Here is a 61153-nt window from a genome sequence, read left to right on the forward strand (position 1 = left end):
ATTTAAGTCATTCTGAACGAAATATGATTTTGATCACATTCCTACACACCCGCAAGTGAATGGAGAGGCTGAGAGAGCTGTACAGAGAGCCAAGGACATCCTACAGCAGGAAGACCCATTCCTTGCTCTTCAACCCCAACAGCAGCTACTGGCTGATGGGGAGACAGCTGATCCAGTTCTGGAAAAGAATCTTTCTCCAAAGTAACCAGACAGAAAGGGACTAGTAGCCAAATTGCATAAAAAGGCAAAAAAAAGCGTATAATTTATTTTATAAGCGACGTCACTCATTAGTGTTATGCAGGCAAAACTACACAGGATCTTTTCAGGGGGCAAGACAAAGATGCCACATTTTATTATGATAACACAATTTGATTTATAACCAATAACTAATACTTACACACACACACACACACACCAGATGTTCTGCAGCTGCTGCATAGTTACCAGTCCTGAACATAGCTTGATTTCGCAGCTTGGGATCGTAGCTTGTGGCGGCTAACTGGCCAGGAAAGCCGGGCACAAGGAAGGGCTGGGTCTGCCCTCCCATGCTGGCAGCAGAATGTTACCCTCCAAAGTCTTCCATCTCGCCCATCCTTTTTGTAGGCTTTAGTTTGAATCCAGAGTCTATAGGTCTTGCTGTGTCGCGCTGCCTCTGGGTTGGGTGTGATTGATCACCCGTCAATTGCAGATGTGACTTTCAGCCTCGGACCTGGCTTTGATCTTCCTTCTATTGTACCTTTGTTCTTTTCTTTTTAGAGTGGACTCTTCTTACTTTGTTAGGGCTCTTGTCTGCATCTTCAGCCATTGGTGTTTGAACTTTATTTCATCAGGACAGGCTGGTGCTGGAGGTTGATTCCATCATCCATACATACCTCATTCACACATCTAAACTAACCTAATAAGATTACAGCAGGGTTTTGGAGATATCCTATCTCCTAGAACTGGAAGGGACCTTGAAAGGTCATCAAGTCCAGCCCCCTGCCTTCACTAGCCGGACCAAGTACTGATTTTGCCCCAGATCCCTAAGTGGCCCCCTCAAGGATTGAAAAATGAAGGTTGCAGCAGGCTTTTACAAAATGGAGTAAGGGTTTTAAAATGGGGTTTGTATTACAATATGGCAAACAGTGAACAGAAGTTACAATATAGGCAAGTGTAATGAATGGTGAACAGACGTTACAATACTGAAACAGTGCAAGTCTCAGTGATTTAAGCAGGAATTGGATTGATAGTGAAACTTACAAAGGCAGCGGGCTGAACAACTGTGGCTCTTAACAAGCAGCTTAATTGAGCTGAGCAGCAGCGGACTTAACCGCGGGAGCTCAACAAGCGGCTTAATTATCAATTAGCCAGTTATTGGGGTAACCAGTTTTATGAATGAATGTTGTTTCATTCATAAAACTTTACTTATGAAGTTACATTAATAAAGTGAACAATTAAAAACAATTTCATTCATCAGTTCTACATGCCCAGTGTAGAACCAGGTGACTGTGTTCGGGTCAAACTGGATGGAGAAAAAAATGGACAACTCCCACTGTCATAAAGACAAAGAATTCAGGGCCCAGATTGAACGTGATCGAGACCAATAGTGGAGAGGTCAACAGAAACCATCACCATCAACAGCAAGAGCGATCAGCAGAGCAAACTAGATAAAAAGAACTAGATAAGTTCATGGCGGATAGGTCCATCAGTGGCTATTAGCCAGGATGGGCAGGGATGGTGTCCCTAGCCTCTGTTTGTCAGAAGCTGGGAATGGGCGACAGGGGATGGATCACTTGATGATTCCCTGTTCTGGTCATTCCCTCTGGGGCACCTGGCATTGGCCACTGTTGGAAGACAGGATACTGGGCTAGATGGACCTTTGCTGCGACGCAGTCTGGCCGTTCTTATGTTCTAAACTCAACCGACGGCAGCTGCAGAACAGGAAGACGACAATTCAAGGATCCCAAATCGACCACACCCCGTCTTTGCAACCAACGGCCAGCCACATGGCCAAGTTGTTCCGCGTTCGGGTCATGTCATTAGAAAACCAGCACGATTCAGAGACACGTGACAGAATGAGCCGTACTGAACTTCACAGACAGCGTGAAAATAGTGCGGCTGGTAGGAAGGTAGACCTTAAAGGAGGAGATGTCATGGGTAGGAGTCCACCAAATTGGCAGCCATTAAAATCACGTCACAGACTGCGAAATCTGGTCTCCCCCAGGAAATCTGGTCTCCAGCCACCCAGCTCCAAAGGCAGATGGGAGAGCAGCGGCTGCTGGCCGGGTGGCCGGCTCTGAAGGCAGTACCACCGACAGCAGCAGCGCAGAAGTAAGGGTAGGAATACTGCGACCCCCCTACGAAAGGTTTGCGGTCCCCTTTTGGGTCAGGGCCCCCAGGTTAAGAATCGTTGTGGCGACATCACACCTTTTTCATGGGTTGGTCACACGTCCACGAAATTTGCTATTTATGTCATGCAAAAAAAGCATGATTCCTCCACGATTTAATAGACCCCAGTATGGGATGTTAAACTGTATTGCGCTGCGCAGCCACTAGGTGGCACCATGTGACCCAGGCCGTATTGTAGGGAACCCCAGCAGAGCGTTCAGGGGTCTCATGGGAACCTCCAGGGGCGTCTCTCTGGCAAGGCAGCTCCGAGGCCAGGGGCAGGAGCCTGACAAGCTAGTGCCAGCCCGGCGATCTGTCGTGTCAAGAAGTACATGGCACGGGGCGATTCCCGGCCAGGTCTGCTCCCCATTGGGGAGCGACGGGGTCCCCGGCCCTTCCCCTGGGGGCAATTCCTGGCCAGGGCCCCTTCAGGGCTCTCTGCCCCAGCTGGTCCCTTGCCAGGCGCCTGGGGGCAGGCACAACCTTGGATCCTGACCCCCCCGATGGAGCCTGGGCCAGAGGGAGCGCCAGGTTGGACGTGGCTCAGGCTCCACAGTGCAGCTTGGCTCTGAGGCAGGCCCTGTCCCACACCCACGGCCTGGCCCCAGCCTCCACTGCCAGGTCTGTGGGTGCTGGCTGGGTGGCAGGGCCCTGGCACGGTTCCATGGGAGGGGAGGGGGCAGCTCCGTCTTTACCCTCCCAGATGTGGGGAGGGGGGTCAGGAGGGGGCTCCCCACTAGGCCCCTGACACCGCCGCCCTCACGCTGAGCCCCCTGGCTCTGCATTCCCATTGCTCCCAGCCCCCGGGGTCAGCACCACAAGCTGCCATCCCCCTGCATCCCCCAGTCCCATGAGCCTCAGCCCGGCCACGGAGCCACTTGAGGGGCTGGGGCAGGTAACACAGCTGGGACGTGAGAGTGGGGGGTTGGGGAGTGGGGGTTGAGACTGAGATATGGTGCTGACTGTGGGAAATGGGGGGGGAGGGGCTGGGACGTGGCTGGGGTGGACAGAGGGGGGGGCATGGCAGGGGGCCTGGGGCTGGCACCTGGGGGATGGAAGTGTCTTGGGCCACCTGCTTTGTCTGTGCCACGCCCAGCTTGGGGGCCCGATCTCACCCAGGGCCCCCGGGCGCTGCCAGCCAGGATATGCACGATAATAATGATAGTGACTGGCAATGAGCCGCAGCCTGGCCGGGGGATGGGGCTCTGAGCAGGGAGTCAGGACTCCTGGGTCCTATTCCCCGAGCGTGGGCGACCTTGGGTGAGTCCTTTCCCCGGGCCATGCCTCAGTTTCCCCTCTGTGCAGTGGAGTCTTTGGCGAACCCTTTCCCCACTTTCTGCCCCCTTCACACATACACCCACTGGGCATTTTTCTGGTGCTCAGCAGAAAATCCCCAGGCTCCTGTGGGAGGGGTTAGAGGAGCTGGGCAGGGGCCAATGGCTCAGGGGCTTGGGGCTGAGTTCGACACGTGGCCATGTGCGATGTCACCCCCTAGTGGCTGGGACTGCAGAGATCCCGCTGCCGCCCCCCACTCTGGCCAGTGTCCGGAGCTGGCATGCCCGAGGCCTGCGTATTGGGAGGCAAAGGGCCCTGATCCAGCCCCTCCTATCTCCATCCCTGCTGTTTGCAGCACATGGGGCTGGAGGGGCCAATCCTGGGTGCACCCCAAGATCACGCTTTGCCAGGGTCCTAGGGTGCAGTTCCCCCACTTTCCACCAGGTGGACTCTGCAACCCAGAGGAGCCAGCCAGTCCCCTGACCTGGGGCTGGATCAGAGCAGGCGCCCCCTAGAGGGGAAAGGTCCTATGTCCCATTTCCTGCCCGCCTGAGCCAGCCAGTCCCCTGACCTGGGGCTGGATTAGAGCAGGCGCCCCCTAGAGGGGAAAGGCCCCGTGTCCCCCCCCCCGGCTCGTTGTCTGTCTGAGAGGGTGGGGGGCAGGCCAGGAGTCCCGGGTTCTGATCCGATTGGGCTGCGATCTCTGGCTGCTGCGTGGCTGAGGGTGGCGGGCAGGTGAAAGGGCAATCCGCACCCCCCTCCCCCAACAGCCACTTATCATATCTAGAGAGAGCACAGTGATAACAGTGCACGTCTCCTCACTCACGCGCGTGACTCACACCCTCTCGCACCCGCGTGTGGCACTGGCGTGTTGGGGGCAGACGGCTGCTGTGTTTTCAGCAGGTTTGCTCTGTGAGCGCGTAGCCTGCGGAAGTGGCAGCACCTGTAGCTGGACACAGAAACGTTTAATGTGAGCTGGCCCCGGGCCTGGGGAGAATGATGCAAATCTTAGACCCACGTAAAAAACCCCGGCAGATTCAATTATTTTTCTGGCAACTGGCAAATCCATAAAAAAACAACCAGGTTGGTCAAATATCAGCCAGGTGGTAACCGTACCACACACACGCCCTGACACACACACACACACACACACACACACACATACTCCTCTATACCCTCGACATGCACACACACCCTGGCGGGACAACACACGCACAGACACCCCCCCATACCTCCACACTCCCCCCCCCCCACATCTGGCAGGATATCACACACACACCCCTATCCACCCCACACACATACACACCCCGGTGGGCTAACACACAGCTACACAGACACAGACCTGGTGCAGGATAACACACTCACACCCCACACATATCTATCCACACACACACACACACACACATACCCTGGCAGAATAACACACTCACACCTATCCCCCCCCCCCCCCACACACACACAGAGAGAGGCAAGATAACACACACACATATATCCACACACACCCTGGCAGAATAACACACATACACACCTATCCACCCCCACACACACACACCCTGGCAGGATAACACATTCAACCACCACCACCACCCGGAGGGATAGTGTCAGAGTGGAAGGAAGTCTGCAAGGGGAATTTTACAGCTTTGTCAATGGGCAGGAAACACGTGCTGTGGTCATTGGCTGGTCGCGTGAATGAGGCGGGGGGGGGGGGTCCCCTGACTCAGCCCCGGGGAACCCCTCTCTCTGGACGGGCTGGACAGGCAGGGGCTGGCCGGGGTCGGGGGCTGGGATTCCAGCCCCTGCAGCGGCTGGGGAATGGAGCAGACCCGGAGCAGGTGCTTCCCCCAGGCAGACACAGTCCCTCCAGCAGCGTAAGGGGAGGATGGGTCAGTCCCCCCGGCCTTGTCTGCACAGGGTCCGACCACGCTGCTGGAGCCGGCCCAGAGCCAACGCCCTGCACCGGTGCGCACAGCGAGCAGGGGCGAGTCGCGTTCACACCGACGCGTTGTGTCCGGACTGGGCCCGCGTCGCTCCAGCTACCGCGCAGCCTGCAGCCCACACACGGAGCAGAGACCGGCGCAGCACAGCCCCTGGGAACTGGGAAGGGCCCTGCCCAGCTCCCTGCAGCCCAGCGCCCCCTGCTGACCCCACCCGGCTCCCTGCAGCACAGCGCCCCCTGCTGATCCCCCGCCCCGCTCCCTGCAGCCCAGCGCCCCCTACTGACCCTGCCCGGCTCCCTACAGCCCAGCGCCCCCTACTGACCCCGCCCCGCTCCCTGCAGCCCAGCGGCCCCTACTGACCCTGCCCGGCTCCCTACAGCCCAGCGCCCCCTACTGACCCCGCCCCGCTCCCTGCAGCCCAGCGCCCCCTGCTGATCCCCCGCCCCGCTCCCTGCAGCCCAGCGCCCCCTACTGACCCTGCCCGGCTCCCTACAGCCCAGCGCCCCCTGCCGATCCCCCGCCGCACTCCCTGCAGCCCAGCGCCCCCTACTGACCCCGCCCGGCTCCCTGCAGCCCAGCGCCCCCTACTGACCCTGCCCGGCTCCCTACAGCCCAGCGCCCCCTACTGACCCCGCCCCGCTCCCTGCAGCCCAGCGCCCCCTGCCGAGCCCCCGCCGCACTCCCTGCAGCCCAGCGCCCCCTGCTGATCCCCCGCCCCGCTCCCTGCAGCCCAGCGCCCCCTGCTGATCCCCCGCCCCGCTCCCTGCAGCCCAGCGCCCCCTGCTGATCCCCCGCCCCGCTCCCTGCAGCCCAGCGCCCCCTGCTGAGCCCCCGCTCGGCTCCCTGCAGCCCAGCGCCCCCTACTGACCCCGCCCCGCTCCCTGCAGCCCAGCGCCCCCTGCTGAGCCCCCGCCCCGCTCCCTGCAGCCCAGCGCCCCCTGCTGAGCCCCCGCCCCGCTCCCTGCAGCCCAGCGCCCCCTGCTGACCCCGCCCCGCTCCCTGCAGCCCAGCGCCCCCTGCTGAGCCCCCGCCCCGCTCCCTGCAGCCCAGCGCCCCCTGCTGATCCCCCGCCCCGCTCCCTGCAGCCCAGCGCCCCCTGCTGAGCCCCCGCTCGGCTCCCTGCGGCCCAGGCCCCAGCACCGCACGGGGTCACTGGGTCAGCAGTGACTATGTGGGCAGCGCATCCCTGGCTCCGTCACTCGCCCGGCTCTGCAGCACTCTGTGGTTTCCAGGAAGGCGCGTCCTTTGCCCCCTTGTCACTTCCAGGCCGGGAACAATCTACTCATTGTTGCAGAAACTTTGTTTATAGATACCTTATGAGCTGGAGGAAATGAATCCTCCGTGACCCGAAGGCTCATTACCCGGCCTGTGGCCCAAGCCCCTCTCACCCACCATCAAGGTTCCCGCTGTCCTGCTGAGCCCTGCCCAGCCCATGGCACAGGGGGCACGGTGAAGAGGGGAGGTGGCTGCAGGTGGGTCCATTTTTGGCTTGCTGATCATTGGGAAATGATGTATGTGTGGTTAACCACGACTCCTGGCAGCGGGTAGGGGGTCTAGTGGTAAGAGGAGGGGGTCTGGGCACTAGGACGCCTGGGTTCTATACCTGACTCTGGGACGGAAGTGTGCTCTAGTGGTTGGAGCAGGGAGGTGGGGAGCCAGGACTCCTGGGTTCTCTCCCTGGCTGGCACTGACTCCCTGTGTAGCCTTGGGACCCTTTCCTGTGCAGGGGCTGATCCTAGCACATGGGGGGGGGGGTGAAGGTGGTTTCCTTCATGTCCCCACAGCTCTGGGGCTCCTTCGCTGAGAAGAAGGAACAGCCCCTGTGACAGCTGCTTTTCGGAGAGACTACCTCCCATGGGATCGGGCTTACTAAGGCGACAGAGAGTCTGCCTGTCACAGAATGACTCAGTCCCCTAAATTACATAGACTCACCCCTTCAATCAGTGGGCGGGGCCATGGCAGGTAAATTCATCAGTTGAGCAGTGGGGGAGAGACCCCACCTCCTCTAGGGCTGGGGCAAGAGAGTCAGTTCCCTCCCCACAGGGCTCTGGGAGCAGCATGGTTAACCCAGCCTCCCTGGGCAGCACTAGGCAGAGGCCAAGACTGTTCCCAGAGGCTGCGAAGGGTTAGCACAGCGGATGGGACCCAGGCAGGGGTTGGAGGAACAGCCTGGCACGGAGAGGGTTAATTCCTGGAGCCCTGGAGGGAAAGGGTTAATCCCAGGACAGGGTGTTTGGCAGATTGGAGCTTAATCTCTTCTCCTTAAAGTTCAAACCCCATGCCTGGCACTGAGGGGGTTAACCCTGCCCCATTCCAGGAGGCTGGTGCAGGAGGGTTAACTCCCCAAGGATCATAGAATCTCAGGTTTGGAAGGGATCTCATGAGGTCATCTAGTCCAACCCCCTGCTCAGTGAGGGGGAGGGTTAGCTCAGTGGTTTGAGCATTAGCCTCCTAAACCCAGGGTTGTGAGTTCAGTCTTTGAGGGGGCCACTTAGGGATCTGGGGCAACAATCTGTCTGGGGACTGGTCCTGCTTTGAACAGGGGGTTGGACTAGATGATCTCCTGAGGTCCCTTCCAACCCAGATATTCCATGATTCAAAGCAGGGCCAATCCCCAACTAAATCATCCCAGGCAGGGCTTTGTCAAGCCTGACCTTAAAAACCTCTAAGGAAGGAGATTCCACCACCTCCCTAGGTAACCCATTCCAGTGCTTCACCACCCTCCTAGTGAAAAAGTTTTTCCTAATATCCAACCTAGACCTCCCCCACTGTAACTCTGGACCATTGCTTCTTGTTCAGTCATCTGCTACCACTGAGAACAGTCTAGATCCATCCTCTTTGGAACCCCCCTTCAGGTAGTTGAAAGCAGCTATCAAATCCCCCCTCATTCTTCTCTTCTGCAGACTAAACAATCCCAGTTCCCTCAGCCTCTCCTCGTAAGTCATGTGCTCCAGCCCCCTAATCATTTTTGTTGCCCTCCGCTGGACTCTTTCCAATTTTTCCACATCCTTCTTGTAGTGTGGGGCCCAAAACTGGACACAGTACTCCAGATAAGGCCTCACCAATGCCGAATAGAGGGGAATGATCACGTCTCTCGATCTGCTGGCAATGCCCCTACTTATACAGCCCAAAATGCTGTTAGCCTTCTTGGCAACAAGGGCACACTGCTGACTCATATCCAGCTTCTCATCCACTGTAACCCCTAGGTCCTTTTCTGCAGAACGGCTGCCTAGGATGGGCTACTCTGACCTCCTGCAGGACAGAGGCCCTGAGTTCATCCCTGTATGAACTAGGGCCAAGCTCACCCATTCCATGGTAATTCCCCTCCTTGAGACCGACATACCCAGTCTTTCCAGTCGGCATGTGGTCTAGCTTCAGCTTCCAGGCATCAGCTCGTGTTCCACCTGGCTCGGCAAGACTGAAGAGGCCAGGGTTAAATATTTGTCCCTCCCCGTGGGTACTTAGAGACTGTGAACAAGTTGCCCCTTTAGCTTCTCTCTGTTAGATGGAACAGCTGGAGCTCCTGGGGTCTCTCCCTGCAAGGCAGGTTTTCTAAGCCTTTGATCATTCCCATGTCTCTTCTCTTCTCTCTCTTTATCAACGTCCTTCTTGAACTGTGGGCACAGGATCCCAGCGGCGCCAAATTCAGAGGGAAAATCACCTCTCTTCTCCGGATGCATCCCAGGATCCCGTTAACTCTTTTGGCCCCAGCATCAACTGTTAACTCTTTTGGCCTGGGAGCTGCTGGCTCAGGTGATTGTCCACCACGATCCCCAAATCTTTGTCAGTCGCCGCTTCCCAGGATAGACTCCCCCATCATGTAGGTATGGCCTAACTCCGCTGTCCCTGGGTGTAGCCATTTATATTTCGCCGTATTCATTGCTTGTGCCCTGTTTACCAGACCGCTCTGTAGCAGTGACCGACAGACCGACACTATTTCCCCGATCTTTGCGCCATCTGCCAACATGATCAGTGATGACTTTATGTTTTCTTTCAAGGGCTCTGATAAAAATGTTAAATAGCGTAGGGCCAAGAACAGGACCCCACTAGATGCCCACCTGCTAAGTGACAATTCCCCATTTAGAGTTACATTTTGAGACCTGTCTGTTAGCCTGGGTTTAAGCTGTTTAATGGTTCCCATGTTCATTTTATATTGTTCTAGTTTTTTAATCAAACTGCCAAATGCCTTACTGACGTCTAAGGATATGACGTCAACACTGTTACCTTTGTCCGTCAAACTTGTGAGCTTGTTTTAAAAAAAGATAGCAAATTAGCTTGACCGGCTCCATTTTCCATGTTGATTGGTATTTCCCCTCCTTTTATTCTTTATTAATAGGGTCCTGGTTCAACTGCTCCATTATCTCACCTGAGATCAGTGTCAGGCTGACAAGCTGATAATTACCCAGGTCATCCCATTTGCCCTTTTTAAATATTGGCACAAGATTCACTTTCTTCCAGTCTCCTGGAACTTCCTCGGTGCTCCAAGACTCACTGCAAATCCCCATTACTGGTCCAGGGAGATCCTCAGCCAGCTCTTCTAAAACTCTTGGGTGTTATCCAGACTTGCTGATGTAAAATTTGTTAACTTTAGTAACTGCTGTTTCAATTACTCATTGCACAGGAAGCTGGCATCACATGGGTTAAACCACTTCAAATTGGGCAGGCTGGCACAGAAAGGGATCACCCTGATCCAGACCAGGGAAGCGGTAGGGAAGTGGTGAACCTGGCTCGCTGGGGAGCCTGGCACTCCGGGAGTTAAACCCACTTGCTTACTCGGGAAGGCTGGCTGGGAAGAGGTTAACACCACTCGCGGGGAGGCTGGCAGTGACATGGTTAACCCCGCTTGTGGGGAGTCTGGTGCTGAAGGGGTTAACCGCGGTTCCTAGCCAGGCTTGTGCTGAAGGGGTTAAACCCACAAACAGGGGAGGGCGGCGCTGCAGGGGTTCACACTGCTCATCAGGGGGCTGACGCTGGAGGAGTTAACCCACTTGTTGGGGAGCCCGGCAACACAGGGGTTAACCCCGCTCACGGGGAGTCCAGCAGTGCAGGGGTTAACCTTCTAGCAGGGAGCCCAGCGCTGAAGAGGTTAACTCGCTGCCGGTGGGGCCTGGGTGCTGAAGGGGTTAACCTGCTCATGGGGGCTTGGCGCTGAAGGGGTTAACCCGCTGGCAGGACCCGGCCCCGAAGGGGTTAACTCAAGTGCGGAGGGCAGCAGTGAAGGGCTTAACCCGCTCGAGGGAGGCTTCCTGGCACTAGAGAAGGGGTTGACCTGCTGGCGAGGGGTCGGCAGTTAAAGGGTTAACCTGCTTGTCAAGCCAATAGCGCAGGGGTTAACCCGCCGGCCCGGGGTGGGGAAAGCTGGTAGCTATGGGGTTAACCCGCCGGCGGGGGTGTGTGTTCCGGTAGCTATGGGGTTAACCTGCCGGCGGCGGTGTGTGTTCCGGTAGCTATGGGGTTAACCTGACTGGGGGGGGGGGGTTCCGGCAGCGCAGGGGTTAACCTGCCGGCGCGGGGGGGGGGGGGGGAAATCCGGCAGCGCAGGGGTTAACCTGCCGGCGGGGGGGGGGGGGGGGGAGGGGGTTCCGGCAGCGCAGGGGTTAACCTGCCGGCGCAGTGGGGGGGAGATCCGGCAGCGCAGGGGTTAACCTGCCGGCGGGGGCGGGGGGGCGGTCCGGCAGCGCAGGGGTTAACCCGCCGGCGGGGCCGGTCTGTGGCTGCGGCTCCTTCCCTGGGTCGTTCAGTCGCGCGGAGCCGGCGCCTCTGGACACCGCCCGGACCCGCTGCCGCCCCAGGATTGACCCGCGGAGGGCGAGGGGCTGGGCTGGGCTGGGCTGGCACCAGGGGCCCCATGGCACCAGGCGGAGACGGCCCAGCGGGGGGCTACGGACCCTGCACGCTGCCCCCCGCCCCCCGGTGACCCCCTGTCCCGGGAGCACTGAACGGTGAGACCATGTCATGGGCTGATGGGGGCGCTGACATGTGGGGCTGGGGGTGCCCAGGCGTGGGGCACAGGGTGGGGCGCTGGTGGGTAAGGCTGGGGGTGCCCAGGTGCGGGGCACAGGGTGGGGTGCTGGGGGTGCCCAGGCGTGGGGCACGGGGGGGGGGCGCTGGCATGTGGGGCTGGGGGTGCCCAGGCGTGGGGCACAGGGTGGGGTGCTGGTGTGTGGGGCTGGCGGTGCCCAGGTGTGGGGCACAGGGTGGGGTGCTGGTGTGTGAGACCCTTCCCCCCAGGGTACCCCCTGCCCCCCAGGATACCCCCATGCTCTCATCTGCTCTCTCATGCCCCCACCCCATCAGTCCATCTCCCCTGGGGCCGGTGTCCTGGGCTCCAGAACAGGACAGGGTGGGGGTGGGGCTGGTCCAGGTGGCCCCTCCTGGGCTCTGGGGGTTGCCCCATGGCTCAGTCCTCTGCCAGGTTAACCCCTCCCAGGATCTGTCGGGCTAAAGGCTCGGAGTCAGGTTTGGGGCAGCATCACCCCCTGCTGGGCAGGTGACCCCGATGTCTGGGCCACTTCTCCCTGGGAGTGAGGGCACTGGCAGTGATGGGGGAGCCCAGGGCTGGGCTGGCAGGGGGCTGCGGGTCGGGCGTGAGGGGCACTGGCAGAGATGGGGGGGAGCCGAGGGCTGGGGTAGCAGGGGCTGCGGGTCGGGAGTGAGGGGCATTGGCAGAGATGGGGGAGCCCAGGGCTGGGCTGGCAGGGGGCTGTGGGTCAGGAGTGAGGGGCACTGGCAGAGCTGGGGTGGGAACTGTCCCACCCCATGTAGCTGATCTGAGTTCGGGTGGAGCCGTGGAAGAGCGGGAGGGGAGGGGTTGGGGGGCAGCCGGCAGGTCGAGTTGGGGTCTCACTGGGGGAGGTCACAGGGTGTAAGGCCGGGTGGGGAGGACCAATGGCACTGTGTGAAGTGCTGCCCCCTGCAGAGGGAGCGCCCAGCGCTGGGCAGTAGCCGGCCGCGCCCGGGATCCCACATACCAGACCTTGCCAGCGGGCGCTGGCCTGAGAGGCCACAGGGAAACGAGGCCGGTTTTTGTGTTGAGCCCCAGACAGGGAACAACACTGGATCCTGGCCCACATGCCATGACAAATAACCAGCTCTGCCAGGGCCTGGCACCGGAGTTCTGGCGCCGAAGCCCTGGTGTGTGGGGCCCGGAGTTCTCCCTGTGGGGTTCTCTGGAGCTCGCCCCCAGTGCTGGTGGCCATGCCGCACTGTAACGCTGGCACTCAGAGACAAGGGGCCGGGAGGGGTGCCTGGGGCAGGAACCAAGGAGGCACCAACAGCCCCTGGTACGTGTGCCAGGCCCCAAGGGCAGCGTAGCCTGTGGGCAGCGATGCTGGCGGAGGGCGTCACTCACAGCGCGAAGCAGCACAGGAGCCCAGCGCCCCCACACGGAGACACGGGCTGGGGTTCCCAGCAAGCGGCCAAAGCCAGGTCGCCTTGGACACGAAATAAACAGGGACTTTGGGAGCCCACCCCAGAGCTGGGAGCAGGTGGTGCCGGACCAATGACTGGGGTAAATCGGAGCTAGGCTGCTTTCACCTGGGCCGAATTTTCCCAAGGGGTTTGAGGGGCATGGGGGCATGGCGGGCGCTGGAGAAATCTGGCCCCAAATATGGGTGCAAAGTGAGTGAAAACGTGGCCATTCCCGGGCTGCTCTTGGCTCAGCCCCCAGCTGGGTTTGGCGTGGAGGGGCCCTGGCCAGGTTTGGGGCGGGGTGTCCCGCTGAGGGTTGGGGGGTGTCGGCCAGTGCCGCGGGTGGGACGGGTGGGTGCCATATGTGTGTGACAGGCCAGAGAGGAGAGTTTGGAGGGGCAGTCGCCGGGGGTGCCCGGGCTTGAGCCGTTAGTTCTCTGTGCTGCCGGAGCACCAGGGGCCCCAGCCCTGTCCAAGGCCCGTCCTGCCGGGTGCTGCCCAGACAGGGCAGAGATAGGCCCTGCCTGGCAGGGGATGGGAGTAGCCCAAACCCGGCTCCTCGGGGTGGCAGGAGGGTAAGACGAGCTGTGACGGCTGTATCCAGCCCCTTGGAGGGGCGAAGGGCATGGGGGCTGGCAGGGCATGACCCCTCGCTCTAGGCCCCTGGCCCCCTGGGGAGGGGCCCTGCCCTATTTCCCAGGCCCCAGGCCAGCTCTGCAGCCCGCAGGAATCCTGGCGCCAGACCCCACCCCTCCAGCCACACTCCCAGCATGTTCCCAGCAGGGAGGAGTATCAGGGTCATTGGGGGAAACTGAGGCACCAAGCCGCGGGGCAGGGGCTGGCCCCAGCACACAGAGCCAGGGACACGGCTGGGAACAGGACCCTGGAGGGATTCTGGCTGGGAGGGGACCCTGGGCTAAGGCCCCACTGCCAGGGTTCCCCTCCCCCCGCAGCGCAGACCCCAGGGCTTGTCTCCGCCGACGCTGGAGCCAGGGGGCAGTGACCCAGCATTTGGGGGGATCAGGAGAAGCTAGCTGCCCCCCCCCACACCTCAGGCTCTGACCCGTAGCCCCTGCAGGGAGCTCTGCCAGTCCCTGCTCCTCCCACCCAGCCTCTGGGCTCTGACCCCCAGCCCTTTCAGGGAGCTCTGCCAGCCCCTCCCTGCAACCTCAGCCCCTGGGCTCTGACCCCTAACCCCCCCATGCAGGGAGCTCTGCCAGCCCCCCCAAGACCCAGCCCCTGGGCGCTGCCTGCCTGGTGGCTGTAGCCCCCACCTCTCCCCAGAACCCTGATGCCAGGGGCTGGTGAGAGCAGGGGTTGGTCGCCCAAGGGGCTGGGATGACAGCTGGGCACAGGGCCTGGGCCGTTGGGGTCTGTCGGGGGTCTGTCTGGTCTCAGCCCTTCGTCCCCATTGCGGGGCATGGTCAGTGCTGGCCCACGGGGGAGCCGTGTCTCCCCCTCCCTCCCGCGGCACAACTGCCCGCGGTGACGTCGCCGGAGACACATTAATTTGCCGACTTGTTCCCAATAGCTCTGAACCAGCTGCCCTGAGCCAGCTGCCCCCTGGGGAGTATTAACCCCTATGGTGCCAGCCGCGGCTGAGCGGCCAGGGCTCGGAGCCTGGCCATTGGCAGCGCCCTGGGCGGGGGCTGGAATCCCCCCAAGGGGGCTGTCCTGTCCCCGGCCAGGGCCCTGCTGCCAGCCCCACGGCTCCCCCTCCCGGTGGGCAGGGGAGGGGCCAGGGCTCTCCTGGGGCACAGGGCCAGGTTGGCAGCAATGCACTCTGGGAAGCTATCCCACAATTCCCAGCTTCGCTCTCAACAGCAGTGGGGTGCAGGTGATTTCGCACAGTCCCCAGGGCATTGTGGGAGAGCAGTGGGGAGCGGCACGGGCCCCAGGGCATCGTGGGATACTAGTGGGGAGCAGCACGGGCCCCAGGGCATTGTGAGATAGCAGTGGGGTGCGGCAAAGGCCCCAAGGCATGGTGGGATAGCAGGGGGGAGCGGCCTGGGCCCCAGGGTATTGTGGGGTGCGGCACAGGCCCCAAGGCATTGTGGGATAGCAGTGGGGAGCGACCTGGGCCCCAGGGCATTGTGGGGAGCGGCCTGGGCCCCAGGGCATTGTGGGATAGCTGTGGAAGGACCACTAGAGCCACTCCCTGGCTCCCCCCCACACACACCCGTGCCCCCGGCCGGCGGAGCTGGGGCAGGGCTGAGAGCCGAGGCTAGAGCCGTGGGCTGCCCGTTGGGCTCGGACTGGCACGCTGAGACCCTTGCGTGGTTATTGCAGGGCAGTGGTTGGCCCGAGGCCCATCGGGCGGGTAGCGCCCAGCCCTGCTGCCCTCTGCGTGGAGCAGAGCTGGGTGGGTCAGGCTGGGATGGCAGGGGACTGCGGGTCGGGATTGAGGGGCACCCATGGGGGGAGGAGTCACAGCAGGAGACTAGGTAGTTTGGCGCAGTTGGGGCTGATCTGCCCACCCGTCTCTTGCCTCTCAGCTTCCGGAAAGTGATTCCTGAGTGTCCCCTGCGATGGCCTCATGCAGGGACTGGGGTACTGGGGGCTCCCCCCCAAGCCAGCTCCTGCCCCGCTCCCCACAGCGCCCCCTGCTGGAAGAGGCTGGGACTGGAGTAGCCGGGAGCTCCTCTGCCGCCAGCTTCTGCCCCACTCCCCACAGCGCTCCCTGCTGGAAGAGGCCAGGCCTGGCATAGCCGCGAGCTCCCCTGCCCAGACTCCAAGGACAGGCTGGTGCGGCTCTGTCCCGGTGCGTGGCCGCCGGGGCCCAGCTGGGCTGCAGCGCGAGGCCCTGGCACATCCGGCCGCACAGACGGGCGAGCAGGTTATAAATAGCCCCGCACCGGGGTAATCGAATTGGGCTGCGAGCACAGGCTGCCGCAAGTGCACCAGCTGGGGGGCTGGTCCCGGCTGGGGGGACACTTTAACCCCTTCACGCCTGGGACTGCTTGCATGCTGAGAGGAGGGGGGGGGGCGGGACCCCAGTCCTCACCACCAGAGGACAGGAGGGGGGCTCAGGTGCTGGGGATGCCAGCGGAGGGCCAGTTCAGGCCCGTGGCGGAGTGACAGGGTGGGTCTGGTTGGCTGGGGGGTTAGATCGGGGGTGGCTGTGTGGTATAAGGGGCTGGGGAGGGGGGTGGCTGTGTGGTATATGAGGGGCTGGGGAAGGGGTGGCCATGGGGGGAATATGGGGCTGGAGAGGGGGCTGGGAAGGTGGTTTGGCATGGGGAGGAGGTGGCTGTTGGGGGGATGAGGGGCTGTGGAGGGGATGAGAGGCTGGGGAGGGGGCTGGGAAGGTGGGTTGGCATGAGGAAGAGGTAGCTGTTGGGGGGGATGAGGGGCTGGGGAGGGGGCTGGGAAGCTGGGTTGGCATGCGGAGGATGTGTGGGGGGCATGAGGGGCTGGGAAGGTGGGTTGGCATGAGGAGGAGGTGGCTGTGGGGGGCATGAGGGTCTGGGGAGGGGGCTGGGAAGGTGGGTTGGCATGAGGAGGGGGTGGCTGGGGGGATTATGGGCTGTGGGGGGGATGAGGGGCTGGGCAGGAGGCTGGGAAGGTGGGTTGGCATGAGGAGGAGGTGGCTGTCGGGGGGAGATGAGGGGCTGGGGAGGGGGCTCGGAAGGTGGGTTGGCATGAGGAGGAAGTGGCTGTCGGGGGGAGATGAGGGGCTGTGGAGGGGGCTGGCAAGGTGGGTTGGCATGGGGAGGGGTGGCTGTGGGGGGCGATCAGGGGGTTGGGGAGGGAGGTGGTGGACGCCTCCCAGGCAGGGAGCGTCTCTCCCTCGGGCCCATCTTGCGTGGGCAGCAGGTGGGCAGCGGGGCCTGGACTGGGCTAATGTCATTGCAGCTGGTAATGGGCAGACAGAGGAGCCCTGAACGGGGCAGGGGAAGGGGGGCTGGGGCTGGACACGCTGCCTCCCTCTGGGCCCCCACCCTCAGGGCACTGAGACCTACCGGAGATGGCATTGGGGGCCCACTGGGAGGGCCTGGTGAGGGGCTGGGGACAGGAGCCCCCTACCCTGGTGATGCCCCCCACGATTTCACCCACTCTCTCTCTCTGTGTGACAGGCAGCGTCCCTCGTCCTCTCATCACCCCGCCTCCCTCGGGACCTCGTGGCCCCATTGACAGGCCAGACGGCAGGACCCTCCGGGTGAGCCCACGGGGCAGGACCCCCCTTCCGCCCCCACAAACTTTGGGCTCTGGGACGCTGCACTCGGGGCAGGGTAATGTTCGCTCTGCTCAATGGTTCTGGCACAAATACCAGTGGGGCTGCGGGTCGGGAGTGAGGGGCACCGGCTGGGTTGGGGGGAGCCCAGGGCTGGGCCAGCAGGGGGTTGTGGGTCGGGAGTGAGGGGCGTCGTAGAGTCGCACTGGCCCAGCCACAGCTCCCGGCTGAGCCGTCATGCCCAAGTGACCTGCTCCTGGGTTCATCCGAAGGAAAGGGCCCCCGGAAGTTGTGGGGCAGGTCCCTGGGCCCGGCTTCGGGGCCTGGCCCCGGGCCCTCTCTCGCCATGCCAATGCGCTGCCTGCTGGATCTCATGGAAGGGTGGGGTGATAGGGCTCTGCGTGATGGGGAGGGGCCCGCGGTGACCACGATATGGCCCCAGGTGTCGGGTGGGCCCAGCCCCCCTTCCCCAGCCCGGCGCCGCTCGCCAGCTGGTTACACAGTAACGAGGCTCTGCCACAGCATCACTAACACACCAGGGCTCCGGCCTCATCCGGCGCACACAGCGCAGCTCGGGGCTTACTGGGCATTGCTGGGGGCTGGGAGCCGGGACTCCTGGGTTCCATTCCAGCGGCTCCGAACGACTCCCCGTAGAGTTTGGTTAAGTCCCTTCCACTCTGTGCTCCAGCCCCTCTGGCCTGTGAGGCTGGACTGGGCAGAGTCCAGCCAGTCGAGTCTCTGGAGGGACAAATTCCTGGGCTTCTCCGGGTGGGGTGGGCCTGGGCTAGCGCTTTTGGGAGAGCAATGGGGCAGGCGGTCCCCAACTGGAGAGCAGGCCTGGGAGGCAGGTGCTGGCTCGTCCTGGGAGCCCAGAGGCTTCCACACTCAGGCAGCTTCCTGGCTAGCCCAGCCCAGGGCCGCCAGTTCCCGGCTTCCTCTGGGTGAACTGAGGCAGAGCCAGCCAGGGCTCAACCACCTCCCTGCTCCCATCAGCGTTGGGGGGGGGGGGGTCAGGCAGCTGGGGGGTGGGGAGATGTTGGGCAGTGGGGGGTGGGGAGCATCAGGCCGCTGGGGAGTGTGTGTGGGGTGCTGTATAGTGGGGTGGAGGGACGGGTCTGGCTAGGGAGGAAGCAGAAAAGTGGCCAGTTTGAAAGTCTCAAAATCTCCAAGAAACGTGGCGGGGGGGGGGGGGGGGGGGAACCAGAACTCTGGCAGCAGCAGCTAAATTACTCCCTCCCCCAGAGCTCTGGGGGCTGGATAAGGGCACAGCCAGACCAGAGCCCCCAGGCCTGTGCCCCCCATCCCACCGGCCAGGCCTAAGCCAGGTTGAAGGGCAGAAGGTACATGTTGGCCCCTAGCTCAACCCAAGGGCACTCCCTGCCCTCACCCGAGGTGTGCCTGGCAGTGTTCCCAGGGAGTTTCTCATCCCCCAGGATCCCTCTTAAAGTCATAGAATATCAGGGTTGGAAGGGACCTCAGGAGGTATCTAGTCCAACCCCCTGCTCCAAGCAGGACCAACCCCAACTAAATCACCAAATGGCCCCCTCAAGGATTGAGCTCACAACCCTGGGTTTAGCAGGCCAATGCTCAAACCACTATCCCTCCCCTGCCGCCATGCCCAGGTGGGGGCATTGGAACCCAGGCGTCCTAGCCCCAAGATGGGGCCCCTCCTCAGAAATGGGTCAGGGCTCCCCCTCTCCTCCAGTCAACCCAGAGCCAAACCATGGGCCTCACTGGCCCCATTGCCAATCCACCCCTCGGGAGCTGTCTGCCTGGGGCAGGCCAGGTGCATTGTGGGCCATTCCCTCATCCCCTTGTGTGGGGGCAGGCCAGGTGCATTGTGGGATATTCCCTCATGTGGGGGCAGGCCAAGTGCATTGTGGGATACCCCCTTCATTGCTCCCAGCCCTCCCAAGGGGCCATTCCTGGAGCCCTCCATATCTGGATATCCGCTTTCTATCCCCAGACCCTGTTTGCGGATCGGATGCGGATACAAAGGTATCCACGCTGGGCTCTAGCTATTCCCGCCCATGGCGGCCTGGTCCCATGCAAAGCACCTGATTTCCATACGCCCCAGCCCGAGCCAGCAGCGGGGGCGGGACTGGGAACGGGTCTCCAGCCCCAGCTGTGGCAGAGGACAGGGACCGTGGGTGAGGGCCCCACTCCGACCAGTGGTTGAGGGTTGAAGCATTTTCCTTTGTTTCGGTAAAAATCCAGTGTTTTTATTGGGATCCAACCAGCAGCTTCACTGGGGCCCAATCACCAGGTCCCTTTAGAGACTCCCCCAACCCACTGAGCCCCCCTCTCCTCCCAGAGCTGGGAATAGAACCCATAAGTCCGGACTCCCAGACCCCCCTGCTCTAACCACTCACTTTAAACCCCCTGCTTGCTTTACACTGCGGGAGTTTGGGAGCTAGGACTCCTGGGTTCTATCCCAGCTGTCACCCACTCACTTTATACGGATCCCTTCCCGCCAATCAGTGCCTCAGTTTCCCTGTCTGTGATGTGGGGAGAAGGACGCTGCCCCCCTGCCTGAATTCAGGTGCTCTAAGATCCCCGCGGGAGGGGGCCAGCCTGGCCATAATCCCAGCCCGCCCTCCCGCAGGGCCCCACACCATGGGAGCAAAGGCCCCGCAGCCCAGCCCCACAGCCATTAACCGGGATCAAAGGCACAGGGTGTGCGGGGATGGCGCTATCTAATCAGGCATGAATTGCGATGCAAATAAAGCGCCCGTTGCCAGGGAACGGGGTCTAGCCTCAGTTGGCACAGAGAGGGCTGGGACAGGGGGGCAGGGACAGATGGAGCCACCCCCTCCCCTCACCCTGGTACTGCTGACCCCTGATCCCCTCCCCAGCCTTTGCCCCCCGGTCACTCCGTGCTATGGGGAGGGGAATTTCCCGCTCCCAGCCAAGCCAGCTCCATTGGCTTGTGCCCGGCACAGATGCCCCAGGACATGAGCTCTCTGTTCTTAGCCCCAGCCAGAAGAGCCAGGTCATGCCACTCATTTTTATTCTACCAACCCTGGGTGGGGCTACAACCTGGCACCGAGGAGCTGCCAGCTGGCAGCAGTAGTGGGCTGTTACCCACCCCAGGGAGCTGTCCTCAGCCAGTGGGGCCTGGCCCAGGGCTGCTGGGCCCTTGGAGAGGAGCAAGGGCAGAACCCGTCAGGGATGGGGGTGGCGCGGGGCTCTGATGGGATCGGGCACTGGGGGGGGGGGTGAGACTCTGGTAGGATCGGGCCCTGCTGAGGGTGTGTGGGGCTCTGGTGGAATTGGGCCCCGTTGGAGGGGGTGGGGGGCTCTGGCAGGATTGGGCCCTGCTGGGGGCGTGCGGGGCTCTGGTGAGATCGGGGCCTGCTGGGGGGAGGGTGCAAGGCTCTGGTGGGATCAGGCCCCTTGGGTGGGGGGGCGGTTCTGGCAGAATCAGGTCCCGGTAGGGGCCGGTACGAGGCTCTGGCAGGATCGGGCCCGGAACTGGCGCTCTGTGGCCATGGGGTCCCGTTGGGGCTGCGCTGGGCCCTGGCATCTCCTCTCTCGGCCGCTGGCTCCGTTGCCTTTGCCCTTTGGCGCCCGGCAGGGGAGTTCCGGGGCCGGGCCGGGGGGATTAGGGGATTAGGGGCCTGGAAAGGTTGCGCTCACCTGCCTGTGGCTGCCGGCCCAGCCAGCGCCACTGGACCCCTTGTGCTTGGCCTCAGCCAGCCCCGGCCTCCTGGCCCCTGGCCATCACCCCCCAGCCCCCAGACTCTTGGCCTCCAGCCACCCCCCTTCAGCCTCCAGCCAGTCCCCAGCCCCTGCCCCCAGCCCCCACCCTGGCCCCCTGGCTCCTAGCCTCCACCCACCACTCCCAACCCCCGCCCCCCACTTCCAGCCAGCCCTTGCCTCCTGGCCCCCCAGCCATCACCCCCCAGCATCCAGCCTCTTGGCCCCCAGCCATCACCCTCCAGCCAGCCCCCGGCCATCACCCCCAGCCTCCAGCCAGCCCCCACCCTGGCCCCCTGGCTCCCAGCCTCCAGCCAGCACTCCCAGCCCCCGCCCCCCACTTCCAGACAGCTCTGGCCCTGGCCTCCTGGCCCCCATCAACACCCCCTGCCTCCAGCCATCACCCCCGACCTCCCAGCTCAGCCCCCAGCCATTGCCCCTGGCCCCACCCCCGGGTGAGATTCACTTCCCCTCCATTAACTCCTCCTGCCTTGATTCTGAACAGATCAGGGGCAGGGAGGCGTGAGCCGGAGCCTCCCAGCAGAGCTCTTTGCAGCCTTAACTCTGTCCCAGGCACCATCCCCAGCTGACCTTAACTTTGCCCGTCCCACTCCACCCTTAAATCTGCCCCCTGGCAGCTGGCACCTTCCTCAACTGACCTTAACTGCCCCTTCTTCCCTCTCCATCCCACCCTTAACGCTGCCCCCTTCACTACCCTCCCTATAACCCCTTGACTCTGCCCCTTCACACACACCCCACCCTTGACTCTGCCCCAGCACTGGCCCATCAGTCGGATGCGCTGTAGTGACATGGCTCCTGGTTTCTGGCTGGCGCTGCTGCCTCGCGGGCTGCCCCCACCCAAGGCGCAGTCAGGTGCCAGCGGAGGGGGTGCTGAGGCCGGGACGGGTGGGGGGTGTCGGGGGATCTGGGGGGTGACAGGGCCCCGGGGAGGCAGGAAGCCGTCCAGAGGGCAGCCCTGCACTGCGCCCGGCTAATCCATGCTAAAGACACTCGTGCCCATGGCCCGTGGTTCCTGTTTTCCTCCAACAGCCACACAAGCTGCACCTGATCAGCCTCGGTGACTTCCCCCTGGGGGCAGGGAGAGCCAGGCTGGGGGGGCGGGAGAAGCTGGCTGCTAGAGGGGGAAGCCTGGGGGGGAAGCTGGGGGATGCTGATGTTGCCAGGTGAGAGCTGGTGCTGGCTTGGAGGCGGGGGGATCTGGCAGGGGCGGGGGGGGGGGGGGTCACGCTGGGGGGCTCAGGCTGTAGGCAGGCTGGGGGGTGGGAGGCTGGCTGAGGGTTTGGGGGGGTGGGACAGGGGGGTTGGCAGGGGTGAGGGGTTCTGGTGAGTGGCAGGGGGCTGGCTGGGGGGTTTGATGGGGCAGAGGGGGATCTGGGGAGGGTTTAGGGGGATCTGGCGGGGCAGGGGGGGCTGGCTGGAGGCAAACTATGGAGGGGGGATCAGGCTGGTGGGGGCAGGAGCATCTGGCTGAGGATTTAGAAGGGTCTGGTGCGGGGCAAGGGGTCTGGCTGGGGGGTTTAGGGGGGTGGGCAGGGCCAGAGAGGGGGCTGGCTGGGAGGCAGGGGATCAGACTGGGGATTTAGGAGGGGGCTGGCAGGGGGGCTGGCTGGGGGCTGGCAGAGCAGGGAGGCTGCAGGGATGGGGAAGCTGGCTGGGGGTTTAGGGGGGTCTGGTGGGGGGCAGGGGCAGCTGGCTAGGGGTTATGGGGGGTCTGGAAGGGGCAGAGTGGGGCTGGCTGGGGAGGCAGGAGATCTGGCTGGGGGGTTGGGGGGATCTGGTGGGGACAGGGGCAGCTGGCTGAGGACTTAGGGGGGTCTGGCAGGGGCCTGGCTGGGGGTTTAGGGGGGCTGGCTGGGGGGATCAGGGGATCTGGCTGGGGGTTTAGGGGGGCTGGCAGGGCAGAGGGGGTCTGGCTGGAGGTTTAGGGGGGCTGGTGGGGCAGAGAGGGGCTGGCTGGGGATCTGGCTGGGGGTTTAGGGGGTCTGGCAGGGGATCTGGCTGGGAGTTTTGGGGGCTGGCAGGGCAGAGGGGGACTGGCTGGGGGGCAGGGGGAGGTTGGCTGGGGGGTGAGGGTCTGCCTCGGATCCCTGCTGCCAGCCACGCTCTGGGATCCAGTGCAGTGATCAAGTCATTAGCCGCCAGGCCACCAAGGAGAAAGGAGGAGCGGGAAGGTGCTACAGCCAGTGGTGGCAGACGTTTGCGTTGTGCCCAGCCCTGCCCCTCTGTCCCGCCCCGGCGTGGACTTGCCATCACCTGCCCCAGTGCTCCCAGCTCTGCCCCTGCTTCGCAGTGCCCTCGTCCCCTTCCATGCCTCAGTTTCCCCTCCATGGCTCACGGGATTCCACCAGTCCCCTGACAGCGACTGGCCTCCGGCCTGGCCCCACCACAGCTGGGACACAAGACAGGCCTAGACCCGCTAGTGCCATGTGGCAGCAGTACGTCCTGTGGGCCTGGCGAGCTGGTGCCGTGCTCGGCCTGCGGGTGGGCACTCCGGACGCAGCCATGGGGCTGGCGGCAGGACGGCCTCCCACCCTGGGAGCCGGGTCACGCTGACCCATGGGACTGTCCTGCCACGCTCGCTCCCAGGCTGGCTGGGGGAGGAGAGGGGCTGTGTGTGACTGGGCCGTGGGCCAAGGGGACCAGTTGCAGCCTGAGCCCGGGATGTCGCTGCATTCCTGCCCCGGCCTGTTTGTGTAAATAAACCCGGGAGGCCTCGCGCCACGGATCTGCTTCCGAATGGAGAACGGCTCCGAGCGCTAGGCAGGGCTTGGCTTTGTTATTGTAGGGTCTCTCAGGAGTGCTAGGCTCTGCACTGGTCTGTTATTGTAGGGTCTCTCAGGAGTGCTGGGCTCTGCTCTGGTCTGTTATTGGAGGGTCTCTTGGGAGCACTGGGCTCTGCAGTGGCTTGTTATTGGAGGGTCTCTCGGGAGCACTGGTCTGTAATTGTACGGTCTCCCATGAGCACTGGGCTCTGCTCTGGTTTGTTATTGTAGGGTCTCTCAGGAGTGCTGGGCTCTGCTCTGGTCTGTTATTGGAGGGTCTCTTGGGAGCACTGGTCTGTAATTGTACGGTCTCCCATGAGCACTGGGCTCTGCTCTGGTTTGTTATTGTAGGGTATCTCGGGAATGCTGGGCTCTGCGCTGGTCTGTTATTGTAGGGTCTCTCAGGAGTGTTGGGCTCTGCGCTGGTCTGTTATTGTAGGGTCTCTCGGGAGTGCTGGGCTCCCTACTGGTTTGTTATTGTAGGGTCTCCCAGAGCACTGGGCTCTGCTCTGATTTGTTATTGTAGGGTCTCTCGGGAGCGCTGGTCTGTTATTGTAGGGTCTCTGGAGCACTGGGCTCTGCTTTGGCCTGTTATTGTAGGATCTCAGGAGCACTGGTGTCACAGATCCACAGGGTTGGGGCCATGGCCCAGCTTTAGAAGAGTCTCTGGGAAGCCCCATCAGTGCACCAGAGCCCCTGGGGGTCTCATTCTTCCTCCGGGGCAGGCCCTGCGGCTTCACCGCCTCTCTGGGCTGGACCCCTGGGCTGCCAGCCCCCTGCTTCCCATCGTGAGCTCCGCTCAGCGAGACCCACTGAGGCAGACCCTGAGGGAGACTCGTACAGACTTGGGGAGCAACAGGCCAGCCCAGAGCCCTGAGCCTCGGCCCTCTGCCCACCCGGCCCAGTTGTGCCCCCCGGCTGCTTCCCGCATCCCACACTTCCTGCACCCCCCCAGTCCTGTATCCCCCAGCTGGGCAAACCCGGCCAGCATCCCGCCGAGAGGGGCCAGGCCTGGTGGTTGGTTGCTAACTGTCAAAGTCCCGGGGACTGGGTTTGCCATTGTCTTCATGGCTTCTCCACTGACATGGGGATTAAGGCCCACTTAGTCCCAGCCAGCTGGGTGCCGCTCATACCTGGGTCTTAGCCTGCCCAGGGAGCCAACAGACCTCCCCCCACCACTAGGTAACAATGCAGCGATGGGGAAACTGAGGCACACAGAGGCTTCATAAAATATTACAAAATTCCCACTTCATCACAGCTGGACTCTGCACTGGTCTGTTATTGTAGGGTCTCTCGGGACTGCTGGGCTCTGTGCTGGTCTGTTATTGTAGGGTCTCTTGGGAGCACCATGCTCCCTACCAGTCTGTTATTGTAGGGTCTCTCAAGAGTGCTGGGCTCTGCGCAGATCTATTATTATAGGGTCTCTCAGGATGCTGGTCGAGGTGCTGGTTTGTTATTGTAGGGTTTATCAGGAATGCTGGACGTGGTGCTGGTTTATTATTGTAGGGTCTTAAAGAGGCCCTGACCCCTTCTTGCCAGGAGAGGCTGAGCTCCCACTGCCGTGTGTGGCTGTGGAGTAGCTGTGCTGGTGCAGTACAGGGGGCGACCCTGGGGGCTGCCTGTGGGATAGGGGGTAGGGGACCTGCTCAGAGGCTCCCAAGGAGATCGGGGGGTGGATGGCGTGTGTGGGCGGGCAGTGACTGGCGCAGGACACATGCCCATTACCAGGCAGAGTCACGTAGGGGGCTCAGGGCTGCCAGGGTGTGGGTGAGGCATTTCCCAGAGCAGGGGCAGGGTGAGCTCTCCCATGCACAGGGGGGCTGGTAGGGGTGGGGACCCTCGGGCATGGGGCACGGTGCAGCCTGACCCTCACTCCCTCCTGTGGCTGGTCAGGGTCTGGATCCTGCTGGGGACAGCTGGTCAGGGGGCTATCGGGGGTCACTGGCAGGGGGTGGGGGGCTGGGAGTCGTGGGGGGGGGCTGGCTGGGGGCAGGGTGTTGTGTGGGGCCAGGAAGCTGACTGGGGGGCCATGTGGAGGGCTGCAAGGGGAAGATGTGGGGGGCTGCAGACAGGATCCCCTGGGGGACTTGGCAGGGGGTGCTGGGTGAGGGGCCAAGGGGGCTGGCTGGGGGTGTTGGGTGAGGGGCCATGGGAAGCTGGCTCGGGAGGCCGTACAGGGGGCTGGGGCTATGCAGGGGCTGCACATGCCCTGATCGGCACCCCCCTAACTCTCTCTCCTTCTCCTTTCCCAGGAGCTGTGTCCTAGGCTCCCCTGTGGGGCAGGCAGCTCCTCTGACCCCCTGGATCATCCCTGTGGGCCAGACCTCCTGTGAGCACCCAGGGCTGATTCTCTGGGGAGGGCGGATGGGGCTGGGGTGAGGGGCTGCCTGCGGCTATGGAGCCCCTGCCCCGGTGCTGCCCCTGCAGGACGATCCGCTTGGTCTTGTGGGAATTGCAGCCCCTGCTCTGAGCGGAGCGCCCCCCTCCCCACACACCCGCCGGACTCTCCACGCCGGGGACCCGCTGGCGCTGAGAATGTGCAACACCACCCTGGTGAGCTGCAACGTGGATTCCAAGATTGACCACCTCTTCCCCCCCACGCTGTACATCATGGTCATCGCCATGGGGCTGCCCACCAACTGCATGGCGCTGTGGGCCGCCTACCTGCAGGTCCGGCAGCACAACGAGCTGGGCGTCTACCTGCTCAACCTGTCTGTGGCCGACCTGCTCTACATCGCCACCCTGCCCCTGTGGATCGACTACTTCCTGCACTACGACAACTGGATCCACGGGCAGGAGTCCTGCAAGCTCTTTGGCTTCGTCTTCTACACCAACATCTACATCAGCATCGCCTTCCTGTGCTGCATCTCCGTGGACCGCTACCTGGCCGTGGCCCACCCGCTGCGCTTCGCCAAGGTGCGCCGGATCAAGACGGCCGTGGCCGTGAGCGCCGTGGTCTGGGCCATCGAGATCGGGGCCAACTCGGCCCCGCTCTTCCACAACGAGCTCTTCCACGATCGCTACAACCACACCTTCTGCTTCGAGAAGTACCCCATGGAGGAGTGGGTGGCCTGGATGAACCTCTACCGGGTTTTCATCGGCTTCCTCTTCCCCTGGGTGCTCATGCTCTTCTCCTACCAGGGCATTCTGCGGGCCGTGCGTGGCAACGTCTCCACCGAGCAGCAGGAGAAAGCCAAGATCAAGCGGCTGGCCCTCAGCCTCATCGCCATCCTCCTCTTCTGCTTCGCCCCGTACCACGTCATCCTGCTGTCCCGCAGCGCCGTCTACCTCAGCAAGCCTTGCGACTGCAGCTTCGAGGAGAAGGTCTTCGTGGCCTACCACAGCTCGCTGGCCTTCACCAGCCTCAACTGCGTGGCCGACCCCATCCTGTACTGCTTCGTCAACGAGGGGGCCCGCGGCGACGTGGCCAAGGCCCTGTCCACCCTGCTGCGCTTCCTCACCAGCTCCAAGCCCCAGGAGATGGCCACTGCCTCGCTTACCCTGGACACCCCGCTCTCCTCTAAGAAGAGCAGCTTCTGCCGGCTCCCCGCGCCCCCTCAGCCCCTGCCCCCGCCCCCTCCGGGCCCACCCGATGAGGAGCTGCAGATGAAGATCTTGACTTTCAACCCATGAGCTCTCCCTGTCAGCACCACGGCCCGGGATGCAAACAAGATGTAAATACAGTATTGTTCTTAATGATGATAACACAGGGGCCCAGTGAGGCCCCGGGGGGGACGCCGCAGGAGGGGGCTGCCTGGCCTGACGGGGGCAGTGCCAGGATTGCCGGACACCTGGGTTCTGCAGCCACATGAGAAAGGGGGAATGGCCGAAATACAGCTAGCAGGGCTGAGCAGGGCTGGCTGGCTAGTGGAGTGTCAGGGCAGACAGATAGAGAGGGGTGTGTGTGTGTGTGTGGGGGGGAATCGAGGTGTGATACAAACGGATGTTTGGAGATGGATGATTATGAGGATAGACAGATTGATAGAGGGATGTGTCTAGGGATGGATGATGATGGGTGTGTATGGCAATGGATGGAGGGGGGGGTGGGGCTGGAGGCATGGATATGTGGGGGCTGGAGGGGTGTGGATGGGGCTGGAGCGATGGATGGAGGGGTATGTATAGGGCTGGATTGACCCAGAGGCTGTGAAGAACGATGGGTGGACAGAGCTGCTGGATAGATGGAGGGTGTGACTGGGGAGGGAGGGTGTGACTGGGGCTGTCCCGCGCTGGGCAATGCTGCCGACCTGATGGTTAATGAGGGTTATTTATTTCCTGGGGGGAGGCTGGAGGGGCCCCACTGAAGGATAGGGGGCCTCTGTGGGGGGATCAGGGCCCAGATGTGCCAGGTGCTGTACGTTTCTGGAGCAAATAGTCCCTGCCCCAAAGGGAGCAATTGTGCTGCTAGATCTGGCCATGCCAGGGGCAGGATGAACAAAGCGGTGTTTTAATTGATCTCTTTCAGACTCTTCCTCCCTCATAAAAAAAACCAAAGTGCACAAGCCCCAAACATCCCAGAATCCCCTGCAGGTTTGGCCAGCTGGGAGCGAAGGTGGGTCATTAAGGTCCCCCAGTCTGTACCCGGGATCCTACCGCTGCCACCAAAAGCCCACAGCTAATGGTCAGCATGTGGCCAGGAACAGCTGCCCTTGCTGCCCTACATCCCTTGGCATTCACTGGGCACAGAATCTCCCTGGGCAGAGCCAGGACAGACCCAGGCACTTCTCCAACCTACCTGAACCGGGCTCCTAGCTGCACTGGGGAGCCAGGACACCTGGGTTCCATGCCTGCCTCTGCCCAATGTGCTGGGTGACCTTAGGCAAGTCCCTTCCCTTCTGTGAGTCTGCCCCGTGTCCATCCAGCCTGGGAGCTCTCCTGAGCCAGGCCGTTTCCCCCTATGTCTGGGCAGCGCCCGGCCCATGGGGCCCCATTTGGGGTTGGTGCTACTGCAGTCCCCATGGTCTGAGGGCAATCTGAGACAAAGCTGAGGAGGGGGGGTCTCTAGTTCCCCCCACCCCGTTCTCCAGCCACATGAGAGAATGCAGCCCATGGTCTGCCACAGGCGTCTCTCGGTGCCTGATGCTGGCGTCTCCCCATGGCCCCAGCCAGCGCCAAGCCCATGTTGGCAGCAGATGTGGGAACCTTGCGCTAGCACCGGGCGGGCGCTTTCGTCAAGGCCCAGCGAGGGACCACGCTGGCATCCGGCTGTTTCCGGCTCTCCCGGCTGGGGAGAAAAGCTGGGAAAGGTTGGGGGGGCCCAGGCACCCCAGGGAGAATAAAGAGCCCCCCCTCCCACAGAACTGTTTGTGACTCTCCTGATTTTGGAGGCAGTATGGCGAATGGGGGGCCTGGCCGTGCAGGGTCCCACACTCAGCTCTCTGGGCGCCAGCCGGGGGCGTCCGCTCGGCGAGGCGCAGTGGGACTTCGGAGCCTAAAGAGCTTGGTGGAGTGCTCCCAGAATGCACCGCAGTTGGCAGCATCTCTGGCGTTGGGGTGGGAAGGGGGTTTGGGAGTGGGAGGGGCTAGGCGGGGGGGAGAGGTAGCTGTGCCCACGCATGTCCCCCGGAGTGGAGTGCGCCGTGTTGGCCACTCGTGGGACTTCAGGGGGTGGTTCTGTGCAGCGCTTCCCCAGCACACCTGCTCAGCCCTCCGCTGGGTTGTTATTGTAGGGTCTCTCAGGAGCGCTGGGCTGGAGACTGGTTTGTTATTGTAGGGTCTCTCAGGAGCACTGGCCTGGAGACTGGTTTGTTACTGAGCAGGGAGGCTGCAGGTCTGGCTCATCTGCCCTGCACGCTGACCCTAGTGGGGGCAGGGGGATCCTGGAGTCCCAGCAGGGCAGGGCAGGGCCATCCCTGCCCCCACCCAGCTCCAGCGCCTGGCTCCAGGTTCCAGCAGAAACCTGCCGCCAGGAGCCGAGTGGGTCAAGGCGACGGGGGAAGGCAGACAGATGCTGGAGACGCAGGACGCAGTCCACAAAGGATGAGAGGGGGCACCGTGCCCACCAGCCCCGCACCACAAGGCTTTGCATCCTGGCCCCCGGAGTCAGTTCAAAGGTCACACAGAAGTCCTGGCTCTCAGTCCCCCCCCACTCTAACCTACATTCCTATATTCTGTCTAGACCCCACTCCCATTCTGAAGCCAGGGACAGAACCCAGGAGTCCTGGGTCCTCCAGCGCCAATTACCAGCCCTCAGGCCCCTCCCATAGAGGGGATAGAGAACCCAGGAGTCCTGACCTCCAGCCCTCCCCTGCTCTACCCCCTGGACCCCACTCCCCTCCCTCCACTGCCTCATAGGTTGAATGAGGCCCATGAGCCGGTCCTGCCTGGTTCTCCCTGGGCTGGTGCAGGAGGTGCAGTGACGGGCCCCCCACGAGGCTGCTCCCTACCCACCAGTGGATGGGGGCTCAGCCGTTGTCATGGGCTGTTCACCCCACATGAGCCACCCAGCCCCAGCTATGCGCAGGGGCCAGGCCAGGGCCCTCTTTGTCAGGGCGGGGGGGGGGGGGGCAGAAGAACCAGGGTCCTGCACAGAAGTGGGGAGCAATGGCTGGGTTGGGCCAGGGCTCTGGTCCCAAGCGTGTCCCAAATGTTTCCTTGCCCTGCTGCTGGGAATCCTACGCTGCCCACAAAGGTGCCACCCTGGTGCCAGCACTCAGCACTAGACAGGCAGCTGCATCTCAGCGCTGGGCAAGAGGCCCCCGTATAAACAGCCCCCGCGCCCCACCCCAGAGGTGGCTGCATCTCAGCGCTGGGCAAGGGGCCCCCGTATAAACAGCCCCCGCGCCCCACCCCAGAGGTGGCTGCATCTCAGCGCTGCGTAACAAGCCATTCTTTTGCCTAATCTTAATAAATCCTCCTTGTCGTTGAGCTGACTGTTAAACATTCCCCCCTGCTGACTCTCCGGGGGGGGGGGGTTTGAGAGGGTGCCGGGAAGTGACCGCACAAGCAGCGACTGCCTGACCCCAGCGCTGCTCCCCACGTCACCAGGCAGGGGGCGCCACAGTGGGAACATTCCCGGAATAAACAGGAAATACTCAGGCCCAGGAATCTCCCACGCTCCCCGGGGCCGTGTGAGGCGCCCCCTGCTGCCTGGTGAGGGGAGTTACCCCACCCCCCCCCACCTGTCCCCCAGGACCCTTTGGCAGCAGAGGTTTCTCCCTGTATGGTCCTGGGTTGGGGGGAGCGTGGCTGGGACGCCGGTGATCTCGGCGCCGCTTCAGCCAGTGTCTTGGCGCGTTCCGGAGCCAAAGGGGGAGATTTTCCCTTCGCCTGTTTGTTTAGTTTTCTCTCTTGCCTAATTCCACTTGATCCCACCACCCACCCAGCTTCCCCAAGGGCAGTGCCCTCCCCCGCCCCCAGAGAACCCAGGAGTCCTGGCTCCCAGCCCCTCCAGTCAGACCGCCCTGTATGGCGGACACACTGCCGGCTCTCTCGCTTCTGTTGGTGCAGCCCAGATCCTATCGTCCCCGTCCCCTGGCTGCTCCCCTCAGAGTGCTGCGCCCCACCCAGGAGGGCAGGGGACCCCACGCAGGCCCTGACGGCTTCCTTCAGCCCAAGCAGCCAATGGGCCATGGAGCCTGAGCTCCTCACCCGCTCCAGGGGACCTCCAGGGCTAGAAGGGGGGCCCGGGCCCTGCCATGGCTCCGCCCAGACCTCCTCTGGGTTCTATTCTGAGGTCTGGGATGGGAGGGGGGTCTAGTGGTTAGAGCGGGGGGGGAGGGCTGGGAGCCAGGATTCCTGGGTTCTACTGGCAAGGGGAGGGGGAGGGTCTAGTGGTTAGAGTAGGAGGGTGGGGGCTGGGAGCTAGGATGCCTGGGTTCTATTCCTGGCTCTGGGAGGGGAGTAGGGTCTAGTGGTCAGAGCAGCGGGGCCTGGGAGCCAGGATTCCTGGGTTCTACACCTAGCTCACAGAGGGGAGGTCTAGTGGTTAGAGCAAGGGGGACGACAGGGCTGGGAGGTAGGACACCTGGGTTCTACCCTGGCGAGGTGAGGGGGAGGGTCTAGTGGTTAGAGCAAGGGGGAGATGGGGCTGGGAGCTAGGATGCCTGGGTTCTATCCCTGGCTCTGGGTGGGGAGGGGGAGCTGGGAGCCAGGACAGCTTGGTCCTATTCCCACTTACCCTGCCTGTTTCCCCTCACGCACTGGGGCTGGGGAGTTCGTTCAGTGCTTGGAGATCCCCAGGGGGGAAAAAGCCTGGAGTTGGGCCGATGGCTGGGAGCCCTGTTGTCCTTCACTCCAACCCTGCTTCCGCCCAGCCCTGCAGCTCTCACCAGCTGGCAGCCCCTCCGTTGTTCGCACGGCCCTGGTGACATGGGGCCGGCAGAGAGTCGCCTGCATGGGGCTCTGAGCAGCCGCCGGCTAGGAGCGACCTGGTCTGGCTGGACCCTTGTCCTCACATGAACTCGTGACCCCGGGCAGGGGGTGAGCAGCTGAGGGGGCTCGCCAGCCCCCTCTGGTGGGGATCCTGGGCGAAGACTGTGCGGCGCTGAACACAGCTCAGCCCCATGGCTAGCCAAGCCCCCCGTCCCGTGCTGGGGGAGGGTCCGGCTCAGTTCTGATCAGCCCCAGCAGGCAGGGGCAGCAGAGAAGGACCCTGCGATGGGGGTGAGGGATGGGAGCAGCATGCCCCAGGGAGGCCGGTCCGACCCGGGGCGAGACTTGGGCCAGGAGGGGGCCCACAAGTGGGGGTGTGAGGGGGAGTCAGGACTTGGCGGGGGGGGGGGGGGAGAGTGGTCAGTTTTGGGCAGGGGCTTAAGAGGAAGAACCCACCAGGGACCCTCCTTTTCCTTTTGTTGCCCTGGGGCCCCAGATCAGGGAAGCACCGGGGGGTTCGTTGCAGCTCACCAGGGGAAGAGACCCCAGCCTCCCCCCATTCTCCTTCCCGAGTCATAGGGAAACCCCCTGCAGTGCCCCCCCAAATCCTCCCCAGCCACCAGGGGGCAGTCAGGAGACACAGACCCCACTGCGCCTGCGGGGAGACACTGTGGGTCCCGGGTCCCTCCCATCCCTGCACACCAGGGAAGGGCCCCGAATGCCTCCCGCACTACCCCGGGGCCCTCACCCAGCACCCAGGGCCGGTGCAAGGAAGTTTTGCGCCCTAGGCGAAACTTCCACCTTGCGCCCCCCTCCCCCAGCCCTGCGGCAGCTCCCCGCCCCCCCTCCACCCTGAGGTGCCCCCCCCGTGGCAGCTCCCCACCCCCCGGCCCCGGGATCCATGCGGCAGCTCTGACCCAGGGGAACCCCTGGGCTGCCTGTCGGCGGCTCAGACTCCCTCTCCCTCCCAGCCCAGCGGCCGCTGTAAAAAAAAAAAAAAATGGGGGTGCCGCTTTTTTGCACCCCCAAATCTTGGCGCCCTAGGCAACCGCCTAGTTGGCCTAAATGGTAGCACCGGCCCTGCCAGCACCCACATGCAGCCACCTCTGGGGAGAGCCCGGCAGCGGCTCCACAGCCCGGCCCGACACTGAGTTAGGGCAGAAAGTGAGCGAGAATCCCGAAGCCCGCTCCACAGCGCCCGGCCCTGACTGCCGGGGAGATGCCCCCTGCCGAGCCCCCCCCCCCCCCGCCCTGCTCCACAGCGCCCGGCCCTGACTGCCGGGGAGATGCCTCCTGCCGAGCTCCCCCGCCCTGCTCCACGCCCCCCCCCCCCGCCCCGCTCCACAGAGCCCGGCCCTGACTGCCGGGGAGATGCCCCCTGTCGAGCCCCCCCACACACACACCCCAGTCCCCTGCCGAGCCGCTCCGCTCCACAGCGCCCCCCGCCCTGCTCCACGCCCCCCGCCCCGCTCCACGCCCCCCCCCAGCCCCCGCCCCACAGAGCCCGGCCCTGACTGCCGGGGAGATGCCCCCTGTCGAGCCCCCCCCACACACACACCCCAGTCCCCTGCCGAGCCGCTCCGCTCCACAGCGCCCCCCGCCCTGCTCCACGCCCCCCCCCCCAACCCCCCGCCCCACAGAGCCCGGCCCTGACTGCCGGGGAGATGCCCCCTGTCGAGCCACCCCCCGCTCCACAGCGGCCCCCCTGCCGAGCCCCCCCCCGCCCTGCTCCATGCCCCCCCCAGCCCCCCCCCCAACCCCCCGCCCCACAGAGCCCGGCCCTGACTGCCGGGGAGATGCCCCCTGTCGAGCCACCCCCCGCTCCACAGCGGCCCCCCTGCCGAGCCCCCCCCCGCCCTGCTCCATGCCCCCCCCAGCCCCCCGCCCCGCCCCGCCCCACAGAGCCCGGCCCTGACTGCCGGGGAGATGCCCCCTGTCGAGCCCCCCCCCGCTCCACAGCGGCCCCCCTGCCGAGCCCCTCCCCCGCCCTGCTCCACGCCCCCCGCCCCCCAGCCCCCTGCCGAGCCGCTCCGCTCCACGCCCCCCCCCCCAGCCCCCCGCCCCGCTCCACAGCGCCCGGCCCTGACTGCCGGGGAGATGCCTCCTGCCGAGCTCCCCGGCCCCGCTCCACAGCGGCCCCCCTGCCGAGCCCCCCCGCCCTGCTCCACGCCCCCCCAGCCCCCTGCCGAGCCCCCCCAGCCCTGCTGCACGCCCCGCCCCCAGGCTCTGACAAGCCGTCCCGGCCCAGCGCTATGGACGCAGCCCAGCTCAGCTCGTCGGGGGGCAGGAGACACGTGGGGAGGCGGCCCGTGCTCCAATTTGCATATCCATGAGCTAGTTTACATACTCGGGCAGGGATTTGCCCACGCTCGGGAGCTGCACGTCTGGAATGCATACTCAGCTATTGCATATTCATGACGTTATTTGCATGTTGATTCCACTTCCGCTGCGGACGCACGACGCAGAACTCGCATATTCATGAGCATCGTTTGCATATTATGCGCCCCGCCCCTTCAGCCGCGCTGGAGGCGACGGGCGAGGCTTGCGTGCTGACGTCACGGCGGCGCGGCGCGGCGTGGGGTCGCCGGGAGGGAGGATGGTGGCCGGCGCGTTCCCCATCGCGAAGCTCCTGTACCTGGGCGTGCGGCAGCTGAGTCGGCCCCTGGCCGCGCGCATCAAGGCAGGGGCTCGCGCCAGCCCCTTTTTCCGGGCCTACGTCTGCGGGCCGCCCGCGCAGCGTGAGTGATGGGCCGCGCCCGGGGCGCTGAGCCAATGGGGCGGGGTTGCGGGCTAATAGAGCTCATGCGGGGCGGGGCTGCGGGCACCGCGAGCCAATGGGACGTATGCGGGGGCGGGACAGAGGGCTCTGCGGGCCAATGGAGGTGGTATGGGGGCGGAGCTGGGTCCGAGCAGGCCAATGGGACAATTGCGGAGGCGGGGCAAAGAGCCGAGCAGGGCAATGAGGGCGCAGGGCGGAACTGGGGTCCCTTGAACCAATGGTTGGGGGGTGAGGGCGGGGCGTGGGTCCAGAGGGCCAATAGGCGGAGCCCATGGGCAGACCCACGGCTGACATTGAACAGGCACCCATAAGCCAAAGCCATGAAGTGACCCCTGACGTCCCCCTCCCCCCCATCTCCCTGATTGGGCTGGGCTGGGAGTGACGGGCACCGGCAGTGCTGGGGGGAGCCCAGGGCTGGGCTGGCAGGGGCTGCGGGTCGGGAGTGACGGGCACCGGCAGAGCTGGGGGAGCCCAGGGCTGGGCTGGCAGGGGCTGCGGGTTGGGAGTGGGGGGCACCGGCAGAGCTGGGGGGAGCCCAGGGCTGGGCTAGCAGGGGCTGCGGGTCGGGAGTGACGGGCACCGGCAGAGCTGGGGGGGAGCCCAGGGCTGGGCTGGCAGGGGCTGCGGGTTGGGAGTGGGGGGCACCGGCAGAGCTGGGGGGAGCCCAGGGCTGGGCTAGCAGGGGCTGCGGGTCGGGAGTGACGGGCACCGGCAGAGCTGGGGGGAGCCCAGGGCTGGGCTGGCAGGGGCTGCGGGTCGGGAGTGGGGGGCACCGGCAGAGCTGGGGGGAGCCCAGGGCTGGGCGAGCAGGGGCTGCGGGTCGGGAGTGAGGGACACCGGCAGAGATGGGGGAGCCCAAGGCTGGGCTGGCAGGGGGCTGTGGGTCGGGAGTGGGGGGCACCCGGCAGAGCTGGGGGGAGCCCAGAGCTGGGCTAGCAGGGGCTGCGGGTCGGGAGTGGGGGGCACCCGGCAGAGCTGGGGGGAGCCCAGGGCTGGGCTGGCAGGGGGCCCAGGAGTGAGGGGCACCGGCAGTGCTGGGGGGAGCCCAGGGCTGGGCTAGCAGGGGCTGCGGGTCGGGAGTGAGGGGCACCGGCAGTGCTGGGGGGAGCCCAGGGCTGGGCTGGCAGGGGCTGCGGGTCGGGAGTGACGGGCACCGGCAGAGCTGGGGGAGCCCAGGGCTGGGCTGGCAGGGGCTGCGGGTCGGGAGTGACGGGCACCGGCAGAGCTGGGGGGAGCCCAGGGCTGGGCTGGCAGGGGCTGCGGGTTGGGAGTGACGGGCACCGGCAGAGCTGGGGGGAGCCCAGGGCTGGGCTGGCAGGGGCTGCGGGTCGGGAGTGAGGGGCACCGGCAGAGCTGGGGGGAGCCCAGGGCTGGGCGGGCAGGGGCTGCGGGTCGGGAGTGAGGGACACCGGCAGAGATGGGGGAGCCCAAGGCTGGGCTGGCAGGGGGCTGTGGGTCGGGAGTGGGGGGCACCCGGCAGAGCTGGGGGGAGCCCAGGGCTGGGCTGGCAGGGGCTGCGGGTCGGGAGTGGGGGGCACCCGGCAGAGCTGGGGGGAGCCCAGGGCTGGGCTGGCAGGGGGCCGGGGGGCCAGGAGTGAGGGGCACCGGCAGTGCTGGGGGGAGCCCAGGGCTGGGCTAGCAGGGGCTGCGGGTCGGGAGTGAGGGGCACCGGCAGTGCTGGGGGGAGCCCAGGGCTGGGCTGGCAGGGGCTGCGGGTCGGGAGTGACGGGCACCGGCAGAGCTGGGGGGAGCCCAGGGCTGGGCTAGCAGGGACTGCGGGTCGGGAGTGACGGGCACCGGCAGAGCTGGGGGGAGCCCAGGGCTGGGCTGGCAGGGGCTGCGGGTCGGGAGTGACGGGCACCGGCAGAGCTGGGGTGGGGGCAGGGCTGGGCTAGCAGGGGCTGCGGGTCGGGAGTGACGGGCACCGGCAGAGCTGGGGTGGGGGCAGGGCTGGGCTAGCAGGGGCTGCGGGTCGGGAGTGAGGGGCACCAGCAGAGCTGGGGGGAGCCCGGGGCTGGGCTAGCAGGGGGCTGCGGGTCGGGAGTGAGGGAACCGGCAGAGCTGGGGGGGGCAGGGCCAGGCGAGCAGGGGCTGCGGGTCGGGAGTGACGGGCACCGGCAGAGCTGGGGGGAGTCCAGGGCTGGGCTGGCAGCCCCCCCCTCATGCCCCTCCCCCCTGCAGTGTACCACTGGGTGGAGATGCGAACCAAGATGCGGATCATGGGCTTCCCTGGCGCCACCATCAAGCCCCTGAACGAGGAGGCGGCGGCGGAGCTGGGCGCCGAGCTGCTGGGCGAAGCTATCGTCTTCGGCGTGGGCGGCCTGTGCATCTTCCTGGAGTACGCGCGCCAGGCCTCCAACACCAGGAGGAAGGAGGAGGAGCAGAGCAGCACCCTAGTGGGCCTGCAAGAGCAGGTGGCTGAGCTGGGCCTGGCCGTGGAGACCCTGGACGCGCAGCTGCGCGAGGTGAACCGCCTGCTGCTGGACATCTCCACCAGCGCCAAGAAATAGGGGCCCCCCGGGGCGGGTTGCCAAGGAGGAGCCTGGCGCGCCTGAGCCCTGCCCCCCGGTGCTGGGGTGTGGAGCTGGCTGTGGCCGGGAGGAGCCTGCGCTGGGCCAAGCGACCGGGAGACGCCCCCGTGTGGGCTCAGGGGTCCAGGCTCATGACCCCCCTCTGCTCCCGCAGAGTCTTGAGTTTTCTACAATGTAAATATTCATCCATTAAAACCCACCTGCTGCTGAGGAGGCGGAGCCGTGATTGGGGCGGGGCTCAGGGAAAGGGGCAGAGCCACAGGTCTGCCAGCAGCGCTGGTTTGCACCCAGGGCTCCCCTAGAAAGTGGAGCTGGTCCCAGCTCTTCCTTCCCCGGGGTCTGGGATCGGCCCCTTCCCTAGGGCCTGTCCCGGCATCGGGCAGTGGGGGGCCCAGCCAGATCCACCTCCCTTCCGGGGCGTTACTGATCTTCCGTGTCACTTCCCCTGCTCTTCCCAATTGCTCCTTGGGGCTCGCCCCACTGACCAAGGGCCCTGCCCCCCATAGAGATCCCAGCCTTTGGGCCAGGATCTGGGCTGGCCGTGCCGCTGCTTCCCCTTCCTGCGCTGGCCCGTGGTGGTGCTTCCGGGGCCTGTTCCTCCGTCTCACTCTTCCTGCAGGGGCGAAGTGTCCTGGCAGTGGCTGGTGCCCAGCCCAGGGGGCACTCCATGGGGCAGGGTCCATGGGACAGCCTGGCCAGAGTGATTCCTAGGGGGAGCCACTGGGTGGGGCTGATTAATGCAGCAGGGCAGGGGTTGGAGGTCTCTGTGTCCCTCCCACTTCCATACAGGCCCAGGGGTCCCCAGCTCCTCCAGCCCAGCAGGACCCACATGGCCGGGTCCTGCTGCTGGGTCTAGCAGGGGCAGGGGCCGTCCTGGACAACTGTCACCTTTCTGCCCTAGCCCAGACAGGTGGGGCTGCTCCCCCAAGATCCCCCCTTGGCCGGGGGGAGGGCAGAAGGCTGGGAACAGCATCTGCCTGGAGAGGGGCGAGCCCTGGGGAATAGGCTGTAGGGCCAGGCCAGGCTGGGGAGCCAGCCACCAACCCGGCTGGATTTGCCCCGGGGGGGCCATGCAGGGCTGGGGACCAGGCTGGCTGGAGGCAGCGGGGGCTGGGCTAATGCATCCTCCCCCTGGCTCAGCAGTTCAGCCCCCTGCTCTGAGTCCAGGGACTGAACCAGCCCTGGGGCTGCTTCCTTAGCTTGGCTCTGCCCTGAAGGGGAGGAGCCAGGCGGAGGAGCGCTGGGAGGCCTGGTTCTGGGGGAGGATGGGGTGGGGCGCTGAGGGCGTGGGGTGCTGGGGAGGCCTGGTTCTGGGGGAGGATGGGGAGGGGCGAGGGGGCGCTGGGGAGGCCTGGTTCTGGGAGGGTGGGGGGCAGGAGTGCTGGGGAGGCCTGGTTCTGGGGGAGGATGGGAAGGGGCGCTGTAGGAGAGGGGCACTGGGGAGGCCTGGTTCTGGGGCAGCAGGGGTGTTGGGGTGGCCTGGTTCTGGGGCGGGGAAGGGGGTGGGGTGCGGGGAAGTCCCACGCTGGCCCTGGATGGTGCCAAGGGCTTGGTCATTGCAGGGCCCCAGCCCTGGGAACAGAACCCAGGTGTCCGGTCAGCCCCACCCCTCTGGACCTTAGCAAGAGCCCCCTGGTGCTGCTGGTGTGCTGGGCCCTGGGGCTGATCCTGTCTGGGGAGGCATTTGCGGGCCATGCAGCCCCATGGCAGGGGGGAGCACATGCTCACGGGGCGTTGAGCAAGAAGGGTCCTGCCTGCTGGGCTGTGGGGGGTGGAGAGTTGGGGGCAGGAGTAGGTTCAGTCCTGGTTCCAGTTGATTCAGGGGCCTGGGGCTGGTTTCCGAGCAGTTATTTGGGGGCAGGGGTTCGGGCCATGGGTGTGCCCTACCCAGGGACCCGCCCCGCACATCAGCCCTGCTGGCCCTCAGCTGCAGGGAGCAGGGCTGGGGCAGGCAGATTTAGGGTAACTTTTTGCCAGCCCCCCCAGCCCTGGCATGGCTGGGCCTGGAGAAACGGGCCCATCGGCAGCTGCCCTGCTGGAGTGAAGCCCTAGGGACCAGCCGCCCGCTCCCCGCCTCACGCGCTCCCCCAACCTGGGCAATCCATGCACAAGAGGTGCTAATGTGCAACTACTGCCCCTGGGCTGCCCCCCCCCCCCACAAGTGTATGTGGCGAGGGGGTGCTGGCTGGGGCAGGCCTGGCCAGGGGGCGGAGTTCAGCTGACTGGGTGTGGGCCAGGCCGCGGCCGAACAGAGACAGGTTGGCAGAGGGCTGGGGCAGGCCTGTCCAGAGCTGAGCAGGGACAGGTTGGCAGAGGGCAGGGGTGGGGCCGGCCTGGCCAGGGCTGAGCAGAGGTTGGCAGAGGTAGGGCAGGCCTGGCCAAGATGGGGCAGGTTGGCAGAGGTGGGTGGGCTGGGGCCAAGCAGGGCAGGTTGGCAGAGGGCTGGGCTGGGCTAGGCCTGGCCAGGGCCAGGGCCAGGTTAGCAGTGGGGAGGACAGGCCTGCCCAGGGAGAGGTTGGCAGGGGGCCTGGGCTGGGTTGCTGGTCTCTGCTGGCTGGCACCTGGTGAGGGCAGCTACCAAAATGGCATCACAACTGCAATTTGCCCAGCAATGGATTCCAGTAAGGGCCCTGCGCCCCCTCCCCAGCCCCAGAGGGAGATGGATTCCCCCACCCCCCCCAGCTCCAAGTCCGGCCGGGCCTCAGCCTGCCTGCAGGTGGCTCGCGGGGACTCCCACAATGGCCCAGCTTGTGTCCCTGGCAAAGCCCCAGGAGGGGGGGGCCCTGCACCCCAACACCCCCACCTGGAGCCAGGCCAGCCCACTCCCCGCCCTCCCCCCCAGCCCCAGTTAGTTCTGCCCTTCCTAGTGTTTAATGAGAAGGCCACGCAGTGACAAGGCACCTGGCTTCCCCTGTCGGGGGGGGGGGGACGGGACAGGACCCTTCCCCAGAGCTTTGCCCAGGCCACAACTGGCCTCCCCTCCCCCCCCCCGCCACCTGCCCCAGTTGGTGCTGGGGCGGGTGTTCCAGGCAGAGCGGGGATCCCCCTATGGCTGTTACAACCCCGTAACCTCCTGGGGTTGCCCCCCCCATGGCTTCCTCTCCGCACCCCACCCCCCTGAAGACGGGAGGTTTGCCCAGATCTATTTCCCACCAGCCCAGAGCACGTGGAATTTATTATAGTCCCGGCCTTTGTGGCCTCCTTGCCAGGGACAGAGCCTGACACACACCCCCCATGCACCCCAGCCACACCCCTCCCCCGCTGTCCCCCTCCCTCTCTCCCCGCTGGGGCGAGCGGGGCTCCAGGGCAGGCATGGGGGGGCTCTGGGAGGCCACAGGAGCCCAGCTTGGCCCTGCTGCCAGGCCGGGGGGGATGGGTACAGTGGGCAGAGGACACTGAGGGGCATATGGGGGGCCCAGGCCTGGCACTGGCTGACAGGGCTGGGGTGGCACTCGGTGGGGGGATAATTGGGGTGTGGCTCAGGCTCCAGCAGCCCCTCTGCCCCCCTGGGCACAGGCTGGCAGGGAGGGGTTGATGCAGCCCCCCAAGGCACAAACTATCTGAGTAGAGCCTTGTGACCCCTGAACCCCCCTCCCCACACCCCACTCTAACCCCCCAGCCCCCACTTCCCTCCCCAAGCCAGGGATAGAACCCAGGCGTCCTGCCCCGCAAGGAGACAGAGGGAGGCGGGTAACTTACAAAAAGAAAAGGTTTATTCCAGAACTGGGTACCAAGGGTCCGTGCCCAGTGCCAGGCAGGGGCCTGGTGCCAGGCAGCACAGGGGAATGGGGGGGGGGGGGGGAGAAGAGTCTCACCCTGGTACCGGGCACAAATGCCCCAGAAATCAGTAAAAAACCAACAACCCGAAAAAATAAAGTGAACATTAACAGCCGCATAGAAAAGAGCTGAGAGCCTGCCCCTCCCCTGCCAGGGGGTAAAGGCTCCACCCCCCCCTCAGGACAGTTCCGGTCACTGCCCAGCTGGGGCCCCCCACCTCCTCAGGTACAAGATAAAAAAACTCCCCCTTCCCCCTCGTGTAAAAAACTATAAAACAAGCTGAACCCAGCAGAGCCGGGGTCCAGGAAGCAGTGAGTGGACGCAGGGCAGGCCTGGGGGGGATCCCCGGGGGGGTGTACAGCTGGGGGGATCCCTGGGGGGCCCTGGCCCTCCAATTCAGGGCAGGGCAGGGGTGTTGCAGGGAATCTCTCCGTCATGCTGGGCCCCCAGGGGGAGGCAGCTCTGCGGCTGCCCCTGGGGGGCAGGAATGACACCGACTCCTCCCGGAGACCCCCCCAGCCCTGCTCTCCGGGGGGAGGGGCCCTTTGGTAGGCAGCAGCCTGCAGGGGGCGCTATTGCTTTGCTCCCGCCCCAGGGGTAAGGCACAGCCTGGGAGCTCCCGGGGCAGCCCCAGGGGAATGGGGGGGGGGGGTCTCCAGGAATTTGGGCCACCCCCTGGAATTGCACAGTGGGGCTGGCGCCCCGGTAACCACCGGCCGGAGGATGGGGTGCATGGGGGAGGGGCTTCAAGTGTGAGGGGGAGGGGTGCGTGTCAAAGACGATAAACCCGCGGGTGGCGCAGGAGCCTCGGCAGCCCCGGGACCCCCAGCCGGATGGGATGGGGGGGCGGGGGGGGGCTAGGGCGAGCCCCGCTTCCGCAGTTCCAGCACGAACGCTGCAGAGAGAGAGAGAGAGGGGAGGGGGTGAGTGGCTAGGCCAGGAGCCACATGGGGGGGGGGCAGAGGGGGAGATGCGCCGCGCCAGGCCAGGCCGCCCCACGGCCACCGGGAAGCAGCCAGGGGGCTCCGAGCTGAACCAGCCCGTGGGTGGAAGTGGCTCTCGCTCAGGGGCTGGGGCGTCTGTGTGGGGCTGGGGGCACGCACAGAGAACGCCCCCTCCCCCCAGACCCCTCATGCCACGCCTCCCTCCCCCTACAGAGCGGGCAGGAACCAAGCTCAGTGACCCCCACAGGTCGCTCACCCTCGATGATCTCCTCCTTCAGTTTCTGCAGCTCCCGGCGCACCTCCTCCAGCAGCTCCTGGGCGAGGGTGCAGCGTTAGGGGGTGCGGCCCACCCTGCACCCCCTCGTGGACAGCCCTTCCCCCACCACCACCCCTGCCTGCAGCCCTGCCCCTCTCCCCCGGCACCCCCTCACGGGCATCCCCCCCTACACAGCCCCACCTACCTCCCCTAGCACCCTCCTCCCATGCACAGCCCTGCCCCCTCCCCGGCACCCCCCCCACCGCCCCATGTGCAGCCCCATCCCCCCAGCACTCCACCCCCACTCCCCTGGACACACACCCCCCCCGCACTCCCGGCACCCTTCCCTTCCCCCCAGCGTCCCCCCATACAAAGCCCTGCAACAGCCCCCTGCATCCCTCCCCCCATCACTGGGCACCTGCATAGCCCCTCCCCCACTCCCACCCCATGCAAACCCCGCCTCCAGCACCACCACCCCCCGCCCCGGCCCAATCCAGAACCCCGCCGCCACGCTCAGGGTCATGGGGTCCTGCTCCAGTCACCGAGCAGAGAGTCCCAGGTTTAGGTCACCCCAGGGCCGGGCTCCCTGGCTCCTCCCCCACCCTGGTACCTGTTTGATCCGCTCCAGGTCAGACTCATCTGTGCTGGGTGGGGGCTCCGTGCTGCTGGGGGCACCTGATTTCATCCTGGGGGGGGGGCAGGAGTTAGGGGTGAGAAGCCCCAGGAAGCTCTATGTCCCTCTTTGGCAGGGATCCCACCCCCGTCCGAGAGCCTTGCCACTGAGCGGGCGCCACAGCTTGGGGTGACACACAGCCAGCATTAGGTTCCAGAGTTAACAGGCAGCCTACTTACGGGTGGGGCATCAGGATTTCTGGGTTCTTTCCCCACCTGTGCTACTGTGCTCTTTGGCAAGTCCCTGCCAAGCCTGGTGCCTCAGTTTCCCCACGGGCAATGGGGGGGGAGGCGAGATATTCACGGTAGGACTGAGGTATCACTCCGTGGCTAAGGGCGCAGCAGGGCGAGGAGATATTCAGAAGGATCAGGGGAAGCCAAGCCAAGCCAGGCCATGTGGCTCTGGTTGCTGCCCAGTGGGTACCGTGCCAGGGAGTCACAGCCCTACCCAGCTCTGCGCCCTTGGGCTCTGCATCGACCCTGCCCCCAGCAGCGCATGCGCCACACCCCAGCCAGCCCCACAGGCTGGAGCCTCAGGGACAGCTCTGGGCCCTGGCACCACTGCCCAGCAGGAAACCCCCTGGCCATGGGGTCCCCATCCCCCCCCCCACTTCCCTCCAGGGGCCCCTCTGCATCCAGCTCTAGGAGTGTCCCTGCTCCGCCAGCCCCCGTGTCCAGGGTACCCCCTTTCTCCTCCCTTGGAGCCAGGCCTAGTGCCCCCCCCACCCCTCAGTCTGCCCAGTATCTGCCCCATGGCCTCGGTGCCCCGACCCATGCCCGGGCACTACCCCGAGAGGCTGGTGCTACTCTGTGCGGGGCTGGGAGAGTCGCTGCTCTCCTGGGTCTCACTATGCCGGGGGGGTGGGGTGGGGAAAGAGGCATTCAGACCCCGGCCCGGCCCCTCCTGGCTCCAGCCGCGCTGACCCCCACCCTCCCCATGGTCCGGCCCGGCAGCACCCACCTGGGCAGGGTGGAGCTGTTCTTCTCCCAGGGCCTCCGCACCGAGTCTGCCAAGAGAGGGGAGAAATGGGCGCCTGGCGCTTTAACTGGGGAGGTCCATGGGGAGAGGGGTCTCAGACACCCAGCCCCCCACCCCAGCAGAGAGTCCAAGGTGTGAACCCTCCATGCGTGGGCCCCCCCACACGCAGGGCCCCGCGCCCCTGGCCAGTGCCAGGCAGCATGATGCCCAGGCGAGGGGCTGCCCGCCCCCCCTTCATTCAGCTCCCAGCATGCCCTGCTCCCCCTGTCCTCCCCCTGGGCATGCTGGGAGCCAGGGGTCTCGGGGGCTGGCCGGGCCCCCCCAACTCACCGCTCGGCAGGCTCAGGGTCCTAGTACCTGAGGGTTCGGCGGCGTCTTGCTGCTGGAGGCAGAACGGGGGGGGGGGGGTGTCAGTGGGTCTTGCGGCCATGGGCGAGCCCCCCTTCCCCCCCAATGAGCCCCAGGAGATCTCCCTCCCCCCAAGAAGTGGGGCCAGCTCCCTCCTGAACTGCTGGGCAGATCCGGGACTCGGCACCGGCCCAGCCAGGCCCCAGGGCTCAGCCCCCTCCCCAGGAACAGGAGATCCCTGCCCTGGCGTGGCCGTGGGGGGGGGGGGGGGGGAGACGGGACAACACTCACGCTGGAAACGTCGTCATCTTTCTTTGGCCCAGGCTTCTCGCCCGGCAGCGTGGCTTTCCGCCTGCGGGGGGCACCGGGGAGAGCGGGGTTAGCGCCCGCCCCAAGAGTCACCCGTCCCCCCAGCCCTGCCAGGAGGCACAGATCCCACTCGGACAAGCGGGGCGACGCCCTGACCCCCTGGCAGGGCAGAGTCAGCATCGGGGACACGTCTGGGATCTCCCCCCAGCTCTCCCCACGCTTCCCCATGCCCCAGCCCCACACCCACAGGGCAGCCCTCCTTTCCCCCCTGGCACAGAGCCCCCAGCCCCCCACAGCAGAGCCCCCTGTCCCCCACCACCACCCCAGCCCCCCAACACAGAGCCCCCTGCGCCCCCCCCCGACACTGAGACCCAGCACCCCCTCCCCCACTCACCGTCTGGCCAGCATGGCGCTCATCTCCTCCATCAGGCCCCCGCCCCCCCCGCCACGGCTGGCCTCGTTCTTTGGGGCCGTCCCGGGGCTGCCCCCTGCCGGCCCAGCGCCATCCTCCTGCTGCCGGGGGGGCAGGAAGCAGAGTCATTACCAGGCCCAGTGCCGCAATCCCCCCCTCCCGCTCCCCCACACCCTACCCCCCCCCAGTTCTAACTCTGCTCAGTGTCTTGGCCCCCCCCCCCCCCCCCCCCGCAGGGACCCCCCCCCAGCCCCCTCTGGGCAGGCGACAGGCCAACCCAACTCCCAATGCCAGACCCAGCCTGGGCTGGGGCCGCCTGACCCCTACCTTCTTCCCACTCCCACCGCCCCTCCCCCCAACTCCGCCCCCCCCACCCACCTTGGCGATTTTCCTGAGTTTTGCGCTGGCGATGGCAGCTGCCAGGCCGCTGGCCCCCCCGCCTCCCGCCCCAGGGCCCTGCGCAGCAGGCAGAGGAGGGGCGGGCGGTGGCCCCCCAGTCGCAGGGGGCGGCCCCCCAGTCGCAGGGGGCGGCCCCCCAGCAGCGGCGGGCAGGCCAGGTGGCGGAGGCGGCCCTGGAGGGGGCGGTGGTCCCGGGGGCGGCGGGGGGCCTCCCCCCGAAGGGGTCGCTGGAGCTCCTGCCACACAAGACCAAGGGGGGTTAGAGGGGGATGGGGGGTGGGGAAGAGGTCTGAGCAAATGCCACTGGGACCCTCTTAGCCAGGCAAGACCACCCTGGGGACTGGGGGCCCCGCACAGTGTCGTCGTCGTCCCCCCCCCCCGCCAGTGGACACAACTAATCCCCACAACATCAATTATTTAAATCCATGAGCCCCCCCCCCCCCCCCCCCCGCAGCAGCCGCCGCCCCCGGGCCTGGGGCTGAGGCACCGATGGGGAGACACCCGCCCCCCCCCCCGCACGGGCACAGTCCTGTGGGGCTAGAGACACGGCTGGGGGGGAAGAGGGAGGGGTCATGTGCGAAAGACCAACCCCGACTCCCAGTGCCTGCCCCACCGTTCCCCCCCGCCTGCCCCCTAACTCCCCCCCGCCTGCCCCCACCGCATTACCCACCTGCACTGGCCACCCGGCGCTCCTGTTCCTGCTCCAGCTGCTGCCTGGGAGACAAAGCGGGGTGAGAACTGGAAGGGGGGGGGGGAGAGAACAAATACCCAGGGACCCCTCCCCAGGGTGTCTCCCCTCCCCATCACTCACGTGCGCGGCGAGGCCTGGGGGGACCCCGGGTCCAGGATCCCTGACACCACGAACCCACACATGCTGGCCAGCCGCTCGCCCCGCCAGCCGCAAGCCGATTAGGGGCTGAGCCGGCAGCGCCCGCCCCAGCCGCTCCAGGGCTTAGCCGGGAGGGGGGGGTCACTTCAGTAATCCCCCGGGGCACGGGCGTCAGCAACTGGGCAGCCCTCACCGAGGGGCCCAGGATGGGACGGGGCGGGAGCCATGTCCCCCCCCCCCCCTCCACTACCTCCCCAGGGCCACCCTGACTCCCCTTCGCCCCCCTAAGCCTCAGAGAGCCTCCCTGGTAACGGCCCCTGCGACCCCCACCCTGCCAAGCCCACCGGGGGTCTGGGAAGGGGGTGGGGGAACCCGGTGGGAGGGCGCAGGTGTGTGTGTGTGGGGGGGGACGGGACACCATACCTTTTCTGTTGCTCTATCTCATCTGGGGAGGGGCCGTTCTGGGGGGGCCCGGACGGAGCCAAGCCTGCACCGGGACACACAATGGGGGTGTAGGTCAGCAACAGCCTCCCCTCCCCCCCCCGAGATCAGAGCGCCGGCTCCCCACTCCCGGCCACAGGTCCCACAGGGCGACCCGCCCTCCAGCCCCCCAAACCCTGGCACTGCCGTGGGGCCAAGCCCCCGCGTCTCCAGCCTGAGCCCCCCCCAAGCCGCGCCCAGCCCCCTGGGCGATGGGGGCGGGGCCGGGCGCCGCTCACTCACCCGCCTCCAGCCGGTCCAGGGCGAGCAGCATCCCGCTGGCGAACTGGCTGGCGTCCTCCTTGGTGCCGAAGTTGAGCCCCCAGACCTGGCGGGCGTCGCGCCACTGGTGGAAGTTGGGCGTGGCCTGGTTGTACTTCATCCCCTTCACGATCGCACAGTTAATGACCACCTGGGGGGGGGGGGGGGGGGGGGGGCCAGGTCAGCAGGGACCCATGGGATTCCAGTCTCCCCCCCCCCGCCCCCCGGACCATACCAAGGCCATGGGGTTGGGGCGGGGGGAGACACAACCAAGAGCAGCTGGCACCCCAGGGACCGGCCTGGGCATGGGGATGGCCCTGTTCAGGGGGCAGGAGGGGCTAGTGCCATGGGGGGGCAGGACACCTGGCTTCTCACCCGAGCTCGGGGCAGAGCATCAAGGGTAGGATGATGGGGCAGGGCTGAGGACCCCCCCCTCAGCATGGAAGCCAGGAGGGGCTGTGGGGAGGGCTCAGCCCTGCCCCGACCACCAGCCCTGGCAACGGCTCTGCCGAGCCCAGCACAGGGGGCTGGCAGTGCCCTCTGGCACCAGAGTGAAGCCTACAAGTCCCATAGCAGGGGGCAGCAGAAGGTGTTCACCCCCCCCACCCCCCCACCCAGTTCCTGGGCCACCCAGTCCTCAGCCCTGCAGGGGGGGGGGCTCCCCAGCCTGAGCCCCAAACCCACAGGTCGGGGCCCAGGCCACATTTCCTAGGAGGGAGGCAGCGTGGGGGGCAGGACAGGCTTCAAACTCTGGGGAGGGGGCACTTGGGGGGGGGACTGGAACACTGGCCAGGAGAGCCAGCCCCCCCATGCACAGCTCTGCCTCACTCTAGGGGGATTCAGCCCCCCCCCCCCGGCCAGGGCCCCCACCAGGGCAGATCACAGGGGGTGCGGGGCCATGGGGCCACCCTTTCCGACAGCCCCTCCCCTGGGGTGCAGCCTGAGCCCCTGTTCCCTGGCAGGTCCCAGGGCCGCCCTCCCAGCCCAGCCCCCACACCTGCTGGTCCGCCTGCATCTTGCGGCCCACCACGCGGAAGGTGTTGCTGCCCGGGCTGTGGTAAATCTGCACCCAGCTGACAGCCTGGGGGCCGCTCCCCGCCGTCACCCACTTCTTGTTGGCATCGTCGTACAGCATCACCGTGGCGCGGGTGGCGCAGACGACCGTCTCGCTGCGGAGGGAGAAGGGGGTGAACGTGGGGGGAGGAGCTCCTGCAGGCCCCTCCCCATGCCAAAGTGAACCAGCTGAGCCCCCCCTTCCCCCCCCAAGCCCAGCCAGCCTGTGATCTGCCCTGGTGGGGGCCCTGGCCGGGAGGGCGGGGGAGATGGACTGGATCCTTTAGCACCAGGGGAACCCTCAGTGCACTCCAGGCCCAGACACTCTGGGGGGCTCTGCACCCCAGGGGACAGGGATCAGCCCACTGTACAGGGGAAACTGAGGCACAGGGAGGGGAATGGAATGGCAGTCAGGCACAGAACCCAGAAGTCCTGACTCTCAAACCCCCCCCCCCCCCAAAAAAAACCCAGCATCCTGGCTCTGCCCCCACAGCTCAGAGTTGGTGGGACCAGCCACAAAATCCCAGGAACCTTCACAGCCCCAAACCCTAAAGTGTGTGTGTGGGGGGGGGGCAGCCAGCTGGGGGGATGGGGGACCCCCTCCCTGGGGAGGCTGGGAAATAGCCCCTCCTCCCCGCCGCTGGGGCTGCAGGTCCCACTCCCAGCCCAGGGTCCCGACTCGGGGTGGGGGCCCTTCGCTGAGGCTGGGCCCCCAGGGGATGTTTGGTTTGGGGGCTGACCCTAAGCCAACAACAGGGCTATGCCCACAGCCCAGAGCAGGCGAGGGCCAACGTGTCCCTTTGCCTGCTGGGTCCTGGGGAAGGCAGCACAGATCACAGGTGCCAGTGGTGGGATCCCAAGGGGGAGAAGCGCCCCCCCCTCCGAGGAGACACCCCCTCCCCCCCACACACACACTGCCTGGGGGGCAGAGAGACTATCCCTGAGGTCGCAACCTCAGAGCTCCTGGCCCCGAGCCAGGCTGCCCAATGAGGAGGGAACGTCCCAGCCCCGGGCCCAGGAGCCCCCCCAGAGTGCTGCCCCACCCCCACCCCACAGCGGTGCCCAGGGGAACTAGCGGCACCTCCACCTCCAGCCGTTCTGCTCTGCCAGGGCTCCCAGCCCCACACGCCCAGCCCCACCGGGCACTGAGCACAGGGCGAGGGTCTCTGGCCAGGACATGCATCGCAGGGCAGCTCCCCACCCCCCCATACACTGGTGTCCACGCAGAGCCCCCACGCGCCCTCCCCCCATCGCTGGTAGCACTCCAGCAGCCAGCAGGGGGCGAGAGCCGCCCGTACGGGGGCCGCTGGCTGACCGGCCAGGGCCAGCCGCTAGGGTGGGGGCTGGGGGTTTCCTCCACAGGAAGATTACGCCGGGCACAAGCCACCGCACAGGAACCGAGTCACGCAAGGCCGGCCGCCCTGCACATGGGCCCTGCTGGCGGGGGGGCACCAACAGCCAGGGAAGGGGCCGCAGGGAGCAGCGGGGGGGGGCAGGGGAAGCACCCAGCATCCTGCCTGGGGCCTGCCCAGCCAGCTCCAGCCCGTCCCACCTCCCCGGGCTCATCCATGACCTCGTCTCTGCCAGGGCAGGGGGCTGCAGGTCGGGAGTGAGGGGCACCAGTAGAGTGGGGGGCAGGGCAGGATTGTAGGGGGCGGCAGGGCAGGAGTGAGGGGCGTCGGCAGAATGGGGGGGGGGATTGCAGGGGCCCGAGGGTCCGACGTGAGGGGCACCGGCAGAGTGGGGGGGGTGACACCAATTCACACCCTGAGCTGCTGCAACTGGTGGCCCCTGAACACTCCCGCTGCCCCCCAGGACCTGGGGCACCTCCCCCCCACCCCCGGTGTTCTCTGAGCCTGACGGGGGTACCTGGGATCCTGGCCTGTCTCCCACAGGAAGGCCGAGGGGAGGCTCAGCTGCCCTGGGGGCCCAGATCTGCCCCTGCCCCTCCCCCAATGAGCCCCAGGGTGCCCGACGGGCCGGCGGGGGCGCCCAGACACATGTCGCCAGCTCCCAGCCCCTCCCAGGCACCCGCGGGCCAAGCGGAAGCAGCTGCCGCTCCCACAATCCAAACAGGGTGCGGCAGCCGCCCGGCCTGGCCCAGCTGCTGCGGGGGAGGGGAGGCCGTGCCCAGGCTGCTGCCTCCTCCCCCAGTGACACCCCAACACCGGGAGCCTGGCAGCACCCCGAGAGCCACTGCCCCCCCCCGGGGCTCCTCCCCCAGGACTTCCAGACACCCCCCTCCCCCGGCACTGCCCAGCCATGGGCGCCTCGCAGGCTGTCTGCCCGGCAATTGACCAACAGGCCCTGACCACGAGCCACTTCCACCAGTCACGGCTCTTTCCCAACGGCTTGCGGGCATGGGAGGGGGAGGGGCTGGCAGCCGGGACTCCTGGGTTCTATCCCCCGCTGGCTGCGTGGCCTTGGGCTAGTCCTTGCCCCTTGGTGCCTCAGTTTCCCCCATGCCAAGAGGAGAACCCCACCCCAGCCGCTGTTGGGGGGGGGCACAAGGCCCATCTGCAGCAGGATCCTGTGGGGCACCCAGCTGCCCTGGGAGTGGTGGCAGCGGCTGGCAGGCAGCGGGTCCCGGCCAGCTGGCCCAGAGACTGAGGCAGCGCTGGCTGTGGGCCAGGGACCCTGCTCAGCCAATCCCCCCCCCCCCCCAACACACACCTCGTGCTTCCCTGCCTGCCTGACCCCCCTCCCCCACTAGCTCCCCCCAGGCTTCCCTGCCTGCCTGACTCCCCACCACCACTACCAGCCCCCGCCCCCCAGGCTTCCCTGCCTGACAGCCCCCACACCTGACACCCCCCCCAGGCTTCCCTGCCTGACACCCTCCCAGGCCCAGCCCGGGGTTCCCTGCCATACCTCCCCCAGGGTCCTCCCAGCATCTCCCCCAGCACCATGGGAAGAGCCAGCCCGTCCCTCCCCCCACGGGACAGCTCCCCAGCCAGAGGGGGAGGGGCACCAGCCCGGGAGGCAGCACCTGGGGAGGGCCAGACTCTGCAGCAGGAAGGGGGGGAGCGGCTATCTGTGACCATATAAGGGCAGGTTTGAAGGACAGAGCCTGTTTGTCTCAGATGGGGGGGGGGGAGGAAGGGGGGATGGGAAACAGGCACACTTCCCCCCCCCCCCCCCCACCATCACCCTGTTTGGGGTGGTCAGGAACCCACCCACCACTAAAACAAACCAGAGGAAGGGCTGAGACCCCACAGCCCCCAACCCATCCCCTAGTCCACCCACCTCCATAACCACCCCCCCCACCCCACCCAGCAGGCAACTGGTCACTGGTGGGGTGAGGGAGGGGGGCTGGGATCAGGCCTGGCCTGACCTTCAGGGAGGCACCAAAGCTGGAGGGAGAGGCAGTTGCCTCTGGGGAGGAGCATGCCAGCGTGCAGGAGTGGGTTTGGGGTGAAGCCAGGCCTGGGTCTTTTGACTCCGACCATACCGAGAGTCCAGGGGCTTCGGCTCTGGCCAAGCTGGGGCCTGAGTTCAGGAGCCGCCCCCCACCCCCATGGGACTGTCCCTGTTCCCCAGCCCCCACCCACTTCCTGGGTGAGACCCTGAGTCACTTCCTGCTTGCTGTGGTAGGGGGGGGGGAGTTGGGGTTTCTCCACAGCCTGGCCGTGGGGGTCAGGGGACAGAGGGGACCCACTTGGACAGACCCTAGAGCTGCATCAGGCTGCTCTGGTGTAACAGACCCTCCCCAGCCCCACCCCCAGTGCCTGTGCTGAGGGCACCATGGGGAGAGCCCCCATCTGGGGCCCCGCTAACCCCCCAGCAGGGCTGGCTGTGTCCGCAGGCACTGGGGGTGGGGTGGAGAGGTTGAGCCCCCCACCCCCATTCACCCTTCGAATACACCACGAGACCCTCCTGGCAGCACCTCCCGGCCCAGGCCAGACAGCAGCCGAGGGGTCCCCCCCACACTCCAGCGCTTGGTCCAAGCAGCAGCCGTTCCTGAGAGCTGAGCAGCCAGATACCCGTGTCCCAAGCAAAGCCCAGGCGGGAGCAGACAGCCTGGCCAGCCCCCGCCCCCCCCGACCAGCACTGGCCCCTGCAGCTGCTCCCAGAGCCAATACGAGCCCCCCCCCCACCCCCCCGCATGCTCCCAGCAGCCTCTGCTCCCAGCACGCTGAGACAGGGGGGCCCAGAATGCACTGGGGTGGGGGTCGGGACCCCTGACGTTCATGAGCAGGGCCCCAGTGCAGGGGAGCGGGGGGGAGAGGGGGGCTCGGCCCATTTGGGGGACACAGCCCCAGGCCCTCCCGAGATCATCCCCCCCAGGCCTGTCACCCATAGGCCAGCCCCAGGCCAGGGGGCCGTTGAACCCCCCCCACACACACACACATACACACACAAGGGGAAGGGAAAGCCAGGATGTGCCTGTGGCCGTTTCCTGCTGCTCTTTAGTAATACGCAGACGCTGCGGCTCCGGCACCCTCCAAGCCAGACACCCCACAGTCTGCTCCACGGCCCCCGCCCAGGGCAAAGCCACGGACCGAGCTGAAGCACCAGACCGGGGAAGATACTAATCTGCCCTCCCCGCCCCGCTGCCCCTCACTCCCGACCCGCAGCCCCCTGCCAGCCCAGCCCTGGGCTCCCCCCCTGCTCTGCCAGTGCCCCTCACTCCCGACGCTCCCAGCTCCCCCAGCCCCTGACCCCCAGCCCCCCCCAGCTCTGCCAATGCCCCGACCCGCAACCCCCCCCCCCTGTCCAGCAGTTCCAAATCGCTCTAAGCCAAGTTGGGGACTCTGCCCTTTGCTGGGGGGAGGGGGGGGTCAGGACCTGCCAATCTCATCAGCTGCTGTAGCCCAGGCCTGGGGGTCAAAGGGCAACTCAGGAACGGCCCACCCCGCCCAACAGAGCAGGAATTTCAAGCACCAGGAGTATTTCTCCCCCCCCAGCGCTGGGTCCCCCCCCCAGTGGCTTTGGAATGTTTAGCACCAACAGCTGAGCCCAGCCCAGGAGTGAGGGTCACCACTCGGGCAGCCCCAACCCCCCCCCTTGGCACAGACAGCTGGGGCACCCTTGGCACAGACAGCTGGGGCACCCTCAGCTGCGGAGCACGGGAATGGGGGGGACTTTCCTGGGACCCCCCCCCCCCAGCACAACTGTGAGCACTGCGGGGGGGAGGGGGGGCTGTTCCTGCAAGCAGGGATGGGGCTTCCCTGCACAGGGGTTGCAGGATCTTCACCCCCCCCCCAGCCTTAGCCAGAGTAGGGTAAGTTCCACCAGCTGGAGAAGCAGCTGTGCCCCCTCCCCACACACCTCCTGTCCCAGCCGCCTGCAGCCAGTGGGGGGGGGGGGGGCTGCACCCACAGCCAGTGTCACTCAACGACACTGCTACACTCTAACTGCGGGCAGGGGAGTGGGGTCTAGTGGGTGGGGGGGTGTGCTGGGAGCCAGGACTCCTGGGTTCTGGGAGTGGGAGCAGGGTGGGGTGGAGGGGGGATGATGGGAGCCAGGACTCCTGGCTTCTGTCCCTGGTTCTGGGAGGGAAGTAGGGTCTAGTGGTTGGAACGGGAGAGGGGGCAGCTGAGAGCCAGGACTCCTGGGTTCTATCCCCAGCTCTGCCAGTGGTTAACCATGACATCACAGCCCTGAGCAGATGATGTCATCCACTCCCACTACAGGGCTGTGACATCAGAGACAAGTCGGCCCCTGCCCCACAGGATCTAGCTCAAACCACCCCAGCAGCAGGGGCCCTCTATGTCTCCTCGCCCAGCCGCGCGCGGGGGGGGGACGACGGGGAACCAGGCAGACGCTGCCCCAGCCAGGAGCGATCCTGGGTGCCTCCGCAGCTGCCTGCCCCTCCCAGACACTCTAGCTGCACAACACCCGCCCCGCCCCGGACGCCTGGGTTCTATGCTGCCCTTGGGCCAACCTCAGGGCTCCCAGCTACTGGGTGGGGGGCCACGGGGATGGGCGCAGGGGAGCCAAGTCCCTGCCAGGAGCGGTGGGGGCTCGAGGCTCCACGGGAGGCGTCCCCCCCCCCACCGCCCCCAACGGTGGGTGCGGGAGAAGGGGGCACCGGAGTGATTCTCAGGGGACCCCTCCCCGATCTGGGGGCTCCGGGCTCCGCTTCCGGCCAGGGCCGCCTCCCCAGCGCTGGGCCCCCCAGGCTCCCCCGCCGGGCCCCCCAGGCCGCGGACAAAGCGCCCCGGGCGCACGATCGGGCTCTCACCTCATGGTGCCGCTCGGAACCGGGCCGGGGCGCTCCGGGGCGGGCGGGGGGCGCTCACTCCCGGCCGCAGCGGAGGCGGGGGCCCATGGGCTGCCTGCGGCTCCCGCCTACCTGGGCCCCTGGCTGCCCCGGCTCTGGGGGCGCATGGTCCCGGTCCCGGCTGCTGCGGGCTCCAACCCCCTGCTGCGCTCCGGCGGCTCCACAATGCACCGCTCGGCTCGGCCCGCCCCCAGCCACCGCCCTCTGCAAAGGGGGGAGGGGGGGGGGGCTGGGAGCCAGGACTCCTGGGTTCTCTGCCCAGCTTAGCGCTGAGAGCAGGGACTGGGAGCCAGGACTCCTGGCTTCTCTGCCCTGCTTAGCGCTGAGAGTGGTGTGTTGGGAGCCAGGACTCCTGGCTTCTCTGCCCACCTTAGTGCTGGGAGCCAGGACTCTTGGGTTCTCCGCCCAGCTCTGGGAAGGGAGTGATGTCTGGTGGCTTAGAGCAGGGGGCTGGGAGCCAGGACTCCTGGGTCCTATTCCCAGCTATGCCTATTTTTAACTCAACATAAGACTGGCCACACTGGGTCAGACCAATGGCCCCACTAGCCCAATGTCCTGTCTCTGAGAGTGGCCAGTACCAGATTCTTTACGGGGAATTAATAGAACAGGGCAATTATCGAGTGATCCATGATCATCCATCCCCTGTCCCAGCTTCTGCCAGTCAAAGGTTTAGGGATGCCCAGAGCATGGGGTTGCGTCCCTGTCCTTCTTGGCTAATAGCCATTGATAAATCTGCCCTCCATGAACTTCTCTAGTTTTTGTTTGAACCCAGTTATAGTTTTGGCTTTCGCAACATCCCCTGGCAGCAAGTTCTGCAGGGTGACTGTGCGTTGGGTGGACAAGTCAGGGCCGCCCAGAGGATTCAGGGGGCCTGGGGCACTTGTACTCACCCGGCAGCGGTCCGGGTCTTTGGCGGCATTTCGGTGGCGGGGGGCCCTTCAGTTGCTCCGCGTCTTCGGCAGCACTGAAGGGCCCCCCACTGCCGAAGACCCGGCCCGCCGCTGGGCCAGGGCTCGCGGGGCCCCTGCGGGGCCCAGGGCCTGGGGCAAATTGCCCCACTTGCCCCCCCCCCGGGCAGCCCTGGGACAAGTACGTCCCTGTGTCTGTTTTAAACCCGCTGCCTGTTAATTTCATCCGGTGACCCCTAGTTCGTGTGTTATGAGAAGGAGTAAATAACACTTCCTTGTTTACTTTCTCCACACCAGTCATGATTTTATAGACCTCTGTCATATCCCCCCTTAGTCATCTCTTTTCCCAGCTGAACAGTCCCCGTCTTTCTAAACACCCCCTTCTCTGACCCGTTTCCAATTCCAATACACCTTTTTGGAGGTGGAGTGACCAGAACGGCCCGTGGTATTACAGGTGTGGGCGCACCATAGATTTATATAGTGGCAATATGATATTTACTGTCCCTTTCCGAACGGTTCCCAACCCTGTTCACTTTGTTGATTGCCACTGCACTGTGAGTGGGTGGTTTCAGAGAATGATCCACAACGACGCCAAGATCTCTAATTTCGACCCCATCCTCTTGTAGGCACAGATGGGATTATGTTTTCCAATGTGCCTTCCTTTGCATTTATTAACACTGAATTTCAGCCGCCATTTTGTTGCCCAATCACCCAGCTTAGTGAGATCCCTTTGCACGCTGCTTTGGACTTGTTACATCACAGCCCTGACCAGATGACATCATTTCCTTCCACGGCATCCCACTGTGAAATCAGAGGCCCACGCTGGGTTTGTCCCTGAGATTTGAATCCTGCCCTTGCCCAGCAGAGCTAAGGGGGCGACCCCGTGAGCAGGCAGCAGCATTAGGTTGCTACCCTCTGTGCACCAGCTTCTCACGGGGGAGCTGCGTGTACGCACACACACACACACACACAGAGAGGGGGGATGTGCACACACACAGTGCAAGGGGAGATGTGCGCGCACACACACGGAGTGGGGGGATGTGCGCAGACATACACAGAGCAAGGGGGCTGTTCTAGATTTGATTCTAGAGGCAGTTCTAGACTTGGTTCTAGAGGCAGTTCTAGATTTGGTTCTACAGGCGGTTCTAGATTTGGTTCTAGAGGTGGTTCTAGATTTGATTTTGACAAATAGGTAAAATCCCATGGGAAGCAAGTCTAAGGGGGAAAACAACTGAAGACAGTTGGCAGTTTTTCAAAGAGACGTTATTAAGGGCACAAGAGCAAAGTATCCCACGGCGTAGGAAAGACAGGAAGTCTGGCAAGAAACCACCCTGGCTTAACCAGGAGATCTTCAATGACCTAAAACTCAAAAAAGAGTCCTACGAAAAGTGGAAACTTGGTCAAATTACAAAGGATGAGTATAAACCAGAGGCGGGCAAACTTTTTGTCCTGAGGGTCACATCAGGTTTCTGAAATTGTATGGAGGGCCGGTTAGGGGAGGCTGTGCCTCCCCAAACAGCCTGGCGTGGCCCAGCCCCCGCCCCCTATCCAATCCCCTTGCTTCTTGCTCCCTGATGGCCCCCCCCGGGACTCCTGCCCCATCCAACCCCCCCTGTTCCCTGTCCCCTGACCGTCCCCAGACCCTCCGCCCCTGCTTGCCCCCCAGCGCCCCATCCAACCCCTCATCTCATTCCTGACTGCCTCCCCCCAGGACTCCTGCCCCATCCAAGCACCCCTTCTCCCTGACCGCCCCCCGGAACCCCTGCCCCTGACTGCCCCCAGCTGCCCCATCCAACCCCCCTCTCCTTCCTGACTGCCCCCCCAGAACCCCTGCCCCATTCAACCACACTGTCCCCCGCCCTCTGACTGCCCCGCCCCCTTCCACACCCCCGCCCCCTGACCACCACCCTGAACTCCCCTGCCCTCTATCCAACCCCACTGCTCCATGCCCCCTTACTGCGCTGCCTGGAGCACCGGTGGCTGGTGGCGCTACAGCCACGCCGCCCAGAGCACCAGGACAGACAGCCAGCCACGCTACCGCACAACACAGAGCACCGGGTCAGGCCGCGGCTCTGCAGCTGCTTCCCGGCAACAGCTCGCTGCCCCGCCGACCAGTGAGGCTGCGGGGGAGGGGGAACAGCGGGGGAGGGGCCGGGGGCTACCATCCCGGGCCAGGAGCTCAGGGGCCGGGCAGGAGGGTCCCGCGGGCAGCAGTTTGCCCACCTCTGATATAAACAAATAACACAAGTATGTAGGGACAAAATTAGAAAAGCCAAGGCACAAAACGAGATCAAACTAGCTAGAGACATAAAAGGAAACAAGAAAACACTCTACAAATACACTAGAAGCAAGAGGAAGGCCAAGGACAGAGTAGACCTGTTCCTCAATGAGGGGGAAAGACGATAGCAGAAAATGTGGAAATGGCAGAGGTGCTTAATGACTTCTTTGTTTCGGTTTTCACCAAGAAGGTCGGTGGCGATTGGACGTCTAACCTAGTGAATGCCAGTGAAAATGAGGTAGGATCAGTGTCTAAAATAGGGAAAGAACAAGTCAACAATTACTTACACAAGTTAGATGTCTTCAAATCACCAGGGCCTGATGAAATGCATCCCAGAATACTCAAGGAGCTGACTGAGGAGATATCTGAGCCATTAGCAATTATCTTTGAAAAGTCATCGAAGACGGGAGAGATTCCAGATACTGGAAAAGGGCAAATCAAGTGCCCATCTATAAAAAGGGAAATAAGGACAACCCGGGGAATTACCGACCAGTCAGCTTAACTTCTGTACCCGGAGAGATAATGGAGCAAATAATTAAGCATGGATTTGTCAAGGACAAATTGTGTCAAACCAACCAAGCTTTCTTTGACAGAGTAACAAGGCTTGTTGATAGGGAGGAAGTGGTAGATGTGGTGTATCTTGACTTTAGTAAGGCTTTTGTTACTGTCTCACATGAACTTCTCATAAACAAACTAGGGAAATACAACCTAGCTGCAGCTACTATAAGGTGGGTGCATAACTGGTTGGAAAACCGTTCCCAGAGAGTAGTTATCAGTGGTTCACAATTATGCTGGAAGGACATAACGAGCGGGGTCCCTCAGGGATCAGTTCTGGGTCTGGTTCTGTTCAATATCTTCATCAATGATTTAGATAATGGCATAGAGAGTGCACTTATAAAGTTTGAGGAGGATACCAAGCTGGGAGGGGTTGCAAGTGCTTTGGAGGAGAGGATTACAATTCAAAATGATCTGGATAAACTAGGGAAATGGTCTGAAGTAAATAGGATGAAATTCAATAAGGACAAATGCAAAGTGGTCCACTTAGGAAGGAACAATCAGTTGCACACCTACAAAATGGGAAATGACTGCCTAGGAAGGAGTACTGCGGAAAGGGATCTGGGGGTCATAGTGGACCACAAGCTAAATATGAGTCAACAGTGTAACGCTGTTGCAAAAAAAGCAAACATCATTCTGTGATGTATTAGCAGGAGTGTTGTAAGCAAGACACGAGAAGTCATTCTTCCGCTCTACTCCGCGCTGATTAGGCCTCAGCTGGAGGATTGTGTCCAGTTCTGGGCGCCACATTTCAGGAAAGATGTGGACAAATTGGAGAAAGTCCAGAGGAGAGCAACAAAAATGATTAAAGGTCTAGAAAACATGAGCTACGAGGGAAGATTGAAAAAATTGTTTAGTCTGGAGAAGAGAAGACTGAGCGGGGACATGATAACGGTTTTCAAGTACATAAAAGGCTGTTACGAGGAGGAGGGAGAAAAATTTTTCTTCTTAACCTCTGAGGATAGAACAAGAAGCAATGGGCTTAAATTGCAGCAAGGGCGGTTTAGGTTGGACATTAGGAAAAACTTCCTAACTGTCGGGGTGGTTAAGCACTGGAATAAATTGCCTGGGGAGGTTGTGGAATCTCCATCATTGGGGATTTTTAAGAGCAGGTTGGACAAACACCTGTCAGGGATGGTCTAGATAATACTTAGTCCAGCCATGAGTGCAGGGGACTGGACTAGATGACCTCTCGAGGTCCCTTCCAGTCCTATGATTCTATTCTATGTGTACACACACACATGGAGTGGGGGATGCACACACGCACTCACACGGGGATGTGCACACACACATGGAGCGGGGGGATGCACACACACACAGATGGGGATGTGCACACACACACACACGGAGATGTGCACACACAGACACACACAGAGCAGGGGATGTGCACACACACACACACTGCCCTGCACCCCACAATGCCAGGGCTCCTGCTCTGCCCCCCGAAGACTCCCTACCCTATCCCCTAAAGCAGTCCCTGCCCCACACCACACAGCACCCCCTCCCACATCTCCTACAGTGCCAGGGCTTCTGCCCCGCCCCCTGCCCTGCACCCCAGAGCACCTTCTTCCCCGTGCCCCACTGCACCCCCTGTCCTATGCCCCACAGCGCCCCCTGCCTTGCACCCCACAGCACCCTCTTCCCTGCACCCCACAATCCTAGGCTTGTGCCCCACACCCCACAGTGCCCGCTGTCCATGACCCGCTCTAACTGTGCCTGGCTTGTGCCCCCCAAGCTCTGACTGTTCCCTTCCTGTGCCCCCCCAGCTCTGACTGTGCCCGGCCTGTGCCCTCCCACCTCGGACTGTGCCGGGGGGTGGGGGCCTGGCTGGGGCAGGCCTGCAGGCAGGGCCGGGGGTGCAGGCTCAGGGCCAGGAGGATGCAGAAGCAGGGGCCACTCAGCACAGGAATTCCAGGGGTCTCCAGAGCTAGCGGCTGCTGGACTGGGGGGGCATCAGGTTCCCCCCCAACTCCTCTCCCAGGCTGCCCCGGGTCCCTGCTCTGAGCCTCCCCTGGGGCTGGGCAAACCCCTCCCATTGCAGTGGGGGGGCTCCCGTCTCCCCCCCCACACCTGGCTCAGACACCTCCCACAGTAGGGGTCAGGTGGGGGCTCCCCCAAACCAGCCCCCCAGTCCCGCACCGGCCAGTTGGGGGGGCCAAGGTTGAGGGGAATGTTGATTGGGGGGCAGGGGGTTGATGGGGGGGCGGGGTTGAGGAGAATGTTGATTGGGGGTCCGGGGGTTGATGGTGGCCGGGGTTCAGGGGGATGTTGATTGGGGGGCAGGGAGTTGATGGGGGATTGGGATTCAGGGGAACGTTGATTGGGGGGCAGGGGGTTGATGGGGGTCTGGGTTCAGGGGGACGTTGATTGGGGGACAGGGGGTTGATGGTGGCCAGGGTTCAGGGGGACGTTGATTGGGGCAGGGAGTTGATGGTGGCCGGGGTTCAGGGGGACATTGATTGGGGGGCAGGGGGTTGGGGTTCAGGGGGATGTTGATTGGGGGTCCAGGGGTTGATGGGGGGCTGGGTTCAGGGGGACGTTGATTGCGGGGCTGGAGGTTGATGGGGGGTTGGGGTTCAGGGGGATGTTGATTGGGGGTCAGGGGTTGGGGTTCAGGGGGATGTTGATTGGTGGGCAGGGGGTTGATGGGGGTTGGGGTTCAGGGGGATGTTGATTGGTGGGCAGGGGGTTGATGGGGGGTTGGGGTTCAGGGGGACGTGGATTGGGGGCAGGGGGTTGGGGTTCAGGGGGACGTTGATTGAGGGGCAGGGGGTTGATGGTGGTTGGGGTTCAGGGGGATGTTGATTGGGGGCGGGGGGTTGGGGTTCAGGGGGACGTTGATTCGGGGGGCAGGGGGTTGATGGGGGGTTGGGGTTCAGGGGGACATTGATTGGGGGCAGGTAGTTGATGGTGGCCGGGGTTCAGGGGGACATTGATTGGGGGTCGGGGTTTGGGGTTCAGGGGGATGTTGATTGGTGGGCAGGGGGTTGATGGTGGCAGGGGTTCAGGGGGATGTTGATTGGGTGGCAGGGGGTTGGGGTTCAGGGGGACATTGATTGGGGGCAGGTAGTTGATGGTGGCCGGGGTTCAGGGGGACGTTGATTGGGGGTCGGGGTTTGGGGTTCAGGGGGATGTTGATTGGTGGGCAGGGGGTTGATGGGGGGCCGGGTTCAGGGGGACGTTGATTGTGGGCAGGGGGTTGATG

The 61153-nt window shown here is 64.7% G+C and overlaps 3 protein-coding genes across 3 annotated transcripts; 2 read left to right on the plus strand and 1 right to left on the minus strand.

Annotated features, from left to right (window-relative positions):
- The first annotated feature begins 26180 nt into the window (after positions 1 to 26180).
- LOC135893217 (G-protein coupled receptor 4-like) lies at positions 26181 to 27278 on the plus strand. The gene has a single exon (XM_065421017.1). The coding sequence runs from the start codon at positions 26181 to 26183 to the stop codon at positions 27276 to 27278; it is 1098 nt and encodes a 365-aa protein (XP_065277089.1).
- Positions 27279 to 34551: 7273 nt separating this feature from the next.
- On the plus strand, positions 34552 to 37433 carry OPA3 (outer mitochondrial membrane lipid metabolism regulator OPA3). Its single transcript, XM_065421061.1, has 2 exons — positions 34552 to 34693; positions 36916 to 37433. Exons 1-2 carry the CDS (start codon positions 34552 to 34554, stop codon positions 37242 to 37244), a joined length of 471 nt encoding a protein of 156 aa, XP_065277133.1. The 3' UTR covers positions 37245 to 37433.
- A 4466-nt stretch (positions 37434 to 41899) lies between these two features.
- On the minus strand, positions 41900 to 49554 carry VASP (vasodilator stimulated phosphoprotein). The gene is given in 12 exon segments (XM_065421102.1): positions 41900 to 41937; positions 42243 to 42300; positions 42853 to 42928; positions 43876 to 43948; positions 44529 to 44593; positions 44945 to 45063; positions 45341 to 45597; positions 46032 to 46062; positions 46607 to 46671; positions 46878 to 47082; positions 47929 to 48150; positions 49537 to 49554. Coding segments are annotated over 12 exon segments (1227 nt in total).
- Positions 49555 to 61153: the final 11599 nt, after the last annotated feature.

The sequence above is a fragment of the Emys orbicularis genome, chromosome 21 (genome assembly GCF_028017835.1).
Source record: "Emys orbicularis isolate rEmyOrb1 chromosome 21, rEmyOrb1.hap1, whole genome shotgun sequence".
In the NCBI taxonomy this organism is placed as follows: domain Eukaryota; kingdom Metazoa; phylum Chordata; order Testudines; family Emydidae; genus Emys; species Emys orbicularis.

Coding starts and splice junctions, on each gene's coding strand:
- LOC135893217 (XM_065421017.1), top strand. CDS start 26,181: ATGTGCAACACCACCCTGGTGAGCTGCAACGTGGATTCCAAGATTGAC.
- OPA3 (XM_065421061.1), top strand. CDS start 34,552: ATGGTGGCCGGCGCGTTCCCCATCGCGAAGCTCCTGTACCTGGGCGTG. Junction 34,694..36,915: donor CTGCGGGCCGCCCGCGCAGC/GTGAGTGATGGG, acceptor TCCCCCCTGCAG/TGTACCACTGGGTGGAGATG.